Raw genomic sequence first — 72,089 nt, 5'->3', positions numbered from 1 at the left:
TTTTTTTTTTTTTTTCATCTGTGTCTACAAAATATTTTTCATAAAATAAACCTACAGTGCCTATAACAACGTATTCTGAATCCTCTAATGTGAATACCTCGTTACCAAGTGCCTATAACAACAATTTTACATTTACTCTACTTAAAAACTGTTCAAAGTCTATATTTTGAGTGTCACCGTAAAGCCATTGCCGCCTCTTCCCTTGAGCCAAGCTAGATTTTTTTTGATAAACCTACACATTTTTTTCAACTTTGCTATAAATTTTCAACACAAGTTATCGAATGTTACTGTAGATGTCAGATTCTGAAAAAGATTTCCAAGACGCGAGCTCAGAAGAAGTATCATTTACGTATAGCCCTCCACCAGAATATCCTTAGGTGAAGATTTTCAGGGGTTTAATAACGAATCGAGCACAACAGACGATTCAGATAATAGTACAATCATTAGCGTAAATAGCAGCAATACAATTTCTAACGAAAGCAGCAACGATACAATATCCACTAATCGCGTGAACACAACTGCTGATAGAGATATAAATATGGCTTCACCGGAACAGAAAAGAGCAGCTATTAGTCTATGGGCTTCTATGATGCGCGAAAATTATAGCGGAGACCCGTTATCGCTTCCGTCTATCGCTAATAGAAGATCTTTCAGATGATTCACTAACGCCAACACTAATAGCTTTTCTCAAATCAAAGTTGGAAGGCAAAGCGCGTGAGTCATTACCAACAGAAGTTAGTACAGTTAGTCAGATAAAAGAAGCGTTAAGTAGCAAAATAAAATCCGACAACTCCAAAGTTGTCGCGGGAAAAATCGCAGCATTAAAAATCACCAATAACAACTATGCCGAATTTGCAAAACAGGTAGAAGAATTGTCTGATTCGTTAGAACGCTCTCTTATAATAGAAGGCATGACCCAAGCAAAAGCCCATGAAATGGCCGTGGAACAAACAATTAAGGTTTGTAGACTCAACAGCAGATCATACATGGTCAAATCCATTTTAGCTTCGTCCACCTTCACCGATTCGAAAGACGTGGTCACGAAGATGGTAATAGAAAAGGATAACGAAGTAAAAGAGAGACAAGTATTGACATTTCGCTCTAGACCAATACGGTCAAACAATTTTAGAGGTAACTTCCGTGGTAACAATTTTAGATACAATAACAATAATTACAGGTACAGTAATACAAATAGGCAAAGTACTAGTTCAAATTATAGAGGAAATAACAATTATAGTAGAGGAGGTAACAATTACAACAGAAGAGGTAACAATTAGTCCAATAGGCCGAATAACTACAATAGATCAAATACGACAAACAGAAATAACAATTCGAGTTCAAATAATAGAAGCACTGCTAATGTACGGAATTTAAACGCCGAAGCCCCTCAGACGCGAACACTGAGGGAGGAGGAGTAAAAAGCTCTACTACACAATCCATTTACTGTCTAAATTTAAACTACTCTGATTTCATTGAGGTTAATTGTTCTGATTCCAACAAAACATGTACATTTTTAGTAGATTCGCAAGCAGATATATCCGTCATTAAAATTTCCAGTTTATCAAGAAAAGCAGAAATAAATAACAATGACATTATCGATATCACTGGTGTAACTTCTGACAAGATTACAACTTTAGGCACAATAGATACGAACATAATAGTACCGGACATTTTAATTCCACACACTCTTCATGTTGTGCACGACTGTTTCAATATACCATCCGATGGCATACTCGGGAAAGATTTCTTAAAAATAAACAAATGCATAATCAATTCCGCGAACGACGCAATACAAATTTATCACGGGGCAAATAGGGTTAATGTTTCAATTCTACATAGTACATCCAGCAATAGTTTAGCAATTCCACCAAGGTGTGAAGTTTTCCGTATTTTAAATTTGTAAATTTTTAATCCAGAAAGATTAGAAGAACTAAAGTCAATTTTAATAAACCAGATGCCCACGTACGCAAACGATGAGCTAATTGAATTATGTTTAAAATACCCCGAAGTATTCGCCCTTGAAGCAGACGTAATGACTTTAAATAACTTTTACCAACAAAAACTTAGACTTTCGGACAAAGCACCAGTTTACATTAAAAATTACAGATTACCGTATTCACAGCGCAGAGAAATTAATAGACAAGTTGACAATTTACTGCAAAATGATTTGATTGAACATAGTCATTCGAATTATAACAGCCCGCTAATATTGGTACCCAAAAAAGACCCAAGTGGACAGAAAAAATACCGCATGTGTGTCGATTTTAGGGCAGTTAATAAAAAACTAATAGCCGACAAATTCCCGCTAGCACGCGTGGATGACATTTTAGATAACCTTGGTCGAGCAAAATATTTTTCTACTTTGGACTTATACTCAGGTTTCCACCAAATCCCGTTACATAAAGATTCGAGAGACATCACCTCTTTTAGCACTGATCGTGGTGCTTTCCGTTGGAAGGTTTTACCCTTCGGTTTAAATGTCGCTCCTAACTCGTTTTCACGAATGATGTCCATTGCTTTTTCCTGTATTTCCCCAAGCCAAGCCTTTTTATACGTAGACGATGTAATAGTCATAGGGTGTAGCGAGTCTCACCACCTCAACAATTTGGAGAAGGTCTTTCAAACATGTAAAAAGTGTAACTTGTGTTTAAATCCCAAAAAGTGCAATTTCATGCGCTCAGAAGTCACATTTCTAGGGTATAAATGCTCGTCCGAAGGAATGCTACCGGATGATTCGAAAATAGTTGCAATTAAGAAATATCCCAAACCGTGTGATAAAGACGCGGTACGAAGATTCGTTGCATTCGCTAACTACTACAGAAGATTCATACCCAATTTCGCATCAATAGCAGCACCTTTGAACAGACTGAGCAGAAAGAAAGTAGAATTTAAATGGGATGACCAATGTGAAAGTGCGTTTGAAAAACTCCGCAAATCTCTCATTTCCCCTCAAATACTACAATATCCGGAATTCACAAAGGAATTTACCATTACAGTTGATGCGTCGAAGATTGGTTGCGGTGCCATTTTGAGCCAAAATCACAATGGCAACGACTTACCAATCTGTTTTGCTTCAAAATCATTTAATAATGCAGAACAAAAAAAGGCAATAATCGAACTGGAACTTTTAGCTATATATTTTGCTATCAAACAATTTCGACCCTATGTCTATGGTACGCATTTTAACGTAAAATCAGATCATCGTCCTTTAGTTTATTTGTTTAACATGAAAGACCCCTCTTCAAAACTTTCACGCATAAGACTAGAACTATCGGAATACATTTTCACTATAGAATATATAAAAGGAAAATCTAATGTCGGTGCAGTTGCATTATCTCCAATTTCAATTGATGAACTTAAAAACTCAACAAATCAAATTTTAGCGGTACAAACAAGGGCAATGTCGAAACAAAACAAACAACAGCAACAAAAACATGAAGGCATAGACGAAGAAATAAAATTACAAGTATACGACAAATTTTCATACAACTTTTCAAAGAAAATCCCGAGGATAAAAAGCCAGATAAGTCATGACAAAAACAATAAAATTTCGAATATAAATTTATACGCACATTTAAAGCATAAAAAACTCGAGTTAATAAATATTGCGCCTACTAACAAAATAATTCATCTCGATGAATTACTTTTGAAGCTAGAAAAAGAAGCTAGTATAAGCGGTATTAAACAAGTAGAATGGCAAAAAAATGATAATTTTTTCAAATATTTTTCGATATCGAATCTAAAAGTTACCGGGAACAAAATTCTAAAACATTTAGAAATTATATTGACTGACCCCGTAGAAACAGTGACCGATAACGGCAAAAAACTTAAACTGATGACAATCTACCATAACGATCCGATAACAGGTGGACATTTTGGAAGCGAAAAAATATACGCGAAATTACGTACTAAATATTATTGGAAGAATATGACACGTGAAATTGCAAAATTCGTAAAAAATTGTGAAAAATGCTTGGTAAACAAAGTAAAACCAAAAAATAAAGAAAGAATGGTACTTACGCCAACTCCTTGCAAGCATTTCGATATCGTCGTTATGGACACTATAGGACCATTACCTGAGTCAATTAATGGTAATAAGTTCGCAGTTACCATTATATGTGACTTAACAAAATATTTAGTAACAATACCAATACCCGATAAAAGCGCTAAAACTGTCGCTTCTGCCATTTTCGAATGTTTTATTTTGATATATGCCACTATGAAATCAATAAAAACCACCCTGGCACGGAATTCAAAAACGAAATATTTTCAGAATTAACAAAACTTTTAAAAATTACACATAATTTTTCTACACCATAGCACCACGAAACAGTTGGCACGGTTGAAAAAACCACCGAGTTTTTAATGAGTATTTACGGGCTTATTTAAAAGACAATTTCGATGATTGGGACGTTTATTTACGTTATTTCACTTTTTTGCATAATACAACGACAAACACTGTATTCGATAATAAGCTAACACGGTATGAATTAATATTCGGAAAAAAGGCAAATTTGCCACTCGAAATGCAAAAAGATGAAATATTGAAAAATTACGCGAAAGAAGTAAAATATCGTTTTCAAAAAACAAACTCACTCGCGGAAAAATACGTTAAAAAGCACAAGGTTCAAAACGAAACCGGATACAACCGGGACTCGCAGCCAATATCGGTTAAAGTTCATGACAAGGTTTTATTACAAAAAGAACCTCGCGATAAACATGCTAGCATTTACCAGGGTCCACACGTCGTAACAAAAATCGACGGCGTTAACATAACATATTTTGATAAAACAAAGAACAAAGAAAACACAGTACATAAAAATAGGATACGAAAAATTGTAACCTAAATAGCTTGAGAATACAAAAATCAATATTTTATTTTTTCAAATAAATAGTATTTTTCTAAACATACATTAAAAACGAAATAAATAACATTTACCTTGCAACAAAAAAAATCCATCTTAACTTTACTAGTTAGTATTAAACATTACTCACCTTAGCATAAAATTTAATAAGTAGCTAGCAATAACAACCTACTTTAAAACGTAGAAATTTAAGTTCTTTTAAGATGTGAACTTTATTTTGAATTATATCAAGTGTTTTGAACGAGCGAAAACGAGGAATGGATTCAGTAAAACATAAATTCGCTCATTCAAGGCAATTTACATCATCTGGGTTAAGAAGAGTTGGTCAAGATTGATCACCTTGACAAACTCTTCTTTTCCAAAGGGGAATGATGTAATGGAACCATGCAAATATATTTAAAACCTGCATAGCATAATAGGACCCTTAGGATATAAATAGTAATAGAACTAGCTTTAATGACATTCGCCGCAGCGCAACCGCAACCAAGTTAACGTGCTTTAAAAAGCTCTACGATAGGTAGAGACAAAAATGAAAAATTAAATCAAGTCAAGTCAATTGGAGTGGCTCACGCGCGTCGGATGCCAATTTAGCTACTCAGCTAAAAGTCGTGATTAAAAGTTATAAGTTTTGTGAAATTAATATATATTTATAAATAAAAGAAAGGAAATTAATCATCAAACCTCCTTAAAGGAAATAAATTTAAAGTTTTTAATTAGTGCGTTTATGAGTATAAATGGCGCGTGGCCATTGCCCACAATCACACCGAGCTAAAGTGCAAGGTTCCAAGATGGAGCCTCTTCACGACTAAGACGATATCTAGCCAGCAATAGCAGTATTATTTTGAAAGTCAGTTTCATTTAAACTATCAGTTTGGTTATTAAGCTATTCGTTGCACAGTTTGAGTGTTATTGTGAAGTATTTTAAAAAAGGCCATTTTTCCATTATTTAATATTGGAGTTATTTATTGAACAGTTTAGCGATACGAACCTAGCAAAAGGGCAAATAAGAGGATTTGCAGCAAATTCGTTACAATACAAATATTTAGGTATATTTTATATACAGTTCCTCTAATGGTGACCTCCCACTACACATTAAGCGCATGAGAGGAGGTACCCCTTGTTTCACAAAAAATTGTTAATCTGTTTATGGGTCATTCAATCTCAGAAAAAGCTTGAACTTTTACAAAACTTTATTCGCATCTGCAAAGAATTTCTTAAGGAAGAGTTCTAGAAATTGTATTGTAAAAGTTTAGAAAATTTAAAAAAAGTTGTTAATGCAATTTCCAAGAAGGACAAGTCATCTAAAGATTTTAATTTGCAATTTTGATTGCATTAGTTTTAAAAATAATAAAAGTTGGATAAATGTCTACTAAAATCAAATTCACTAAAACTACGTAGAGTCTACATATCTTTTTCAAAGGACACTTGAATATACGAATATTCGTATTTTTAAGAGTGTCTCTCAGCAATTTAAGTACAAAAAATATATCAGTAGGCCTATTCTGTTGTTTTGCTTGTACTTTCTCTAGTTTAAATGAAAAAATTTGTTTTTATTCGCTATGCTTGGCAACTTATCTGATTAAAATTTATTTCTCTCTACTGTATTTTGTTTTAAGAACAGGCCTGCACAGATGGACAATTTTGGTAAACTATTGCTGTTTTCGAAAATCACTTTGAGATCCCTATTTTAAAAAGTATATATAATGTAATCTTAACAAAAATGCCTACCGCAGAAGGGCGAACCGCTCTACAACTGAAAACATTCGCACTCGTTGGCGCGCAACAAGGTGCATCGCAAGCCTAACGCAGATGGGGAAACCCATCTGCCCCAGAACAAAAACGTAGGATCCTAGAACGCAATACATCTCACCAATTGAATATAGTACCCTCAGGTTCACACTGGCTTTCTTTTTTCGAGTTTTATTAGTATAACTCCTTTGAGTATTACTATAGTATTAGCATTGTTACATATTAAATAGTTGGACGCAGCAATGTGCATTTTTCGATATAATATTTATAAAATGCTTGAGGTAATAATTCACAAACCAGTTTAGGGCTCAGTTTTCAGTGAAAGTCCAAGCTCTTCATTCAGCCATCTATTTTTCATAAACTTTTAAGGATTTCACCCCCTGAGAGAATAGATTTTGCTGAAGGGAAAATTTTTGTTTAATGAGAAAAGAATACGCATGGTAAGATGCTTGGATAAGAAGCCGAAGAATCCAGAAATGCAAGTTGCTTCGAGAAAGAAAATGATATGCCTTTAAAGAAACTCAATTAACTCTGCCATTTTGGGCGTTCAACATAAAACTGTACACAACTGTCGAAGTGGTATTATACAAATATGGTGAACTTAAAGCTAAAAGACTGCGTATCACTTAGGCGAAAGATTGTTGCATTTTGCTTCCCTAGTCCACTATCACTACATCTCTGTTTGCAACCAAACCCTTGCAGAGATTTTTCGTTTTAAAAAATATCCTTCAGTATTTGCAATGAAAATATATTTCAACTTCAGTCCGGTAAGGCCGTCGAATCCACATTTAACTCATCACGTACAGCAGAAAAAAAACCATAGCTTTGCTTATCATTCGTTGGTACTTTGCCGTGGAATACTAAGTAGAGTATACTTTCATTATAAAATCCTAAATACACAAATCTTACATATTTTAAAAGCACCATCGCGTAACGTATTATTGGTAAAGGATCCAAAACGTAAGTCGTGCATCTCAAATTGATTATCAAATTTTAATAATAAAGTTTCATGACAATTAATTGTTATTACCAACAAATCAGTATTTGCTTCATCATCTACGAACAACGAACTATGGATTAAATCATCATCTGGCGACAACGAAGCGCATTTGATGCTTAAGTTTGCACAAAACTAGCACTAATACTTTCATTGAGGTGTTCGAATACATACTCAGTAGCGTCTGACAAGTTATCACGCCGTTGCAATATAAAAAAAAAACCGCTTAATGAAACTATGTCATTTCCCTCCGATTTTGATAGATTATGCTGAAGATGAAGAAAATGTAGATAAGTATTTAGAAGAGTCATCTTTGTCAATGTTAAATAAAAACAATCAACCAAGCGCTGTTAGGACAGAAAGGAAAATACATTCAAGCCGCACCATATCATCTGGCCCACCGCAAAGCATAAAAGATGACCATGTAGCTAACAATAACAGTGGCGGTGAAAGTGAAAGTTTGAGTAGAGGCGTCGCAACATCTGGTGGAGCATTGCAACGATTTCATTCCGATCCTACATAGCAACAACACTTGAAGCGGTTGGAATTAGATACGCCTTTACGGCAAACAGAAAGTACAATAGATACAGAAGCATATACCGCTAAAGCTTCTGCATCCACTACTGGACCAACTGGTGATACACTATTCGCCATACCCCAAGTAAGCTCCGTCTCCGTGCAACACCGACCACGAGAACTGTGTTCTACGCAAGCGCAAAAGGCACACTCTGCCATTGCAAATTAATTTCTTTCCCAAACGATTATTTTTCAGTGTCGAAGCGCTATATGACTACCAACTTCTGCAAAGGGAATCAAGTCATGGAAAAGGGTGACGTTAACAACATACATCAAAAGGGTGGACTTTGGCACTGTGAGCAATATTGCTATAGATATAACAAGTATTATAAAAAATTTCACAAGACGGCACTTTCAATTATATTAGCCCAGAGTCACTAATTGACATCAAGTGGGTCTAGTCCGATGCGTAGGTATCATGGAAATCGGACGTTTGGTCGCTAGGATGTATATTATATTTACCTTTTTATAAACGCACACCATTTTTCACATATTAAAATATCTATGCCAACATGAATGCGATTACAAGTCCAAAAACCGATACTGAGTATCCAACGCCACCATTGTATTATCCAGCTATTCTTGCTCATATGGCGAGAAGTTGCTCGCAGCATAATTCAAAAAACCGCCCATGCCAAAACTACTAGTGGCACATATCACAGGATACCCGCTACTCATCTATTGCTCTTTCACCAGTATGATAAAAAGTAGCGCTAACGCCTTGCTTTGCAAATCCATATGCCATGCGTTTAGCATTTTCACGAGTCCGACAATAGACAATGTCACAGCCATGTTTTCCAGGTGGCACACTTGTAACATCTGGCTCGCCGAAACAATGCAATGCAAATGCTGCTAAATGCTGGAAATCATCCTCTATCGAATCTTTAATCGCATACCGGTGAATAAAATTTTGCGAAGGTTTGGCGCCGTAAACTTTGCAACTGGCCGCTTGAGTGCCAAATATTGATAAACGCCATCACTCATTGCCTTTATATTTAGTTATTTCTAGAATTGAAGCAGTTTTTCCAATAATTTGCATAAATAAAGTACATGAAATGTGCGCTTTTTCTTTGCCTGATAATTTTCGTCTATGACACTTTATTCCAGTTCACCTAAAACAAAAAGAAAGAAAATTATTAGTGATAAAGTTAATTCAACATTTTATCATATAATTACTCTGTCATTTGTCAATGTATACTCCAGCCGCGCGTAAAATCAAATGAATGAAGAAACGGCGAAATAAATCGACATTTATTTACCGTTTGTTTCAATTCATTTGAAATCTACATTCTCTACACGGGTATGAATGTTCATTTTTCTTTTGCCTTTTACCGTTGGCATATTTGTAACCAACATATGTATGTATGTATATATGTATGCCTACTTGTTTTTTGCACACGTTAGTGCTTCATCAGAAGGAGAAGCGGGTACCGAAAACCCGCAAGACACAAAATCGGGCTCGGAATTTTTTTGGAACCATACGGGCACCTCGTACAGTCCCATTACATACATGCACACAATAAAACCAGCAAGTGTAGTGCCACCGCATATACACTAGAATAACATGAACATGGCGGCCACCGTGGTGTGATGGTAGCGTGCTCCCTATCACACCGTATGCCCTGGGTTCAACTCCCGGGCAAAGCAACATCAAAATTTTATAAATAAGGTTTTTCAATTAGAAGAAAATTTTTCTAAGCGGGGTCGCCCCTCGGCAGTGACTGGCAAGCGCTCCGAGGGTATTTCTGCCATGAAAAGCTCCCAGTGAAAACTCATCTGCCTTGCAGATGCCGTTCGGAGTCGGCATAAAACATGTAGGTCCCGTCCGGCCAATTTGTAGGGAAAATCAAGAGAAGCACGACGCAAATTGGAAGAGAAGCTCGGCCTTAGATCTCTTCGGAGGTTATCGCGCCTTACACTGATTTATTTTTTAACATGAACATACGTATAGCTATAGTCTGTAAACGCCTTTATAACATAAGTATCATATATTTGTATTCTGCCGCTAATTTCTCTCTTTGTACCAATCATACATTATCAGCTACTCTGTAACTGTCTATTAAAGTTATTAAACTAAGTCTTAGCAGTCTAGTAGTCTATTAAATAATTGCGCATACGCTTGAAAGGGAAATACCTGTACACGGCGACTGTACATTGCGACCGAGGCAGGACTCGAACCTGCACTCTTCTGATCCGAAGTCCGAAGCCTTATCCATTAAGCCACACGGCCTTTTACTTCATGCCTTCGTTGTTGTATCGGTTGATGCTTGGATTCTCTGCTGCAGTTGCCGGATATCGCCTAGCTGTTGCAACTACCGATTTGCGCTCTGACTTCCGTTGTTTTGCATATTGGAGAAATATTTAATGTTTGTTGTATTGAAAGTAATAATTTTTTCTTGATGTTTTAATTTTGTATTGTCATGTGTACATAAGTAACTGTTGTGTGTTTTATATGTATATATAGGTATTACTTTCCCGTTTTGTGCCGTCTATTATATATTTTAAGTACGTTGACTTTGCTGGATTTAAAATTCTTACGGTTTGTATGTTTCCTTTAGTTGATTATGTAAAATTTTTATAACCGTGTTTGTTGTTTTCTTACTTCATGTAATTGTAATTTTTGTTTAGCGATTATTCACTTTTTAAAATTTGTTAAAGTGGTATCTTTTATTGTTGTTGCTTTCTTTTAGCTGAACTATGTTCCATTTTTTTCCCTGTTGAACTTTTTAATAATTTAATCGTTGTAGTTTTTATATATTTTTTAACTTTGATATGATGTTTGTATATATATGTACTGCTTATTGCACACCACTTTGTTCGCCTTTTCATATTAAGAGAACATCTGTGCATACGCATATATGCATTTTATTTGTTTTTCTGGACTTTTCGTCTCTTTTTTGTATTTTTTGTATATGACACTAAGTGAATAGATATGTTCAAATATATTCCTTTTTTTTATTATGTAGCTTCTAATTTTGCAAACGCTCGTACAGTTATTATATGTTCAATTTAATATATTTTCTTATATCTTCAAATTAATTAATTTATTAATGTAATTGTCTTTACACGTTTTTTGTTTTTCTTTTTTGTGCTCGCACAAACTGGTGCAACTGTCGCGGTCGCCATGTACTAAGCCAGCTCCATGACGGCAACGATTTACCAGTGCATTTCGCTTCTAAATCCTTTAGCAAGTCTGAGCAAAACAAGCCTATTATAGAGCTAGAACTGTTAGCGATTTACTTCGCTATTAAGCAATTTCGACCATACATATATGGAACGCATTTCAAACCACTGGTCTATCTTTTCAACATGAAAGATTCAACATCAAAACTTGCCAGAATCATGCTAGAACTCGCGGAGTACGATTTCACAATCGAGTATATCAAAGGAAAAACCAACGTAGCAGCTGATACACTTTCGCGCATTTAATTTTCTGACTTAAAACAAGAATCTAAACACATTCTTGCAATGAAAACTCGGTCAATGACAAAAAATTCCAACCAAATACAAACAATGAAAGTTACACTTTAACAGAGAAAGTTATGGTGTATGACAAATTCGAATTCGAACTTGCCAAAAACATAACCGAAAATAAGATCTCAAATATGTTATGATAAAAATAAAACAAATTTTAAAGTTCTTATATTTCCGCATATTAAATCCAAACGCATTTTTTTAACTGGCGTTGCTACTGTTAACGAAACTCTGAATTTAGATGATTTGCTGTCGAGGTTGCAAAAGGCAGCCGACAGTCAGCACTTTAAGAAAATAGAATGGCCAAAAGATGACATAATTTTAAAACATATTTCCATATCCAAGCTAAAAGCCAAAGAAAATTACATGCTAAATACATTAGAAATAATATTAACTGACCCGGTGGAAACAGTGACTGATAACGAAAAAAACTACAGTTGATGACCATTTACCACACTGATCCCATATCAGGCGGTCATTGTGGAACAAAAAAGCTATACGCGAAACTGAGAACAAAGTTTCATTACAAAAATGTGACGAGAGATATATCCAAATTTGCGAAGCTCTGCGCGGATTGCATACTCATTAAAGTTAAGCCCAAAAATAAAGAAAAATTAGTTGTTACTGCAACGCCAATAAAGCTTTTCGATGTTGTTGTAGTAGACACAATCGGCCCTTTACCAAACTCTGATATCGGTAACATGTTCGCTGCTACCTTGATATGTGATTTAACCTTAATACCTGAAAAACGTCTTTCGTAAGCTAGAAAAAGGAGAACAACTTTCAGCCAATTCTAATGGGGTCGGGTTCAAAATTGGTCGAAATGGGATGGAATACCCCATATATATTCTCACTCCACAAACTCACCATACCAGCTATCAGCTGACTTATAAACATACGACAGGGTTGCACGTAACATTTCGCATAATGGAACGTGCAGATAAAACCCGTCGTGGAGAAAGCTTCGCAAATCTGAAACCTCACGTCAGAAATTCCTCGCCGAGTAGGACTTTAGGTTTTCTAGTACTTAGCCACACAAAATTCATTTTGGCATAGAGTTTTCGCGCACTATATCGAGAACAAAATTCACCCAACCAACCGCACGGCCACTAGCCCCTGCACATCCATAAGATGCCATACCTAGTTGAACAAAAATAAGCAGTCGCCCTGAGAGCGACACGATGCGTCAGACGCTGGAACAGAGACCTCGTTCTCTTCGTCCAGCCCGGAAAACCTCAAAAAAGTTGTGAGTCTGGAACGGAGACCTCGGCCTCTTCGTCCAGCCCAATCGACTTCTAACTCTACATACGTTTTTCATATGCTTAGTGGTTTTATTCAGACACACTTTACCGTATAAAAATATATACTCGCTATAGATCAAGAAATACGAAGTGATTTGATGGGTGGTTAAAGTTAAAGTTGAAGTTAAAGTTAAAGTTAAAGTTAAAGTTAAAGATAAAGTTAAAGTTAAAGTTAATGTTAATGTTAATGTTAAAGTTAAAGTTAAAGTTAAAGCCAAAGTTAAAGTTAAAGTGAAAGTTAAAGTTAAAGTTAAAGTTAAAGTTAAATTTAAAGTTAAAGTTAAAGTTAAAGTTAAATTTACAGTTAAAGTTAAAGTTAAAGAGATCCAATTTTATGTATTTGCCCTGTTGCTAACACCGAACCTTTTTCGAACTTTTTTTGACAAATATCCGTTATGGTTTTTTTTTGATTTAGTCGCCAAGCCCGCGATAAAATCTATGCAATAGCTTAAAGTATTTTTATATATTTAACTTTAACTTTAACTTTAAATTTAACTTTAACCTTAACTTTAACTTTAACTTTAACTTTAACTTTAACTTTAACTGTAACTTTACCGTTAACTTTAACTTTAACTTTAACTTTAAATTTAACTTTAACTTTCACTTTAACTTTAACTTTAACTTTAACTTTAACTTTGACTTTAACTTTAACTGTATCTTTAACTTTAACTTTGACTTTGATTTTAACTTTAACTTTAACTTTAGCTTTAACTTTAACTTTGACTTTAACTTTAACCTGAACTATAACTTTAATTCAACTTTATTTTTAACTTTAACTTTAACTATAACTTTAACATTCTCTTTAACTTTAACTGTAATTTTAACTTTAACTTAAACTTTACCTTTAACTTTAATTTTAACTTTAACTTTTTTTTAAATACTCACGGGGGAATCGGTCCCCTACGGGGCGCCTCCTCAGGTGGTGGATAGAGGAACGCTTCCCACAAGACGGGAGGTACTGAGTGAATTAAGTACTCAGGGCGAACCAAAACGAGCAATCCAGTGGAAAAATGGGATTGTGTTGCTCTAAGGGCAGCACATCCCAAGGTTCCGGTGGAAGGGCGATAGGATGCCGCCCTAAAATACCCCATCAATCACCCACAGAATCGAGACGAGTAAGATCCTGTTGACCAGAACTGGAAATATGATTATGAAATGATTGCTACGGGCTGGCGATGACGATAGGCTATTACTTTAATAAGCAAGGGTGACACCTTGCCGAAACGGCTGGTAGGCTAATATCGGCACCGTCTCCGTCTCGTTAAAGCCTTGGCATGTCTTCAAGTACGTTAGAAGCACGTCGCCATTAAGTTGGTGGTGCAGGCTCAGTTGAGACGACTCCTGACTAACGCTGTATTATGGCTCTGCACACAGACTCCCATAAGGACCTGTGTCAACCCACGCGTGGCCTCCCTGCTTTCGCAAAGATAACCACGGGAATTGAAGACGGCTACTGCACCTCGTGCGGAGATATCGGCTTGAAGCGGAGACCCAATAGAGCAAATGAACCACAAAATAAAAACAACAAATGCAGATAAAAGTAGAGAGAGGGAGAAAGAAAGGGGCGATGAAGCGGTGTTCAAGAAGAGCACTAAAGTGCTGAGATCGCCGGTTCGAACAACCCCCGCTAAAGCGACCTTGTCGGTAATGCCCACACATGGCATCGAATCGGCGGAAAGGACACAGGCGGCGAAAACACACAACCCCAGCCAGTCAACACCTGCTACTGCAAGGGAAAAAGCGTCGGTCAGCTCACCAAGTGTCGTTGCAGAGCGCGTTGTTGGGCAGGAGAAACGTGCGACTCCGCCAAGAGACTCACCCTCATACACAAGCCTCGAAGGGAAAAGCCAAGACGAGCTGCTGGAATACGCGGTATAAGTGCTGAGCGAGATGCAGGAAACCGCTCTCCAGCAGAAGACCGTTTCCAAGGACATAAAAACCGGTATGGCTCTTCTCGAAGAAGCGTTAAGCTGCATGGGATCGTTAAGGGCCCAAAAGGTAGATGAGAGCAGAGAATAGGGCCGAAAAAATAAGAGGGCACGAACGAGCTCAGATTCCCATTCAGAGGACTTGGAAGCCAAAAAGAAACGAGATGAAAGGACAAATACGCTTTCGCAAGGTGAATCTTGGTCCAATGTAGCGCGCCGGAGGCTGAAACAGCGGTCCCAGCCAGCCAAGCAGGCAACCCCCGTCCAAGCTCCTAAAGCTCAAAAACGGGCGAGAAAGAGGAGACACGCAGCAACTTTTGTGGTAAAACCTGTGGAAGGCAAAAGCTATGCCCAGGTACTAGGGGCCATATGCGGCCAGCTCCGCCCTAATGACACAGGTACGGTGGTACAGTCAGTACAAAAAACCAAATCTGGTAACGTACTGATTGAAACGGCACGCTGCAGTGACCAGACGGCCTTCAGAGCAGCTATAGGTAGTGTAGTAGGAGAGGTCGTTGAAGCACAACAGCTTTCAAAGCGGATGAAGTTGGAAATACTTGTCATTGACTTTCTCACAACTGAAACAGAAATCCAAGACGCAATAATAAGGGAGGTCGGAAAAGAAGAAATCACTAGAACTCTCCGTGTCTCTGTGTCCCAGTTTCTAACGGGACACGTTTACTTCCGCAAATACCTACACAAAATGGGTAAGGTTGATAACCCGAGCTGCCTGTACTGTGGGAAAATAGACGATGTACGCCACACCTTCTTCGAATGCAGGCACTTCTCCGATCAGCGAAGGAGGGTAGAAGAGGTACTTGGAGACCTATCCCCGGGCAGTGCCATCAATAACATGACCTATCGAAGAGACAGATGGGATACGGTCAGCACATATGTGAGGCATATACTTACCAGTAAACGAAAAGATGGATGCCTAGCCCGTTAGCGTGTGAGTAGCCATAGAGCTCACGTAGCGCGCACCCGTACCCGAAGTAATGCTAAACGCGGTCCCTGGTACCATTATCCACGTCAGACAAAGCAGACGTGTTAATAAAGGTATGTATTTATGTGATATGTAATTTGTAGATATGTACAAACACCTGCTCACTAAAAAACAGTACCATTCTCCATGTCAGACAAAGCAGACGTGTTAATAAAGGTATGTATTTATGTGATATGTAAAATGCAAAATTTGTTTATTGTTAATGTTTATTATTTTTGTTAGTTGCTACAATCATGAAGATGATTGCCGTTGAGCAATCGAAATATATCGATTTAAAAGAAAGAATCAAAGGGTGTTTTTAATTTTTCAATTATAAAACACGGACCTAAAGCCAGATATAAATACATACTCAAAATATAATGTTAAAGATGCGATTGACTTCAAAAATAAAATTCAGAACTCATATATATTTGACGACGAGAGCCTGGTATCGTTTGATGTGGTCTCATTATTCCCCAGCATCCCGTTAGATCATGCTTTAGAAATCATTGCGTCAAAATGGAATATTATCAAAATGCACACAAATTTAACCAAATAACTTTTTCTAGAAGTGGTACGGTTTTGTATCAAAGAAAATAGATATTTTAAGTTTAATAACAAGGTTTACGAACACCGTGCAGGAATGCCTATGGGGTCACCCGAATCGCCGGTTATAGCAGACATCGTAACGGAAGAATTACTATGCAAATTTGAAGAAAAATCACCCATAAACCGCGCCTTCTCAGTAAATATGTAGACGATATTTTTGCTATTGGGCGAACTGACACGATAGAGGCAATGCTGGCCGAACTAAATGCCTACACCAAGTCTCTAAAATTTACAGTAGAAGTTGAGAGTGATGGACAGTTATCATTTTTGGACACACTCGTTGTAAGAAAAGATAACATCATTACATTTGATTGGTATAAAAAAACCCACAGCCTCCGAGAAATTATTGAATTTTTATTCGAAACATGACAAAGCAACAACAGTTAACACGGCAAGAAATTTTATAAGAAGAGTCCTCTCAATCAGTGATGAGATGTACCACGCGAAAAATAAAGAAATAATAAGAAATATCCTAGAAAATAATGAATTTCCCACTCATCTAATTAATTGGTACATACGTGATCATTTCTAACCGAGCAAAAACAGAACAGTTACGCACGTAAAGATATATAAATCGGCAATTTTCGTACATGGCCTATCTAACAGAATCAAATATTCAAATCTATACGACAGGGAAATTTTTCAAATTGCCTTCAAATATCACATCACTTTGCAACAAATATATAGCCACACGAAGAGTAAGATCGGGAAATACGATAAATCCGTTATATACAAAATTAAATGTAACAGTGACGGATCACAGGTACCTTGACCTAAGGTATATATTGGGACCACTAAATCCATACTAAAAACGAGGATTTCCGCGCACAAATCCAATATTAAAAATCGCGATGACTACAATTACAACCAAACAGCTCTTTCCCAGCATTGTAAAACTTTGGGACACTCTCCAGATTTTGAGGATGTAAAAATTTTACAACAAGAATCACATTACAATAAACGTTACATTTTAGAGATGTTGTATATTATCGGCACTCACAACGAAAATCGCAAGTCCGACACTGACGGTGGAGTTGCCCACGCGTACAGACAGCTGATAACGCAGAACAGTAACCAGAAATGCTGAGAGTGTCAGCAATTCGTTTTTTATCCTCATCTTCGCCTTGTATTATAATTATTTATATGGAAGATTCTCTTATACATATATATGTACATATGCATTTTACCATTTCATGTATATAATAATGACAAAAAATTATTGTTAGGCCTTGAGCTCGATTCGAACCCGCGATCTTACAAATCAGTAGGCCGATATAACAACAAAAATTGTTAATACATCCCAGAGCTCGGGGAAAAAGTGTCAATAAAATATGACACTACGGCAGCATTGCCATCAAAGAAGTCCAATTTTCACATCCCTTCTGCAACTGATGTCGCAGTGTTGTGAATATCAATTAGCACGAACCAGAATAGAAGTAGGATTAATAAAGACAAATAAAAAAACGCTGTGATGGCTGAATGGTTATAGCAGCGGCGCCTAAACGTTGCCGATGAAGGAATTTAGCAGTTCCCGAAATGGATCTATACAACGAGCTTTGGCAGTTGTCTTTATTTTTTCTTTCTTCTATTATAATTTAAAAATTTTTTCAATTAAGAAAAAAATTATCACAAGAATAATAATGATAAAAAATTATTGTTAGACCTTGAGCTCGATTCGAACCTGCGATCTTACAAATCAGTAGGCCGATATAACAACAAAAATTGTTAATACATCCCAGAGCACGGGGAAAAAGTGTCAATAAAATATGACACTATGGCAGCATTGCCATCAAACAAGTCCAATTTTCACATCCATTCTGCAACAGATGTCGCAGTGTTGTGAATATGAATTGGCACGAACCAGAATAGAAGTAGGATTAATGAAGACAAACAAAAAACCGCTGTGATGGATGAATGGTTATAGCAGCGGCGCCTAAACGTTGCCGATGAAGGAATTTAGCAGTTCCCGAAATGGATATATACAACGAGCTTTGGCAGTTGTCTAAATTTTTTCTTTCTTCTATTCTAATTTAAAAATTTTTTCAATTAAGAAAAAAATTATCATAACAATAATAATGATAAAAAATTATTGTTGTTAGGCCTTCAGCTCGATTCGAAACCGCGATGTCGCTAAATATATACAACAAGTGTGTGTATTTTATTCAATGTGTGGCCTAGAGCTCGTTTAAGATTATTAAAATTAAGTTACGTATGTTTTATAAAAAACTGAAGTTTTTGAATAAAAAATTGGGCGATTTTTTATTCCAAATTTTCGCCTGTGGCGCTATTTCTTTTTTTGTTAATAAAATATGTTTATTTCATAAAAAAATTTAAAATTTGTAATTAAAATACGCGATTTTTTAAAATAATTTATGTTTACTTCATAAAAAAAAGAAAATCTGGGATAAAAAAAGGCATGATTAAAATAGATTGATTTGTTTTTTTATTTATACATATTTTGAAGTCTGGTAGCACCATTCTTGCTCAATTCACTGCGTTTTCTTGCAATTTTTTGGTAACTTTAATATTAAATTGTGATCAAACTTTAAGCCTCCGGCGGGTGGGGTGGGGTTAGAAAGGGGGAGTCGCCCCACCCCCTCTACCACGCCCAACCGCCTCCCCCGGGTCCCATAATGCATAGTCTACCCAATGAGATTGCTGGATGCTACTCCATTGGTTCAAGAATGTTTGAGCGGCCCAAACAACCAATTGGAGCTTCTTCAAAGGAATAATAAAGATTTGTGGCTCAAGCTTTGGCTATGGAGGAAGTTGCAAACGACAATGTTGCTAAGTATTAGCTGCAATGATATTAAGTTTAGATCTTGTTAGACCAAGGTAAGTGCAAAGTTTAAATTTTCTAAGCTATCTAAATAAATTATCCACACAGAACCGCACTCAATGGTTTTTGGGAGTTTGATTGTCAACGAAATGGTTTCTTCAAAGGGAACTTTCGAATGAAGAGAAAGTCCTTTGAAATGTTATGTAACAAAGTCAAAAATCTGTAAAAGAGTGACACAAATATGCCATTCTACTGGAAAAGCGAGTAGCGATTACTTTATATGCTCTAGGGTCATCAGCAGAGTACAGAAGCATCACCAATTACCATCACCGCCAGAGAGGTTGAAGATGCCATTGGTCACGCTAAACCATCCAAAGCAGTGGGCCAGATGGCATAGCCATGCCGATGCTTAAAAGCCTAGGGAAAGAGGGTTTCAAATACTTAGCACATGTCTTCAACCTGTCTCTTTCCACCTTTGTCATACCCGAAAAACGGAAAATGGCCAAGGTGGTCCCGCTAATAAAGCCTGGGAAACCAGCTAACATAGGAGAGTCGTATCGTCCGATATCTCTCCTTTGCAAGTATCAAAGACGCTTAAATTCATTTTGCTCCCCTACTTCCAAGCAAATTTGCAGCTAGCCTCTCATCAGCATGGCTTCAGAAAACTCCATAGCACCACCACGGCGCTAAATGCCATCAGCACCCAGATAAATTGCGGTTTAAATCAAAACCCCCACCATAGAACAGTACTCGTAGCGCTAGACCTATTAAAAGCTTTTGATACGGTCAACCATGGCACGTTACTGTAAGACCTGCAAGGGTCTACCCTTCCCCCATGTCTTAAAAGGTGGACCGCAAATTATCTGGGTGGTCGGCAGGCATCGGTGGTGCAATTTAGAAAGGTAACATCAAAAACAAGAAGAATTAATCAAGGGGTGTCACAGGGTGGTGTCCTATCCCCACTTTTGTTTAACTTCTACATACCTTAGCTACCTTCACCACCAGAAGGAGTCACTATCGTTTCATACGCCGATGACTGCACAATAATGGCCACAGGCCCAGGCCCACAGATCGATGAGCTCTGCAACAGAATAAACGCCTACCTCCCTGATCTCTCCAGTTTTTTCTCCTCGCGAAACCTGGAATTATAACCGACTAAATCTTCCGCGACCTTATTTACAACATGGACGTCCCAAATATCGACCATTTTGAACATCCACGTCGATGGCACTACGCTACCGACTGTCCTACACCCCAAAATCTTGGGTGTGACGTTTGATCAGGATCTACATTTTGGTGAGCACGCAGCCGCGATTGTTCCGAAAATCCAGAGCCGTAATAAAATCCTCAAATCCCTTGCTGGCAGTACCTGGGGAAAAGATAAAGAAACGCTCATTACTACATACAAAGCAATTGGCCATCCGTTTACGTGCTACGTGTCACCCATATGGTCGCCAAGCCTAAAAACTACCCACTGGAAGAAGCTACATGCCTGCCAAAATACTGCTCTCAGAATCACCACGGGCTGCCTTCTTATGTCCCCAGAACACCATCTACATAATGAGGCGAGAATACTCCCCATCAGGGAGAGAAATGAGATGCTAACCAAACAGTTCGTGCTGAATACCCAGAAACCTGGGCATCCAAACAGACATCTGATCGATGAGCCAACACGGCCTAGGGGCCCAAGAAGCCATTTCCGTAAGCATTTTGAGGAAATACGGCACCTGAGAACCCAGCCGTATGAAGCAAAAAAACACAAGCAGGTCCTTGGTGAACTCCACAAACAGGCGTGGGACCCTTATGTCAGGAATTGCCCGGTGAATCCAGTACTCAAAGAAAAGTACCCAAAACTTGTGGAGGAGGAACGCATACTCCCCAGGGAAACGCGTGTCACACTTGCTCAACTTCGTTCTGGATACTGTAACAGGTTAAACTCTTACCTATCCAGAATCAATCCCGACATACAAAATGTATGCCCCGCTTGCAATGTGTCCCCACGTGACACCAACCATCTCTTTAATTGTAATTTGGAACCAACGCCTCTAACACCCCTTTCATTATGGTCCACCCCTGTTGAAACAGCAAATTTCCTTCGACTCCCGTTAGAGGATATTGATGACAATTTGTGATCGGTTGCGGCTGTTAGGTGGGGCGAAGCACTGCCACAACAACAACAACAACAGAAGCATCGTAAACATGTTCGGAGTCGGCAAATCGACTGTGGGAAAATTTGTATCGATTTTTGACATGAAATTTGGGAGTGCTTGAGGCCAATTTCTTTGAAAAATTCTCCTCTCGCGGAGGAAAAAGTTAATGAATATGTTACGGGGTTTTGAAGCACTTGGTTTTCCACAACGTATGGGAGCCATCGGTAAGATAATCCTAACCTACTTAATGGAACTTTTATTTTATTCAAAGTACTATTATTATAGATGGATGCCATATCGAAATACAGCCATCTAGTAAAGATGCGTCCGACTACTACAACTATAAAGGATGGTATTCAAAAGTGCTACTGGCTTTAGTGGATGCAAGGTGAGCTGTGCATTTCTGCAACATTTTTTGCAACAGCTTTGCAAGTAGAAAAAATCTTTCAAAATTCGTATATATCAATATAAATACTTATACAGTAGCGAACACGTAAATAGCAGGGAACTTTATTAACGTATTTTATCAGGTATTTCTTCTGTAATTTATTTTTGTTAATTTTAAAAACAACAACTTCAATGAATTGTATAACCAAAAACAAGTAAACTAGGTTTTAGAATTTATAAAATTAACGAAAATAAATAAAACAAAACAAGTAAGGAAGCTAAGTTCGGGTGTAACCGAACATTACATATTCAGATGCCAAATTACAGCTTGCAAAACCTTTAAATTACCTGGGCGGTGCCACGCCCATTGTCCAAAATTTTACTAATTTTCATAGAGTCAACCCTCCTACCAAATCTCATCGCTTTATCCGTCTTTGGTAATGAATTGTCGCACTTTTTCTGTTTTTTTTAATTTTCGATATCGAAAAAGTGGGCGTGGTTATAGTTTGACTTAAATAAAAAAAAAATAAATGTAAGGCGCGATTACCTCCGAAGAGATCTAAGGCCGAGCCTCTCTTCCAATTTGCGTCGTGCTCCTCTTGATTTTTCCCTACAAATTGGCCGGACGGGACCTACATGTTTTATGCCGACTCCGAACGGCATCTGCAAGGATGATGAGTTTTCACTGAGAGCTTTTCATGGCAGAAATACAATCGGAGCGCTTGCCAGACACTGCCGAGGCGCGACCCCGCTTAGAAAAATTTTCTTCTAATTGAAAAATCTTATTTCTAAAATTTTGATGTTGCTTTGCCTGGGGTGTGAACCCAGGGCATACGATGTGGTAGGCAGAGCACGCTTCCATCACACCACAGTGGCCGCCATTTTGATATATAGAAGTCTATATCTATCTCGATTAGTTTATGTCGTTACGGGGTACCGTTATGCGAACAAAATTAATATACTAAAAGAACGTTGAACATCCGCTGCTATTTTCGTGTTCACAGCTGTAGATATATTTAATAACTACTTTTCAGATGTCGCTATATTTACATTAATGTCGGAGCCCCCTGTTGGTGTAATGGCTCATTGATCTACGAAAAATCTCGACTCAAACAACAACTACTTGACAGTCATCTTAAAGACATGTCAAAAATAATTTGTAACGTAAATATCCCTGTTTTAATAATCGGTGACTCGGCTTTCAGACTCTCCAATACGCTACAATATCCATTTAGTGTTTATCAGACCTCGCAACAAAAACAATTTAATTATTCGTTATCAAAGTCAAAAAGGGTGGCGGAAAATGCGTTTTGCCAATTCAAGGCACGTTTTCGGAGAATTGGAAAAGGCATTGATAACCAGAGGAATAATGCTGCCATAATAATAAAATGTTGTGCTGCTCTTCATAATTTTTTTAAATGAGCAAAATGATCATATAATTGAAAAATGGATTTCCGCTTTACAGGAAGTTGAAAGACATCGTCAGTATCCTGAAGACCATTTACGACCATAATACAGAAGAAGAAAAAACTCGCAAAGCCTTGTCTTCATATTTATGTAAGAAACGCATTTATTTTTACTTTTTTGTAGTTAAACAAAGCAAAGTCTTACACTAAGAATGAGAAAACGGAGACAAAATTCACTCAGATCGTTCAAGTTACAATATATGCACACTCAGAAAATCGACCTATCCTAATAGAAAAGTCGTAACTTAAAAATGTTTTAAAAAGGACGTAACTGAGCGGATGTGTTAAACACGTCGTGTATCGGAATTTTTGCCATCTACTTACAAAGGTTGTAACTGAAAAAAACATTTTTGACAGGAGAGATATGAAGCTTTAATTCATAGAAAGGAATTAAAGATTCATTTTCATGATATAGTTTATCGATATAAGTTCTAAATAGGATTTAAAAGTTAATATCTATCCTGTCACAAATGTTATTTTTTCAGTTACAACCTTTTTAAGTGGTTTGCTGAGTTACGACCTTGTCAACGAGAATTCGGAATACGACCTTTTTAACACATCTGCTCAGTTAAGTTCTTTTTACAAGATTTTTAAGTTACGACATTTCTATTATTATAAGTCAAAATCGAACAAAATATCACATGGTATTATTTATGTCTGTTCAAAAAGTCAACCAAAGCTATTTTAATTCCAGACATATCGTTAACGTATTTGTTCAATATTTCTTTCGTTTTTTTTTTTTTCTATTTCTACCATTTCCGCAATCCTAATGCCAGTAGTTTGAATTTGGACAGTAATATCTTTTAATTTATTTTCTACATTTATCATATGTTTTAACATTTCTTTCTCTATGTTAATTTGTTTTGCAGCCGTGCGAGATGTGGTTGCTTTGGAAACTGGGGAGAACGCCTAAGTATAAAAATCGTCTTTGCAAGATTTTTGCGACGGCGAGGACACAGGTGATGCTATGGATATAGCCACATCAGACGGTGAAGAGTGGTCATTGTGAATTACCGATAAAACAATTGATGATTCAGCTTTCGAAGATCGATTATCTGCAAGAAATGTATTTTTATAGCTGGTAACATTTCAGTTATTAAAGTCTAAATATTTATAATAAATTAAGTAGTTTTTTATATATAAACTTACGTATTTATTAAAAACTAATTTAAGCGAGAAATGTAATGGCCTTAAATTACCCAATTACAAATAAAAAAATACTATCTAATAACAATATACAGCAATACCCAAAGTATTCTTTTGTCAAAATCTTACTAGTATTTAGTATAAATAAAACGATATTAATTAAAGATAAATATAACTGAGATAAATATTGTAAAAAACAGAATTTGTGTGGAAACTGTAATAATTGACACTCGCTGTCTGGACGTTGTTCTAACAATTGTGTAGTGATTTGATTGTCTGATTCAACAATGAAGTTAGCCCCTTCCTTCCGCCTTCGGATAATGCGGTCAAAATGCGTCTTTTGACACCTCTCTCGATATTTTTGGACGTATATGGGCGGCCAGCCCCTGTCATAGAATACCACCCGTTGCTCACTATGATCACATATACATGCATGTATTCGTAAAACAAGTGAAATTAGCTATTTACCCATAATGCTATCTTCCATCATCTTCTCTACGTTGTTGATTTTAAATGATCCCAAAAGGGAATTCATTTGACCGTATAGGTACCAATCCGATGGCGAGCCTCCGGAAGGACCAATCTTGTCCTTTTCTCTTCTACAAAAATAATAGCGTATCGTTTGTGCTAAAATAATGGTTATATATATATATATATAAGTAACACGCTGCGGCACCCAACACATTCCATTCCCACACTCTACCTGTACGCGTGCCGCTGTATCAGCATAATTGCAGTCATACCATTTTGTAACCCAACACCATAATTCAAGGCCAATGATATTTCACCATATACACCTGTGGGAAACCAAGTTCATGATTAGTACCACGTACTAATGTTATGCAATAAGAACCATAGCAATAGGGCCAGACAGTAGCGTCAGCAAATTATGTTTCAGACGATTGTGAAATACTTGCACATCAACAAGAATCATACCAACAGGGCCAGACAGTAGCGTCAGCAAATTATGTTTCACACGATTGTGAAAGGAAGCAACGCGCATCAAAGTGGCAGTTGCATCGTGGACTACTAACCCGCTTGTTCTATTTCAATAAATTACTGTAAACCTAATTTTTTTTTACTTGCGGGGCAAGTTGGCCTTTTAATTTTTTTATTGTTCAAGGACCTTCAGTCCTTTACTGGCGCCCGAGCAGGGACCAGTACTGAAGTGAAGTGAAGCTAAATTAAAGCTATATTTAAAAAAAGGAATTAAAAGCCATTAAGTGAAAGAAAAATATTAGCTAAATAAAGGCTTTAAATTAGAGTGAACAATTAAATGCTAATCCTGGTTACGTGAGTAATACTTCTTGTTGTTTCCATATTTCTTCTCTTTTGTCTTCCAGGATGGATTCACTCCAGGTTACAGTTACAAATTTGACAGGTGCCGTGAATGCACTTATGGACCAAATAAATGGTCTGGAGAGGCGTGTATCGTGCTTGGACACACTCCAAAGCAGAATAGCTTCTATAGAAGCCGCTACCCCGGTGCGAGAAACGGTAGAAGCTCCAGTTCAACCCCGAGCTCCAGCAACTGAGGCAGAATTAAAGGATATCTCGAGGCTTCCGGACTCCGTAAAAGTGAAGAATAAGCCCATCTATCGGGCAATTTTCCAACACGTTCGCCAAAAGATACGACGGCCCGCCGATACTGCCCTCGTTTCCTATAGTATTTTTGACACTGACTGGGCAGCCATGAAAGAATGTCTATCACTCCATTATGCGGACAAATGTGACATCTGCACCGTGGAGTACCTACTCCAACAAATCTCTCAAAAGGATTCACGGCTTGATGACTTCTTCGGAGCCGTGAATCACCAATTTGCCCTAATAATTAATAAACTTAAAACTGAGAAATATTCTCCGGAGACAGTGCGAGTAATTATAGACACGTACAGGAACCGCGCGACTGATGTGTTCATCCGCGGATTGATTGGCGATATCTCGAAGATGCTCCTGGTTCAGCGTCCAAAAACTCTACCCGAGGCATATTCAAGGTGCCTCGAATTACAAAATACACACTTAAGAAATTACACGGTGCATACTACGCGATTCAATAATCGCATCATCGCGCCAATGAACACCATGCCAGAACGCATACATGGCCTAGAGCGCAACAAGGCACCTCCGCTACCACCTAGGACGACATACCGTCCCCAGGGGCGTCGATATCCCTTTGAAAAACGAGGTCGATACACCGTACCAAAACGAGATCCTCCAACAACCTCTCAGCCACCCATCGAGAAAATGAACGTAGACGAATCTACCCAGTCCCGTAAGGTAAATTATATCACTAGACCGAATCCTTTTAAACGAGGTGAAAAGTCAGACAATCTTCCGCGGAAACAGCAAAGGCTGTTCAACATAGAAACAGAAAGCACCAACCACGAAGAGAATAACTACCTACAGAAGGCACAAGATGCACAGGAGGAGAATTTTTTATCCGACGGCCATCTAGCGTACCTTACATAGAGTACGTACTCCCTGACGGTCGCATCCTAGATTTTCTCATCGACACCGGTGCCAATAAAAATTTCATCAGCCGAACGGTCGTAAAGCAAGGTAATCCGGTCGAAACCCCTTTCTCCGTAAAATCAGCTGACGGAAATATTCTCATAAAAGAAAAAATTTAATTAAAACTATTTAAAGACATAAGTAATGACTCTGAGACAATATTCCTTGTGCTCCCAGGATTGACGTCATTTGACGGGATCATAGGAGACGACACACTTAGGGATATAGGCGCTATATTTGATAGGAAATCGAACATCCTGAAAGTAAACAAATACGAAATTCCATTGAAAGCTCGCACATCTACACAAGTGAATTATACGTTGTCTAAAGATCTCCCTCCTGAGACAGAAGGAAAATTGTGTAACCTTGTTGATAAATTTAGCGATCTTTTCTTACCCCTTAATGGGACGGAATTAGTAGACACTTGCGTACGAGCTGAAATTAAGACAACATCCCCCGCACCCATTTATAGCAAAAGCTATCCCAATCCTTCTTATATGAGGGAAGAGGTCGACCGACAAGTATACGAGTTGTTAGAAGAAGGAGTTATCCGACCATCCAATAGCCCATATAACTCTCCTATTTGGGTGGTTCCTAAGAAACCTAAGCCCAATGGGGAGAAACAGTACCGAAAGGTGATAGATTACAAAAGGCTTAAAGCTGTAACGATCCCTGACACCTACCCTATTTCTTTATTTAATTATGAGTCTTTGGAATACAATCCTTACAGACTATGTACTTAACTAATTTATAGGTTACATACTAATTTTGTGTATAAATCAAACCACTTATAGGGCTGAGTTAAGCATCACGAGAAAAGCATTAATTGGCATCGAAAAATCCAAAGTGATAGCATCACTTAGTGAATTAAACTCCCTTAAAGCACGATTTACGGAAGCATTACTAGCATATAGCGTTCTCGTATTAACCCCATAGAAAGGAGACATATTACGAAGAAACCGTTGAGGGACATTAAACCGAATCCTTTCTAATAAGTATGGACAGTCAATTAGGCCCTTGACATTTTTGAAAATAAAGGACAAGGAGAGTATAGATCTTCGACTCTCCAAGGATTTGAGACTTAGCAGAGTAAGACGAGCAGTATAAGATGGTATGGGCTTCTCCAAATTTAACGTCCAAAGAGCATACTTAAGAAAGCGTTTTTGTATTCTCTCTAGTCTATTTATAGCTGTCATAGTACTAGGTCTCCAGACAGCATATTCTAAATGAGACATTACAAAAGAAGTATAGAGAGCTTTAAAAGTATAAGGGTCACAGAACTTCGCGGAATTGCGCCTAACAAAACCCAGCATTGAGTAAGATTTAGAGGTAACGTGGCTAATATGATTATTGAAGGAAAACTTGCTATCAAATATAACCCCAAGGTCCTTAATCTCACTAAGACATTGAAGTTCACAATTAGAAATACTATATTTTGAGCTAAGTATATTGGATGACTTAGAATAGGTCACGTGTAAGCATTTAGATGCATTTAAGGACAGATGAGACCTGAGACACCACAGATGTAGCTTGGTAATGTCATTTTGCAATTTCAATATACCATCAGGCGACTTAATAATTGAAAACAATTTTAGGTCATCAGCGTAAAGGAGACATTTAGCAAATGTAAAGCTATTGCTAATGTCATGAACAAAAATATTAAATAATAATGGACCTAGTATACTCCCCTGTGGTACCCCAGAAGAGGCAATAAAGGGAATAGAAGACTCCCCATCAACAGTAACAACACTCCGCCTGCTGGATAAATATGAACTTAACCATAACAGAAAGGAAGAATGAAACCCAAGGCATCCTGGTTTATTAATTAGTACTCTATAGGAAACCCTATCAAAGGCTTTCGAAAAGTCAGTATAGATACAATCTACCTGCGAACCAGCTGAAAAAGACTCCATGCAATACTCACTGAAAACAGCAAGGTTAGAAATCGTCGACCTCTCCGCAACGAAACCATGCTGATAAGGAGAAATAAGGGACTTAACCGCAAAGCTAAACTTAGCATAGACTGCATGCTCAAAAATTTTGGAAACAATGGTCAGTTTGGATATGGGTCTGTAGTTACGCACATCATTTTTGTTGCCACTCTTGAAGATAGGCGTAATAGACGTAACCTTCCAATCATCAATAAAATTCCCAGAGGAGAGTGATTTGTTGAAAATAAGTTGGAGAGGATAAACCAGGGCCGGACAGTTTTTCAATAAGTTGGGAGAAAATCCGTCTAAATCTGTTTGAGAAGAAAACTTAAGATTATTAATAGCTTCACTAATATCATCAGAAGAAAGATGTAGAGCTCCGAAATTTAAGGCAGAGTTCAGACTATTCGAAAAATCGAGCGGTTGATAACTATCATCCACAGGACTTAAAAAAATCAATAAATAAGTTAGCAGCCTCATTTGGAGTTTTCGCCGAGCTATCATCCAGGAAAACTCCGGTAGGCACACTAGCGGAACACTTTTTGTCCTTAAGATATTTCCAAAAACATTTTGGATTCGATTTGATGTTACCCTCGATATTGCGCATATACTCAGAATAAAGAGTTTTATTCAAAATATTAAAATCCTTTAAGTACGACTTATATTTACTGAAAAACATGTTATTCTTATTCTTTTGAAAATTTTTTAAGAATTTGTTTTTAAGATTCTTCATTTTTTTTAATTCCTTAGTGTACCAAGGTAATTTGTACGCTCTTTTTACCCGCAGGGGGATTCTATCCAAACATTGGGTGAATAAAATAGACTTAAAAGTGGAAAAGCTAACAGAAGTATCAAGTCCACCAAGTAGCTCCTCCCAATTTATTTCAAGTAAAAAATCATTGAGACTTGCAAAGTCACACAAAGAATAATTAAATATTAATTTACTGTCAGTAGTAACCGGAAGAAAATGATAAAAACTAAACTCAACGACAAGTGGTAGATGATGATTGTCCTTAGAAGTAACTGGATTCAAGCACTCACTAACTTCACAACAAAAATTGTCACTTATGAATATGAGATCCAATAATCTATTTAGAGTATTAAAATACTTATTAATTTGAATTAAGTTAAGACTAAGTACATTATCGATAAAATACAACTCCAGATTTGAGATGACATTATTGGGCGTGAGACCGTATTTATTAGAAATGCTGGTTGCCCAATTAATGTTAGAGAGATTAAAATCGCCAAGCATGCAGAGATGGTGCTCTTTAACGTTTTTGAGAGCTAATGATGCAATGTTGTCTGCGTGTGCCTTGTGTAACTCAAAAGAGCTGCCCGGTGGCACGTACGATACGAGAATATATAAAGAGCCTTGCGGTGTGGAACCGCTAACACGTACACAAAGCTGATCCAGTAAAGAGTCACCATTTGAAAGTGGGACTAAAGACGCTTGCAATTGATTTTCAGCTCACTATTATTGTTTATGTGTAATCGGTTACTACTTGCTACGCTCGTAATAGCTTTCGTCGACCCTTCCGAAAAATCTGAAAAGGCTTTACGGTAACATTTGTTGGCCAGATATCCGAGCATAATAATTTTTCATAAGAGGACTCAGGAACTCCTAATTTAAAATTAATCCTATACAGGGATTGAGTTGAGACGTCTTTCTTTATCAGTTTAGAGCATGAAAGTAGAGTTCTGATACTAGTGTTAACAATTGGCGAAGGAGAAGCAGAAGCTTCGGATACTGGCGCCGCAGTCACTGCAGCCGTAGTTGTAATAGTAGCGCAAGCATCAGCTTTACCAATCGACGCACAAGCATTAGCGTCAGCCGAAGAATCAGATGGGAGGTCAAAAACTGAGATAACATCAGTTATTGCCGACGTCACAGTGCACGTAGCTATTGAATGCATTGGGCAAGCCATTGTTGTTGTGGGAATGATATTAGAATTGACACTCTTATTTGGTAATAGAGTATGAGCGTAGGAGAGTGTGCCAACGAAAGATGGAACAGAGGTAGCACACGTTGATAATGTATTAACTGGCATCGAAGAGTAATTAGCTTCGCTGCTAACTCTTAGCTTGAAACTGTCAAAGGCAACATTGAAAGATTTACGAAGACATTTTACTTCAGAGGCGAGGGCAACAATCATTTTATCTTTATCAGCAAGTTTGCTTTGAATAGATTGAAAGGCCGAATTTATTTTGGCAGATTCCAGCACTAGCTTATTGTATATTCCGGATATAAACGCCACCTTGTGTAGTCTTGGCAACTCTCGCTACTTCGCAACTATTGATTTGACTTCTGGGTTCCATCAAATCTCTATGAAGGAATCCGACATACCAAAAACTGCTTTCTCAACGATGAACGGAAAGTATGAGTTTTTGAGATTACCTTTCGGCCTTAAAAATGCACCGGCCATTTTTCAACGCATGATCGACGACGTATTGAAACAATATATCGGCAAAATCTGCTATGTTTACATAGACGATGTTATTGTGTTTGGTAAAGATGTTGATGATCATTTGAAGAATGTCGAAATGGTATTTTCTCAATTGCTACGATCCAATCTTAAAGTGAATTTAAAAAAAAACAAATTTCCTGCATACTGAGGTTGAATTTTTAGGGTGCATCATCACTCCCGAAGGAGTTCGTCCCGATCTAAAAAAGGTGGAGGCCATGAACTCAATTTTGCCACCATGCAATTTGAAGGATCTAGAAACTTTTTTGGGAATGACCTCCTACTATCGGAATTTCATTCGGGACTATGCCAAAATAGCTAAGCCATTAACAAACCTAACGCGTGGGCAGAATGCACAAATTAAAATTATAAAACTGTATGAAAAGAAAAAGGGTTCGAATGTGTATTACAACGCAGTACTGGAAGTGGACGTAGAAGCTTTCACGAATATATTAGCTGTAGAAAGGATAAATGTAGGTTGGGAACGGTGCAGAGTGTATGATGTAGTCCAAGTACTTTGTTGTTTTAAATGCAAAGGCTTTCATCATAAGGCCAGTGACTGTAAAGAAAGGGAAGTGTGCACAAAATGTCTTGGTGAACACAAACATACCCAATGCGATAAGGAACCAGTTAGGAAATGTATCAACTGTATGAGGGCAAATAAGGAACTGAATCTTGGGCTTGATGATAACCACGATACTATGGATAGAGCATGCCCTGTATATCAGCAAAAATTATCCGCAAGGAAAAAAAGATTGTTTATTAGCAACCAAAGCATAAAAAGTACAAAAATCGAAGTAGTGGGGTGCGTAGCTTAGAATGTATATATCTCAATATTTGCAGTATAACAGCAAACAAAACTGAACTGGAGAGGCTTGTCGAAATAAGAAAACCAAACATTATACTATGCGCAGAAACATGCACAACTGATCTTATAATGGATACCGAATTAAATATTCCGACATACAAATGTATTCGTTGCGATTTCCATAGTAGACATACGGGTGGTGTTTTGATGTATGTTCATGAAAATTTAGAGTTTAGTATAGTCTGCAATATAGCCATTAACATGAATATATGGTGCATTATTATAAAAATCAAAAAATGTGCGTTAAAATGGCAAATTGGTGTACTTTATCTCTCACCGAGTAGCAGTGACGCCGACTTTATTACGTTTTTAGATGAAATCTTGACTGAAAACCTCAAGGAATCAGACAATAATATCATAATTGGAGATTTTAACATCAATATGAATATATCGTCAACATACTCGAAACACCTATTAAGTTTATTCGCACAAAGGGCAATGATTCAAAGAATTAATTTCAATACGAGAATAACAGAGAACTCTTCTACCAAAATTGACTTGCTCTTTAGTAATAATGATCAAGTTAGGTCGGAAAATATAGTTGAATATAGAATTTCGGATCATGAAACAATTAATTTCAAAGTGCCAACAACAAAGTTTTGCAAAATGAGAAGTTACTATACTTTTACCTCATGGGAATACTATAGTTCCGAAAACCTTTTAAATAAGCTAAGAACATGTGATTTTAGCTTTATGCGTAATGCGGGAGTAGAAAATAAAACTACAGCACTGAATAATATTCTGACTGAAGTAATGCAAGCACTGACATATGTGAAGAGAACAAAAATACAACTGAGAAATAAGTGGTATGACCGTGAGCTTATAGCTCTCCATAAAAGAAAACTTGAGCTATATAATATTGCCACAGAAACAGGATACTGGGATGAATACAATGTATTAAAGAAAATATACAAAAGTACGATTATGTATAAGAAGAAGATGTATATGGAAGGCAGAGTTCGCAGCAATAACGGAAACATGAAGCGGATGTGGAAGTGTCTGAAAGACCTCGCAGAGCTTACAGATAACAAAAAACATATCACTAAGATAGTAATACATGGCGAATGCCTCGATAATGAGTATCATATAGCTAATGCCCTAAACAATTTTTTGTACAGAGCATAGTAGAAATTAGTGATAGTATTGAAGAAATGCCTACTGCATCCGAACTAAACGTTGATCGTTCGATCGCAATAGAACCATTTCTTTTCACTGACATTGTGTTAGATGATATAATGAATATCACAAAAGCTTTCAAAAATAAATATGGCGGAGAAAAGCTTTTATCTGAGCGTGTTTTCAAGGATTCCATGATGTACATTGGTAACTTTTACAAAGACATAATAAATGAGTCCCTAAATAATGGCATTGTTCCAAACTGCTGGAAAGTTTCAACAATAGTACCTGTGGAAAAAGTAAGAAATACAGTGAAACCGGAGGAGCTACGGCCAATCAATACGTTACCCTCAGATGAGAAAATTATTGAAATGGTGGTGAATAATCAATTGGTGGCATACCTAGAAAAGCACAAAGTTATTATACCAGAAGAGTCTGGATTCAGGAAGAGCCATTCTTGTGAAACAGCACTCAACATGGTTATTGCAGAATGGAAAGAAGATATATCAGATAAAAAAGTAGTGGTGTCTGTCTTCTTAGACTTGAAACGGGCCTTTGAAACAGTTGATAGACGGGAATTGTTGAATGTTTTGTTCAAAACTGGTGTCAGAGGACAGACTTTGGAATGGTTCCGAAGTTATCTCAGTGACAGAAAGCAAAGGACGGTAATTGGAAACGCAGTCTCATCGGTTGTGGATGTAGATATCGGATTGCCACAAGGTTCAGTACTTGCACCGATACTATTTACATTGTACTAAATGATATAAAAAAATGCTTAAAATATTGCAATATACGTCTTTTTGCGGATGATGCACTGCTCATCATCAGTGAGAAATATTCCGACTGTGCAATGCAGAAAGCACAAGAAGATCTTGACTCTCTATACAACTGGTTGTGCCTTAAAAAATTTAAGTTAAATATAGATAAGACTAAGTTCATGGTATTTTGCAAAAACCAGAACATCATACGTAATAACGATTTAAACAATATAACCCTGAAGATAAAAAACAATTTAATTCAAAGAGTAAATGAAATGAAGTACTTAGGAGTTTTAATTTATGAAAACCTGAATTTTGGAGAACATATAAATTATCTTGAAAGGAAAATTGCGCAGAAAATAGGATTCATGTACAGAACATGCAAACATATTAGTCAACATCATAAAATAATGGTGTATCGTTCAATTATTGAGCCGCACTTTATATACTGTCCTACAATTCTGCTGATAGTGAGGGATATGCAAATTAAAAGACTACAAATACAACAAAACAAGGCAATGCGATTTATATTAAAATGTCCCCCAAGAACATCAAAAACTATAATGCTGAATCGGTTAAACTGGCTTAGTATAAAACAGTCAACAAGTTACTTCATTTTGAAATTTATACATCATGTAAGATTAGGAATGCTACCGAGTTACCTGAGCATTAAAATATTATATAATCTCGAGATCCATAGCTATAGAACTAGATACTGCAATAATATAAGACTTCCTAGAGTAAGAACATAGTTCGCAAAGAAGACTTTAGAATACACTGGGTACAAAATGTACAATGAACTACCTACTGAGATAAAAGATTGTGAAAATATTAATAAGCTTGAAGTAAAATTATTTTTATATTGTAAAACACTTAATATTTAATGAAACAAATGTTTAATTAACATCAACTAGGTCTTAAAGACCGTAATAAAGAAATATAATAATAATAATAATAATAATTAAGGCCAGTGCATTGAGGAAGGTAGCAATACAACTTGAAAGCGCTGCTTTGCAAGCTTTTACTGACCTGAAGCGTGTGCTGACCTCCGCCGATGTTCTGTCATTTCCTGATTTCGGCAAGCCTTTTTACCTAACAACTGACGCATCGAACTACGCAATTGGTGCAGTTCTATCACAAGGGGATATAGGTATGGATAAACCAATTGCATATATTTCTCGTTCCCTAAACCAGACTAAAGAAAACTCCGCCACCAAAGAAAAGGAGATGTTGGCTATTGTATGGGCATAAGACAATTTGCGATCGTATTTGTACGGTGCCAAAAAGATAAGGATATATACCGATCATCAACCTTTAACCTTCTCCTTAAGCTGCCGTAATTATAATGCGAAATTAAAAAGGTGGAAGGCACGAATCGAGGAGTATAATTACGAAATAATTTATAAGCCAGGGAAGGCTAATGTGGTTGCCGATGCTCTTTCACTTCCGAAGACCGAAGTAAACGCTTTAACGGATTCTGTGGTGGCTCAACCGTCAGGAAGCGAAATTGGAAACAATGATGAAGATGCTGCATCGGAAGCAAGGATGCACTCCGCTGAACAAGATAATTCCGATCTGGTACCGCATGTAGAGGTACCCATAAACGTCTTTAGGAATCAGTTAATATTTGAGGTAGGTCAAGAATCTCGATGCCATGAGCAACCGCATCACGGTTACCGCAGATATTTAATTCCCTACCAAACATCGATAGATCGAACCTCATTCCAATTCTTAAGGAATGCCTTAACCCTAATGTCATAAATGGCATAAAAATCCCTGAGGAATTCATCCAACAGTTGCAAAACGTGCATACGGATAATTTCCACAGGTACAAAATCAAGATAACTCAGCGCCTAGTGGAAGATGTAACTATCCCTGACTGAATTTTCAATATAATTCAGGAAGAGCATCGCAGAGCACAAAGGAACCCGAAAGAAAATCGGGAACAGGTTTTAGAAAAATACTACTTACCAGGTATGTCAAAACAAATTAGGGATTACGTTAAGCAGTGCGAAGTCTGCAAGCTTAACAAATATGATAGGCACCCGGCTAAGCCTCATCTCCAACCGACACCGATTCCCGGCCACCCATGTGAGATCATCCACATGGATATTTTTTAAATCGAAAAACAAAAGTCCCTTAGTTGTATTGACAAATTTTCGAAATTTGCCAAACTGTTCCCTATCAAGAATAAGTCGTCCATTTATATCCTAAAGAAACTTACCGATGTTTTACATTATTTTTCCGTGCCAAAAACCTTGGTCATCGACAACGAGAGGGGATTCCTAACACCACTCGTTCTCAATTACATTAGGTCTCTCGGGATTGAAATCTACCAGACGCCTTCACAACGGAGCGAGACCAATGGCCAGGTGGAAAGGCTACATTCAACCTTGATAGAAATTTATCGATGCTTTTCAAAGGATCTTCCCAGAATGACTCCCAAGGAGAGGGTGGCGATTGTTGTAGATAGATACAACAATACTATCCACTCTATAACAAAAAGAAAACCGGTGGATGTATTCTTTAACAGAACGGCTAGAATAAACTATCAAGGCCTAAGAGACTTTAGGGACCAAACGCACGCAAATATCAAGGCTCTCTTATTCCACGAACAAGAGAGTAGAAATGCAAGGAAAAATATAACTCGCTCGCCCCCTCGGAACTTTAATAGTGGTGATGAATTATTCATCGCCAACAAACAAATAAAAGGGAAACAAAAGGCAATCTATAAAAAAGAAGCCGTTGCCGAAAACAGAAATGTTACCATTACCACGGAAAAGGGAAAAAATTCCACAAAGTGGATGTAAAGAACGTGTAAGATAACATTGGTCAAGAGGTTAATGAGAAGCTTAAGATCATTAGAATCCGGAGGTCCGGATGCGAGCGTTAATGCGCCTGTAGCCGTTGAAGTTATAGTGGTTCGTTTCCCTTTTTCTCACTGGTGTGGGATAACTGATTCGGAGGGGTTCAGTTCCCCAAAATGATCTTCTGCTTACTTGCGTGAAGTCATCCGTGCCATGAGTAGGTCGTTTGCAATTATAAACGCTTACGAATAAAGGGATCAACGCGGACCTTCCATAGTCAAGTTAACACCTATATTCCAATGCAAATGAAAAAAAATGCGTCACAAAATATAAATTGCAAAATAAGTGCAAGTATAAGCTGCGAAAAAGGAGGCAAACATGCGTAAAAGAAACGCCAAAATAAAAAAAAATAAATAAAAAGAAAAAAATAAAGAAAAGTTATAATAAAAAAGGGGGAATGGAGATTCTCTCTCAAAAAAAGAAAAAAATTCTTTTGCATGAAATTTACTAACAAATTAACAATTCTAAATTTTTCCATAACCAATAACACTAGTCGAATTAGAAACTTGCAACTAATATAACCAACTACTTCACTAAAGGGTTCCCAACTAATGGAAATAGAAAAACCATCTTAACATAATAGACTTCACCAACTTTTACTAATTCACCTTCCACTATGCAACTCGAATTAGGATAAGTTCTTAGAATATTCTTAAAAAATTTATTGTATGAATGAACGACTGTTTGAAATTTCATAGACTATCTTAGCAAAATAGACACTAAGATGATACAATTTTTACTAACATTACTATAATTCATAGCATCTGCCTCTGCGCAACCACGCACTCTTATGAGATATTTAAAATAGACCCACCATTGGCTTCTATACGATATGGATACGGTTGGATTATCGATGGACACTTTAAGCTCATTCACATAATAGATCTGGAGCGCTACGACTTGGCAATGGCTCAACTGGAGCGTTTATTAATCAATCTCAATGAAACAACAACAACAACGGAGGTACTACTGTTCCAACTAAATAGAATTCGCATGCATTTAAACGAGCTAAGAGGGCACAACCTTGCGAGATCGAAGCGATCCATTAAGTGGATAGGGTCTGCCTGGAAATGGGTAGCTGGATCACCAGATGCCACCGACTGGGATAAGGTCCTCAGCAACGAGAACTCCCTTAATCAAAATAATAACAGACAATACAAGGTAATAGCGCAATCTTCAAGAAAACTACGAATTATTGCAGAAGCTAAACACCATTGTGACGATCACAAATGACGTCGTTGAGCGGAGAACCAGGGAAAGGCTCGAACAAGATGTTCAAAGTAAAATAACCCTCCTGAAGGAAGATATAAACGAGCTGATACGCGCCTGCCAATGGCCAAGGCTGGCATCGTCAACAGTAATCTTTTAAGCAAGGAAGAAGTTAACCAGCTTGTTGGCGAGATCGACATCCTTCCATAGAGTAATGCCATCGAAGCCATCGTGTATAGTAAACCCTCGACCTACACTAACAACACGCTATTGCTGTATGTTTTAGATCTGCTTAAAGTCACAGAAGAAAGATTCAACCATCTTATCACACGAGCTAATATTCGGAGGGGCCACCGGATAGAATTGGCCTACAAAACTATTCTTATAATCAAACGGGAGACGTATGGCATAAAGGGAGATTGCTTGATATGCGAAAGAAGATCCTTGGAATTATTACCGGAGGCCGTTTGTTTGGCCCGCCTCCTCAAGGGCGGAGAAACAATTTGCCCTTACTTAACAAGCAACGCATCCACCATCGAAATAATCAAAGAGGTTAAAATTTTCCTGGACAATTTCGTTGGCACCATAAGTTCAGGTAAAACCACTGCTAATCTTAACGGATCCTATATTCTACAGGTAGAAAATGATACGGTAGTGATCAACAACCAGACATATTCAAGCATTACAAACTCAGGAGTTCAGGTGCTCCCACCAATCCTAACTAGTGTCACGAACCACACAATGGCTTTAAACCTCGATCTGGTACATGGAATGGCAATAGACAACTTGAAAATATTGAAACTCCTTAAGTCTGAGACGAATTTGTTCATGCTATCCGAGGGATCAGGACTACTACTACTTATGATACTAATTTGGTTTATCTGGAGGAAACTCACAGCAAGGATCCACTTACCCGAAATAAAAATCGAGAACCGACTCAGTCCAAGGATCGATAAACCCCCTTCGCCATCTAATCTGAGGGGCGCAGATATTTAAATGGGGAGGCGTTAACACGCCGCGGCACCCAACTCATTCCATTCCCACACTCTACCTGTACGCGTGCCGCTGTATCAGCATAATTGCAGTCATACCATTTTGCAACCCAACACCCTAATTGAAGGCCAATGATATTTCAACATATACACCTGTGGGAAACCAAGTTCATGATTAGTACAACAATAGGACCAGACAGTAGCGTCAGCAAATTATGTTTCACACGATTGTGAGTGCATGTCAACCGTGAGACGCTAGGGCCTAAGCCAGCGTACCAAATACTGCGCACCCCAAGGCAGCAGAGCAACAAGTCTATATAAGGAAGCAACGCGCATCAAAGTGGCAGTTGCATCGTGGACTACTAACCCGCTTGTTCTATTTCAATAAATTACTGTAAATCTAACTTTTCTGTGTTTCATTGCAGGGCAAGTTGGCCTTTCAATTTTTTATTGTTCAAGGACCTTCAGTCGTTTACTTATATTTAACTATATTTCGAGGCCAAGTTATGCATTTTAATTTGAATTTCGGATGCACTTACGTTTTTGTTTCCCACATCTCAATTAATAATTGTTCGGCCTTGCTGATTCCACAAATTCCTTTTTTTGTATTTCCGCTTTATTTGTAGTTTTCCATTGTAGTTTATTTTATTATTTTCCCACAACAGATTAAAATGTTCAACATAAATATGTTTTAGAAATTTGACAGCTATTGCGGGCAGACCATCGATTATTTTGTGCAAATTGTAATCGACCACAGAGTCGCTCAGCAAATTGCACATAATTTGGGTCCAATTTCAATGAAACTAAGAAGAATTTTTAATATCGTTGACAGTTTTTACATAACGAAATTGGCTAATTTCGGCTGAAATTAAAAATCTTCCGAAATAAACTTGATTTTGGGATGTGGAGACATAGTATTCACTTCACTTTTCATATCAGGGTTAAAATAAATAGCATTTGCAATTTTTGTTAAGCCCGACTTAAAGTTGACATAGTCATAACGCCATAATCATAACCATATTTGTATTTATTCATATCAAAAGTGGCATCAGTTATTGGTGCCTTAACCTAAAAATCGTGCAAATTTTATAAAAATTAAGAAAACGCAAAAAATCACAAACATTTTCATTTCATTCATTCATTCAATTATTAGAAATTACATTAGTACAGTAAGATAATATATCTTTTATAGTACAACAAACAGTGTTTAGATATATATTTAACAAGATTGAATGAAATTTTGGGATAAAAAAGGGATACACAGTATTACTAAAGTTAAACTAAGCTAATGATGCTATACTAAGTACAGTAGTAGTGATATAAAATATATGTAGATATAGTGGACATCTTAAGGACAGTTACTTAAAACTATACTCAAAGTAAACGACTTTGGAAAAAATTGAGCAAAAAAGAAAAAAAAAAAACAAAATGGTCAGATTAAGATTAATGTGTAGAGAAATAATTGAAAAGAATGCGATTGTACAAAAGTGTGGTGGCAGCAGCGCGCACCCACGTAATTGTAAAAAATATAGATGTAGGCAAAAAGGAAGAAAACAAGAACACAAGAAAAGTTTCGTGAATAAATGTAATTGATATATTTAGGCCTGTGGCCTAAACCTACCGGCCCCTTGCCGTAACAACAAAGAAAAAAATGAAAAAAAGGAATGCCACGTCATCGCACGTCCAGTAAGGCATTATGTCGATGTGCAGATGCGGACTGCAAGCACTGCACGTCGCACGGTGGACTTCGCGTCTCGTTGTCCTGTGAAGAAAAAAGAAAAGAAGTTATTAAATATACGTACGTGGTTTCTGATTCCGTGCAGTAATTACTTAGTTTTTATGAAACGCTCCTATTTTTGGCAGGCTCCAGAGACTACCAGCCCGAATACGGTCGGTTGGGTCAGGAGACCGCCAACTGTTGCTGGCGTTCCGCTCACCATCACTTCGGCGTATAGATCAGCGCCGAGTGTAAGCCGAACTGGCGATGAGCGGTAGAACTGAGGATCCGCAAGCTGCATGAATTCAAAAGGCGCGGCAATCTTCGGGTCCACATTAGACGTCGGACTCAAGCGATAGTGGCCTTTGACCACTGCGGCTTGAGTGGTGACGTGCGTCGATGACCCGAACTTGCCGCGCAGAATAAGGGTGCATTGCCCTGGTCCCTGGCACTCCAATTGGAGATCACGTACCAGCTCTGCATCGACGATTGTGCTGGTGGCGCGGGGATCGATGATAGCACGAACCAGATGTAAATTCCAACGCGATTCGATGCGCACTATGGCCGTCGGCGCAATGGGCACGAAAGGCCGCATGATGGGTGCTGGAGTAGCTTGGAGCAGTCGGCCGGTTCGGAAGCCTTCCGGTGTACCACGCGATAGTGTCCTTGTACTTTGAGCTTCAAGAGGTTATTGCGCCGATTTATTTCGCCGCTGCTGTCTCTCGCGTTTGGATGGCTTGGTGGGGCCTCGTTGGATTCCGATGTCGCGGTGCCGCCAATTGTCGCCTTCCTTTCGAGGTTTCCTTGTTTTTTCCGCCGTTCGTTCGTGCTGCAACAGCGGCCGGAAACTGCGCATCCCGTTCCTCCTCGTTGACGGTCTCATTCCTGTTGTTGCTCTCTCTTCCTCCATTTCCTCTTCCTCCACCTACTGAGCCCAGGACTTTGTCGGCCCCATTAGGTGGATTGACAACGTGTCATCGGACGGGTTGTCGTCGACAATGGTTGCTGCATCATCGCGTTCAGATAGACGCTCATCTAGATGGAGCGTGGTGTGGTGCTTTTGCTGGCACCGTTTGCAGCGATATTTTCTATTGCACTTGTCCACGCGGTGAAAGGGCGACAGACAATTCGGACAGTATTTGTGCAGCAGCACGGCCCGCAACCTCTCCTCCGGGGATTTTTTTCTGTATTCGGCACAGATTCGGAGATTATGGTCCCTGCCGCAGAGCTGGCACGCGACGTCGAAACGCTTTGCGCCTACCTCTGACTTGGCCAATAAGGTTTGGTAACGGAATAAAATAAATAAAGAATATTGGTGTCATTGATCATGCCCAAATTGAGGTTGGCGGAATGTTGTTTGGGTGGCGTAAACCAAAAAAAATTATCTGTAATATATTTTCGCAAAAGAGAAAAAAAAAACATTTTATTGAAATAAAATTTAATTGAAATAAAAAATTGAAGGCCATAAGTACATACTTATGCACGCATCCATGCGATGTGGCTGGCGCTTTAGCGCCATTAGTACATTTTATGATCTGATATATGTCGGTAGATGTCGCCGAAGTAGTCCTAAACATTTATATTTGATTTGTGGTGAACTTTGTTTTCACAACAAGTGACCTGCCACCACACGGAACGGTTCGAAACTTGGCTGGAAGGGTATTAAAGAGTTGCACTTCCACCATTCAACAATATTTTTGACGTGTATTGTCGATAATGTTGAGATTCGTTGAATTAAGTATTCTAAATCTCGACTAAATGAATGGTTGATCGAGATCTGTAATACGCGACATGTGTGGCGTGTATCATCGCAAAAGGCATAAGGTAGGTAACGCAGTGCATTCACAGTCAGTCAAGTTGAGTGTAGAGATTTTGACGAGCAGATGTCGCTTTTCCATTTCCTGAATGAAAAAAAATGTCATTCATATAAAACATGCGGTGAGTATAGATACTAAACTGCGTAATCTGACCTTTTATTAACTAATTTTGTATTTTTATGTTCAGGTTTTCTTTCCATGGGAAGCTGGGAAGCGAAATATTACGCGATAAACAAGATGCGTCCTTCTAATGACAGGCGCGAGGTCCCAAGACGTATTTGAAGCGTTTAGCCGCCCCAAAGGCATGGATTTTAGACAAATTGGGAGGCGTATTTGCTCCTTGACCATCAAGTGGCCCCCATAAATTGCGCGAGTCATTGCCCTTAATGATTTTCTTGAGGATCGTCTTAAGTATGCCCTCAATGGGGCTGCTAAACGCTTCAAATACGTCTTGGGAACTCGCGCCTGTCATTAGAAGGACGCATCTTGTTTATCGCGTAAAATTTCGCTTCCCAGCTTTATTTAAAACCATGGAAACAGGTTTTCTTACCTGAACATAAAAATACAAAATTAGTTAATAAAAGGTCAAATTACGCAGTTTAGTATCTATACTCACCGCGTGTTTTATATGAATGACATTTTTTTTTCATTCAGGAAATGGAAAAGCGACATCTGCTCGTCACAATCTCTACACTCAACTTGACTGACTGTCAATGCACTGCGTTGCCTTATGCGCTGCTACATCCCCAGCGGGTTAGGGGGTCAGAATATACCCGCGGTAGGTATGCCTGTCGTAAGAGGCGACTAAAATACCAGATTCAAGGGGCTGTGTAGCGCAACCCTTCAGGTTGCCAGCGCAATATATAGCTTCTCCAAACCCAATTGTCAACCTCACCTATCCGCGGCGAATCCTGTTTCACCAACAGACGAGGCTCTGGCGACCCCAAGCTCCTCAAGGAACTTGGGGTTGGGGAGGGAGGGATGGCCTGAAGGTTTAACGTGGCCACATAAATCGTTCCCAAGATGGTCGGGCTAGCACTTTAATGATGCTGTGTTACCGGAGCGTACCGGATCTTTATCCGGCAAAGGACCATCACATCGATAACACTCCCCAAAGCTTTCGGGGAGCAACCTTATCGCTACAACAACAACAACATGCGCTGCTACACGCCACACATGTCGGAGGACCATGAACGAATGCGTGGTGGCAGCGGCGCGCACCCACGTATTTGTTAAGGAATGATTAAGGCGAAAAAAAGGAAGAAAATAAGAACACCAAACCAAAAGGTTTCGTGTTAATAAAAAAGGAATTACAAGTGTGTTTTTATTGAATGTATATAAATACAACAAGTGTTAAGGAAGATTTTAACAAATGTTGTGGAAAGTTAAAATATTAAATATATTTGTATTAAATTTACACTTACTTGAACGTGGGATAACGTGTACCTTCGTTGGCTGCTGGATAAAAAGAGATCGAGCCTCTTTAGGAGGAGGATATATTTAGGCCTGTGGCCTAAACAGCGCTTATAATTGCTTCGGTTTACATTGTTCCTTATTGCAGCTGGGATTGAGTTCCATATACGAATGGTGTTGACGAAAAACAGCCTTGTAGAGACAACAAAATTAAAGCTGAGTACAACTATACTATATGAGAGATCTAGCAAATGTGAGTTTTTCATATAAGTACGGTGGGGATTTAGTAGAAATCAACCTGAACAAAAAAATTACACTTCTTGCCTTCTGATAGGCGAATGTGTCACATCCTAAGAGTTGAAACCGCCACGCAGAAATATAATCGAACCTGCGTAATCCAAATACCTAGCGAGTTACCTGATTAAAGGCAATCTCAATTTGATGTGCAGAGCACGAGTCTAATTTGTTGTAAACTAGCTCAGAGTAGGTTATTATTGGCAATATAAGCTTTCTTCTAATTTGAGGAGGCGTAAACGGTGCAGATTGCGCAATGTACCATACACTTTACCAACAACAGAATTGATATGATCAACACAAGTTAGGTTTGAGTTAATTACGAAACCCAGATTCGTGATTTTAGGAACAGTTTGTAGAGCAGTATTACCAATGCATATAGTAGGAGTTAGTACATCGACGACCTTTTTCTTAGAAATAGGTTATACAAGCGATTTATTAGCATTAAGGCCAAAGACCATTACTATTGGCCCAGTATTGCACACATGATAGGTCATTATTTATTTTGACAAAAAGTGTGCTTAGGTTCGCGAAACTACCAGATAAATGCATTTGTATATCATCTGCATACGCATGCATGCTCATGTGCTTACACACTGAAAAAATTTCGTTTATAAAAATACTAAATAATAAGGGCCCAAGGATGGAGCCCTGCGAAATACCTTGGATTAAGTTTTTCCTACCCTACGCTTCACTTCCTGTGTTGACAAATTGAACTCTTCCAGTTAAATAACTTTCCATTAGCATCAAGGCGCTTTTAGTAAATCCGAAGTATAGCTGTAGTTTATAACAGAGCAACTCGTGGTCGACACAGTCGAAAGCTTTTGAAAAGTCTAGTAAGCAGAGCAGGTTGAACTGGTTATTATCGAAGGGTATTCGGATATCATCGATTACTTTTAGTAATGCAGTTGCGCAGCTGTGATTAGCTCTAAAACCCGACTGGTACGGCGAAAGTAGATTATGCCTCAAAATATGTGAGTTGGTTTGATCTGCTAGCAGCCTGTCAAAAACTTTAGATAATACTGGCAGAATGCTTATGGGTCGATAATCAGTGACTGAGCTCGCAGACCGTTTTTAAGGAACAGGCTTAACTATGGCACACTTCCACCACTCAGGAAAGCAAGATGTCGTAATGCAGTGGTTAAGAATGTGTGTAAGGGTACCCAACACAAATGGTAAAATAATTTTTATAAATTTAATTCGAACACCATCAATTCCAATTGCGTTGGACTTTATTTTAAGAATACTGCTTACTACCTCACATTCAGTAACCGTAGAGAATTCGAATGGACTTCCAGAGAAACACACAGAACCATTTGGAACAAAATTATCAAAGTCAACACCAACGTAAGAATAGATTAAGAGTTTTTAATATAAGCCGGAAAGTGTTCTATAAATAGGGCTCCACAATTAGCTCTTTTCTGAGAGGCCAAAGGCACAAGAGAAATTTCAGATAACTAGAATAAGGACCTGGTAAAGTAACTTCAAGTGAACATCCACCATGCCTATGCATCTTCCGGTGGCAGGGGTACCCAAAGATAATTTGCTGTTGCATTCATAGAGAACATAAAATTATAATATGGGACAATTGATTGATGTTACGAAGTAAATTAGACGCGCTACAAAAACAAATAAATACAGATGACTATTTAATCTATTATGCGAAATTCTTGAATGGATGTTCAATTTGAAAAGGGCAAAGTACTGCTAAAACTGCTTTCCCCGAGAAACCCGGGAACGAATTGATAAGACTAAGCCTATCCTTCCTTAGCAGCAGTGCCGAGCACCAGTTCCGTGCTGGACAGGAAAATAAAAGCTTGGTTGTCCCCAAGTTGATCATATGAACGCAGAAATATAATCGAACCTGCGTAATCCAAATACCTAGCGAGTTACCTGATTAAAGGCAATCTCAATTTGATGTGCAGAGCACGAGTCTAATTTGTTGTAAACTAGCTCAGAGTAGGTTATTATTGGCAATATAAGCTTTCTTCTAATTTGAGGAGGCGTAAACGGTGCAGATTGCGCAATGTACCATACACTTTACCAACAACAGAATTGATATGATCAACACAAGTTAGGTTTGAGTTAATTACGAAACCCAGATTCGTGATTTTAGGAACAGTTTGTAGAGCAGTATTACCAATGCATATAGTAGGAGTTAGTACATCGACGACCTTTTTCTTAGAAATAGGTTATACAAGCGATTTATTAGCATTAAGGCCAAAGACCATTACTATTGGCCCAGTATTGCACACATGATAGGTCATTATTTATTTTGACAAAAAGTGTGCTTAGGTTCGCGAAACTACCAGATAAATGCATTTGTATATCATCTGCATACGCATGCATGCTCACGTGCTTACACACTGAAAAAATTTCGTTTATAAAAATACTAAATAATAAGGGCCCAAGGATGGAGCCCTGCGAAATACCTTGGATTAAGTTTTTCCTACCCTACGCTTCACTTCCTGTGTTGACAAATTGAACTCTTCCAGTTAAATAACTTTCCATTAGCATCAAGGCGCTTTTAGTAAATCCGAAGTATAGCTGTAGTTTATAACAGAGCAACTCGTGGTCGACAAAGTCGAAAGCTTTTGAAAAGTCTAGTAAGCAGAGCAGGTTGAGCTGGTTATTATCGAAGGGTATTCGGATATCATCGATTACTTTTAGTAATGCAGTTGCGCAGCTGTGATTAGCTCTAAAACCCGACTGGTACGGCGAAAGTAGATTATGCCTCAAAATATGTGAGTTGGTTTGATCTGCTAGCAGCCTGTCAAAAACTTTAGATAATACTGGCAGAATGCTTATGGGTCGATAATCAGTGACTGAGCTCGCAGACCGTTTTTAAGGAACAGGCTTAACTATGGCACACTTCCACCACTCAGGAAAGCAAGATGTCGTAATGCAGTGGTTAAGAATGTGTGTAAGGGTACCCAACACAAATGGTAAAATAATTTTTATAAATTTAATTCGAACACCATCAATTCCAATTGCGTTGGACTTTATTTTAAGAATACTGCTTACTACCTCACATTCAGTAACCGTAGAGAATTCGAATGGACTTCCAGAGAAACACACAGAACCATTTGGAACAAAATTATCAAAGTCAACACCAACGTAAGAATAGATTAAGAGTTTTTAATATAAGCCGGAAAGTGTTCTATAAATAGGGCTCCACAATTAGCTCTTTTCTGAGAGGCCAAAGGCACAAGAGAAATTTCAGATAACTAGAATAAGGACCTGGTAAAGTAACTTCAAGTGAACTTCCACCATGCCTATGCATCTTCCGGTGGCAGGGGTACCCAAAGATAATTTGCTGTTGCATTCATAGAGAACATAAAATTATAATATGGGACAATTGATTGATGTTACGAAGTAAATTAGACGTGCTACAAAAACAAATAAATACAGATGACTATTTAATCTATTATGCGAAATTCTTGAATGGATGTTCAATTTGAAAAGGGCAAAGTACTGCTAAAACTGCTTTCCCCGAGAAACCCGGGAACGAATTGATAAGACTAAGCCTATCCTTCCTTAGCAGCAGTGCCGAGCACCAGTTCCGTGCTGGACAGGAAAATAAAAGCTTGGTTGTCCCCAAGTTGATCATATGATATAGAATATACTCGGTTGCTGCATCTGACCCGATTTTCTGGCCTCAACAAGGGTATCCTCCTGAAAGGTGCATTTGTTGCACCCTGCTGCCTGGCCTCTCACCGAACAACACCAGGCACGACGGAACTTGCCTTGGGACACCCAAAGTGCACCCACGCTTCTCATGGCTCCAGTGGGTTAGAGGGCTTAGAGCATACTCGCGGTAGGTATGCCTGTCGTAAGAGGCGAATAAAATACCAAATTGATTCAAGGGGTTGTGTAGCGCAGCCCTTCCAATGGGTTGCCAGCCCACTATATAGCTTCTCCAAACCCAATTGTCAACATCACCTATCCGCGGCGAATCCTGTTTCACTAACAGACGAGGCTCTGGCGACCCCAAGCTCCTCATGGAACTTGGGGGTGGAGAGGGAGGGATGGCCTGAAGGTTTAAGGTGGCCATATAAATCGTTCCCGAGATGGTCGGGCCAGCACCTTAATGGTACTGTGTTACTGGAGCCTGCCGGATCTGTATCCGGCAAAGGACCTTCACATCGATAACATTGCCCAAAGCGTTCGGGAGTAACGTTATCGCTACAACAACAACAACAACACGCCAGGTTTGAGACAATCTATGTTACTGTAAGGAGGTTATGTTACATGTCGCTACAGGACAATAATAGACTTCTCGAAAGATAACCTAAGAATCCCAAGAGCTATTCTTACAGGGTATTATAGACTGAACAGCCGTATGCAGAGACTGGGCATACTATCGAATAACACCCTGCAAAAATCGCGAATACTCCATGCATGCTTTAATGGAGTACTCGCTATGGCCCAACTGAGTGCTCCAAAATTAACCACAATTCATAGAAACAATGGTCCAATTAACATTGCGATGTCCTAAGACTAGACCATATACTCCAGCTCCGCATTACATCAGAGTAATCCATGGAGTACCCACAGTCCAATAAACATCGTGTAGCGATTACAATCTGGGCATACTATCGAATAACACCCTGCAAAAATCGCGAATACTCCAGGCAAGCTCCTCATAGACTTGGGGTGGAAAGGGAGGGATGGCCTGAAGGTTTAATCTGGCAATATAAATCGTTCCCGAGATGGTCTGTGTTACCGGAACGTACCGGATCTGTATCCGGCAAAGGATCTTCACATCGATAACATTGGTTTGAGACAATCTATGTTACTGTTAGGAGGTTATGTTACAAGTCGCTACAGGACAATAATAGACTTCTCGAAAGATAACCTAAGAATCCCAAGAGCAACTCTTACAGGCTATTACAGACTGAACAGCCGTATGCAGAGACTGGGCATACTATCGAATAACACCCTGCAAAAATCGCGAATACTCCATGCATGCTTTAATGGAGTACTCGCTATGGCCCAACTGAGTGCTCCAAAATTAACCACAATTCATAGAAACAATGGTCCAATTAACATTGCGATGTCCCAAGACTAGACCATATACTCCAGCTCCGCATTTCATCAGAGTAATCCATGGAGTACCCACAGTCCAATAAACATCGTGTAGCGATTACAATCGTTAAAAACGTGCAATGATCGGCTTACAATATGTTCGTGTAGAAATATGAGTTGGTCCATTGCTGCATTACAGTGGAGTATAATGGTTAGTACTCCAGTATGACACAAGTGGACCACCCCTGCAAAAATTTCGAGTACTCCATGCATGCATGTTTGCAGTAGTCGCTATGGACCAACCGATTACTCCAAAATTAACCACAATGGGGTGAAACATTGCTACAACAACACCAACATCAGAGTAATCCATGGCGTATCCACAGTCCAATAAACATCGTGTAGTGATTACAATCGTTAAAAACCAGCAATGATCGGCTTACAATATGTTCGTGTAGAAACATGAGTTGGTCCATTGCTGCATTAAAGTGGAGTATAATGGTTAGTACTCCAGTATGACACAAGTGGACCACCCCTGCAAAAATTTCGAGTACTCCATGCATGCATGTTTGCAGTAGTCGCTATGGACCAACCGAGTGCTCCAAAACTAACCACAATTCTTAAAAAAATATGGTCCAATTAACATTGCGATGTCCTAGGACTGGACCATATACTCCAGCTCCGCATTTCATCAGAGTAAAGTAAAACTCAGGGAACAGAACCCAAAACTTGCAGAAGAGGAACGCATACTCCCCAGGGAAACGCGAGTCACTCTGGCTCAACTTCGTTCTGGATACTGTAACAGGTTAAACTCTTACATATCCAAAATCAACCCCGACATACAAAATGTATGCCCCGCTTGCAATGTGTCCCCACATGACACCAACCATCTCTTTAATTGCAATGTGGAACCAACGTCTCTAACACCCCTTTCATTATGGTCCACCCCTGTTGAAACAGCAAGTTTCCTTGGACTCCCGTTACAGGATATTGATGACAATTTGTGACCGGTCGCGGTTATTAGGTGGGGCGAAACATTGCTACAAGAACAACAACATCAGAGTAATCCATGAAGTACCCACAGTCCAATAAACATCGTGTAGTGATTACAATCGTTAAAAACGAGCAATGATCGGCTTACAATATTTTCGTGTAGAAACATGAGTTGGTCCATTGCTGCATTACAGTGGAGTATAATGGTAAGTACTCCAGTATGACACAAGTGGACCACCCCTGCAAAAATCGCGGTTACTCCATGCATGCATGTATGCAGTAGTCGCTATGTACCAACCGAGTGCTCCAAAATTAACCACAATTCTTACAAAAACTATGGTCAAATTAATTTGCGATGTCCTAGGACTGGATCATATACTCCAGTTCCGCATTGCATCAGAGTAATCCATGGAGTACCCACAGTCCAATAAACATGGTGTAGTGATTACAGTCGTTAAAAACGAGCAATAATCAGCTTACAATATGTTCGTGTATAAACATGAGATGATCCATTGCTGCATTACAGTCGAGTATAATGGTAAGTACTCCAGTGGACCACATGATCCAACGATTTCTGCAGGGACATGGTCCAAGGATTTTCGCAGGGCACATTCCGATTTTGTGATCGATCAGCAGGCGGCGGACCATATTCTTCTAGAATGCGACGCAATCTCAAGACTTAGGCCTAAGTTTATTGGCTCACCATGGCCAGAGCACTCACACATTTAATCCCTGAAGCCAAGAACACTGCTCATCACTCACTGGTTTATCAAGGAAGTCGGCTAGTATGAGGTGCTATGAAGGAGATGTGCAGGTCACTGTGCAATCCTCAATAAATTATCTATCTACGTTCCCGTAACAAGCACTATTGAGGTACTAGCCCGACCATCTCGGGAACTATTGATATGACTACATTAAACCTTATAGGGATTGAATATTAATGACCGCAGTGCGAAAGTCTGCTAAAATTTACCATTCTCCATGGAATGCTCGATATATAGCTTTCCACGTTTTGAATCAGTAATGAAAAGAGCAAAATTTGCTAAAATTTTAACTAGCTGTGGGTAATAAGGTGTTTATGTCCTCTCTTAACGCAATGTATTGGCAACGGCGACGCAGGGAAAATGACAAAAATCTTGTAAATCTACTGATAATAATTAATTAATTCCTCCCTTTCTATGCAGTTCTATGCATACAAACATATGTATTTTGTTCTCCAAACGCTAGTTAAAGAAATCAATTGGTATTTATATGAACTTCGATTTCTTTGATATTTGCATTCTTCAGTTGGTTATCAACAAGAGCATGACAAATTGTCACTAACAAATTCATACATGCTGTTTATATATTTATATGTTAGGCAATTTACTTACCCTTTCTGGTGCGATGATTCGTGGACAATCGGGCCTGACTAGACGCGATTTATTTTGCCTAAAGAGAGCGTGCTTAACACGAACCATATCATGATAAGGCACACCTGCAACAATCAAAGAAATGTCTGCTTCTAATGCTTCTAGGATAGCAGCAGCAGCTCCCAGTGGCGGCACATAAATAACAGTTGCATGCGGATCAGTTGACTTTTTTGCTTCGGCTACGTATTCAATTTTAATTCACATTACATTATCTACTATTGCAATTTTTAATCAATACAAATCAATATAAGTTACCGAAACAAATACTGGCAACACATATGCGTAGTTCCACCCTTATTTGGGGAAATACATCCAACCAGTTTGTTACCGTATTTCAAAGCATTCTGGTTGTGGAAAGTACCTTGTTTACCGGTAAATCCTGGCAAATGACACGTGAATCTGTATTTAGTTGTAGGTTTCCTCTTGTTTTGACATATTCTGAGCTGAATCGCACCCCGGCTGAGATGCTATCTATTAGAATAATATAACAATTTTTTATTATTTAAAAATGCGCATGCGTATGAAAATCAGAAAGTAAATAATGTTGTTATTGTTATTGTAGCGATAGTGACACTCCCCGTTATCGACTTTCTTGGCCCTTTGCCGGATGCAGATCGGGGGCGTTCCGGGAACAAGCAACATTAAGGTACTAGCCATAGTGTACAAGTACAAGTGTGTTTACTTATATGTCAAGCATTCTGACAGGCACTCGCTGGATTCGGAATGACAGCGAATTCAAAATGGATACCATTACCGAGTGCGCCGAATGATTGAAAAATTGAAAAAGTCGATACGATTGGTAGTCAAAAATGTTGTCGTTGAGACCAAAAATGCGACTCTAGACCTGAGATTTCCATCAGGTGAGCGAGGCTGTTTGAATTTTTGACGTTTATCGCTTAGTGAACACACTTGGTATAGGTACACTATGGTACTAGCCCGATCATCTCGGGAGCGAATTAGTATGACTACATGAAACCTTTTAGGCCATCCCGTCGATTCTATACAACTTAATATTATTTTGGGCGAAGGCCGCCAACGCAGAAAGGTGTTCTGTGCAACAAATTTTAATTTCCGCTTTCGGATTCGAAAAACGGAGCTCGACACGCGTCTTTTGATACCACCTTTGTTTAGGATATGCACTGTCTTGTAAAACGTTACCTTTTTTTGGTTTTGGAAATTGAATCTTCCAATTCAAATTGTTGGCAAGAGGACTTGGTTGGCTCTAGTTAAAGCGCCAGGTTAATTTAGAAGTGCCTAAACAGCTAACACATGTCACAACTTAACTTAAAAGCCCGTAGCACAAGAATTTTTTCTTTTTAGACACCAGGTTAAGCGAGAGCTTGTATGTTTTATTATCACAATTATATTTATTCTTCGTTTTAAAAATGTTTTCATCATTTCGATGACAGCATGAAACTTTGATGTGTTCGTGGAGAGCGAAAAAGCTTTGAATGTGTGGGTGAACTAGTTACCTCCGTCTTGTAGGGTTGTAAGTATCTCATCTATATTAAGTTAATTTTTGTTATATGAAATATATGTAGCAGGTAAACCATGGCACAACGATACAAGGTAGCTGCATTTGACAGCTGATTATACACTTTTTTTATTTGCTTTGATACATCAACTTCCGGCGCAGTACGATTTTGACATTCGTCCATCGAATTTACAAAAACAAAGTACATGAAATTTTTATTTATGTTTGTAGGTATGTCACCATCCTGCCACCTTGTATCGGCCCGCCATAAGGCAAACGGAAGCAGTATCGGCAATTTTACTGCAGTTATCTACGGTTATTTTTCTTGGAGGGCATTTATCCTGTTAATAGGATTTGGCTGCACCATGCTTTGGAGTCAGCCACAATTTGGCGAACTTTAGAAATATTTAATTTGTTTTTGTGTCTTAAATCCAACAATTGCATACATTTTTTCTTAACCCTCGTCAATTTAATATTAAACGTACTGAGAAAATCATGTCCCAAAATAGCTGGAACAACCATGTCATTATCTGGTATGATATGCAATTACAATTTATTTATTTGTTTATCAAAGTTTATATAACAAAAAATTGTATTTCTGATATTAATATTTTTTCCTCCGATGCCTTTAAATTTTGAGGGATATCTTGCGACTTAATTTTCCAGCAATCGTTTCGGAACACATCTTTCCCGAATAAAACTAACCGGACTACCGGTATCAAACAAAGAGAAAAATTTGTCAGACAAATTTATTATCTATCTTGAACGTGATACTTATGAAATTGAATGGGTTTACTGCATCGCCACATTAGTGGTTATCATTATCCTCACCTACAGCTCCAATTTCGTTGCGAGGTTTAAGAATTTTTGCTGGATTTGAGCATGAGCGATGATCATGGGCCATACGCCAACACTGGAAACTGGATCCATTAGGCCGTAGCGGATACGGGCAATGTGGCTTGATGTGCCCATCTTTGGAGCAGTTGTAGCATTTTGCTTTATCATCGTTCACTGTTTTCACCGTAGACGCCTTCCTCACTACCTTTGCCGATTCCATTGGAAAATATTCGAGTTGGAAGCGGCTCACCAACATCTTTAGCTCGTCTAGTGTCCTAGCCGGTAAAAGTACGTGGGCATTTGCCACGGCGTTGCCTATGCCATCAATAATAAAATCAATGAGCTCTGTCTCCTCTATGGTTGCCCGTTTGGCCGTCGCCTGCATCGAAAGGACATAGCATTGTAAGGATTCGTTCTTTTTGTCCCATTTACGTTTTGTTAACATCTTATATATTTCGTGCCTATGCACCGTCACGTCGAATTCGGTTAACAGAGCTTTTTCAAATCGTTATAACTATGCGTTTGTTTTTGATAGAAACACTTTTGCTGTTCCTGTAAGGCAGCGGCGAAGGGCCATTTATTTAAATCGCTTGTCAACACCTGACGATTCCATTACTTCCTCGAAATCTTGTATGAAATGATCTACCGTAATTGACACGTCATCTCCACTAAATTTCGGAATGGCGTGCTCAATTTTAGCAAAATCTATTCTACGCTGCCGTTTGTCACGGCGCTAGCTTTCATATCGTCTATCCCCTTCATCAGCTTTACGCTTACACAGCCACCGATAACCCGAAAAATTGTAACCGGCCGATTTTATAGGCCGAGCTGGTGCTAAAATTGCAACCGATTATCGGCCGGCAGCTATTTTTCTCACATTTTACTTTTTGAAAAATACGCAGACAAGTTTTTGTTTTTTTAAACTAAATTAAGTTATTGTGCGCTTTAGAAACTTGGCAAAGTGCTATAACAAAATAAATGGCTTCTGCACCATTGGTATTTATATGACAAAGTTTTGCAAGTACTTCACTGATATGTGGCCAACAATAGAGATAAGTAAAACTTTAACGTTAATGTTTTGATATAGAATATTTATGCACTTTTATTACACACGCCAGATGCCAGGAATAAATACATTTCATTTGGCCTTGCAAAGTGCAATAGAAAGCAGCTCCTGAATGTAGCTGACATTTAGCTAACATTTAGCTTATTTTGTGTTAAAATATAAGTCGCACTTGATTTAAGTACATTTTCTGCAAATTCTTAAATACACTTTGCTTTCCAGGCGATGCTGCTCAACGTACACAGCAAACACTGACATTCTATGAATTGAATCTTGGTCTCAATCATGTGGTACGCAAATATTCTGAACCCCTGGAAGACCATGCAAACTTTTTAATTTCTGTACGCGGTGAAAATGGCGGTCCATCTGGTGTATTGATTTGTTCAGAAAATTATTTAACATATAAAAATTTGGGTGATCAGCACGATATACGTTGTTCTATACCAAGTCGGCGTAATGATGATCGTGGCGTGATCTTTATATGCTCAGCAACACATCGCACCAAGAGCATGTATTACTTTTTTGTACAAACTGAGCAGTGTGATATATTTTTAATGTCACACTTGAAACTGATGATGATGTAGTGTCTGAGATCAAGCGAAAATATTTTGATACTGTGCCGTATGCCATAGCGATGTGGCATGCTTGATCATTTCCGCAATTTGACTTTGTATCTTTAAAAACTAAAAGTGGGATATAATTGCATTTAATGAAAAAGTTGTCTACAATTACAAAATTTTCCCATCTTTTAGACTTGTCCACCTGTAGGCGAAATAGCACGTCCACCAATTGAAATCAATCAAATATATTATGCAGTGAAGAATAAAGCAATTGCCAGCTGGGCACCTTGAACCGGTAGAACCTGGCTTTCTTTGTACACTTGCAAAAGTGCCACATTATAAAGTTAAATTCTTAAAGTTTCAATACCAAATGGGGAAAACTGTATCAGCAAAGCATTTAGCATATTATGATCCACCAAAAGTACGATTGCCAATAGATACATTTACTCCATACTTGTATGAAAACAATATGCCTTAATTTATATGTTATAAATTGATCTTTAAGAATCACGTGAAATTGCTTACCAATTCATTGTCGCGTGGCAAAGAGAAAATGTTAATTCAAAACGCTTTTTATGCTGGAATTATTGCTGAACCATTGAAGCCTAACAATAAATGCAGGTAATTATCTATCCATCATTATCTTATATAAGGTACATATTTAATTTTGTATATAAATAAATACCTAATTTTCTACGATGATGGTTATACTCAATATGTTTCCCATAAAGACCTACGATTGGTGTGCATGTTTCGGATCATGTTTGGGAGGACGTACATGCTGCATCAGATATTTTGAATAACTGCTACCTCCTCCTGTGGTATTAAGGCTGTTGATGTAATGGGGGCGCGCTGGCGTTGAACATTTTCCTGGGCAATTCTGTATGACTTTTTGGTCCCTCAAATTGCATTTGTATTAAGCTACATATATATCGCGCATAAATCCATTTACCAATTGATTTTCTGGTCGTGCTTTGACTTTTCTGTGTTTGTACCATTGGACGATTTACAGAATATTGTGTCAGATATTTTTGAATAAATTATCAGTGGTGGTGGTAGCGGTGGCGGTTATAGGCAGCGAAATAATGTAAGTAATTCATTAACTTATTAACATACTTTATTAACTTCTTTGGTTTGCTTTTCTAGCGACAACCCTTCAATAACAAAATATGTGATATATCATCTTATATGCATCCATCTATGTTTGAAAATCCGTGGAAAGATTTTATCAGACAACATGATGCAATAAAACGAGATTAATTTAAATACATTCGCGAAAGAGAATAATAAATTGATGAAGACAATGCGGTGTCCAGCGGTAACGAGGGCAGTAGCAGTGATGGCAATAAAGATGAAGAAACTGAAAAGTGTGCTGTCCCAGCAGAAAATAATGAAGCAACTAGTCCTTAATAAAAAATGTTGCGAATCTTGATAAATGTATGCAATAGTTCATGTAGTTGGTAATGTTTACCAAACAAAATAAGAGATGTTATCCATACTCAGCAATGGCATACTAGTTACATCGATAAATTAGTAGTTTAGTGTAATGAAACTGTACTTTTAATTAGAAGAAATAATCATTGAGCTCAGTTTTCATAAAATACTTTAACACAAATTAGTCAAATGTTTAAATTTTCAGGCGCTTGCCTTAAAACCATCACCATTTAAATATACTACTTTGAAAATATGAATTAGATTAATTTAATGAGATAAAATTTGATTGGAGGCATAAATTGTTGCGTTTGGTACATTTGTAAATAAGAATTTAAAACATGCACATATTGTGGTTATTACTAAATTGTATTCTAATAAAGAAAAACGTTGTAAAATTTGTATGTCTTTAATACGGCAAATCTGTACATACATACTTAATCGAAAGCATTGAAACTTTGTCGATTTGTAAAATCGGATTGCAAATTTTTGAGTCCAGGGTGTAGATTCATTCATTTACTGTCCGTTTGAATTCAATCATTTTAAAACCGGTGAACGGATTTGGATGTAATTTGACAGACAGATATAAAGTAGTCTGTAATGATCTTCATGGCAGAAGTATACTCAGGATCGTTTTATGTATATTTTCGGATCACTTCGAGATCGTCGTGCTATTTCGTAACTATTTGGAGTTCATATCGGGACTATCTCCGGATGATTTTGAAATAATTTGTTGTTGGAGCGATAAGGATACTCACTGAAGGTTTTGGGGAGTGTTATCGATGTTGATACGGTACGTTCGGTAACAGGCACCATTAAGATACTAGCCCGATCATCTCCGGAGCGATTTGGTACGACCACATGAACCTTCTAAGCCATCCCGCCTTCCCTCTACATCCATGAGCAACTGGGGGTCGCCAGAGCCTCGGTTGTTAAAGAAACGGGATTCACCACGGGTAGGTGAGTTTTAGAATTGGATTGAAGAACCCTTGAAAGGGTTGCGTTACACAATCCCTTGAATCAATTTGGTGTTTTAGTAGCCTTTTACGACAAGCATACCTGCCGCGGCTATATTCTAAGCCCCATAACCCGCTGGTGGAGATAATTTCGCGAATACCTTCCGATCATATCAGTGTGTTTTCGTAACCATTTCGGAACTATTTCGGATTGTGTTCGGGATTTCATACGCGCCTTATTTTAGAGATTGTATTCGGTATTATTTGAAGTCTACTTCGTATCCCTTCCGATATGAATTAATTTCGGGAGTAATTCGTTATAATTTTTGATGTTCAAGATAATTTTGGGTTGCATGATCCTGGGACTATTTCAGGATTATCTCAATTTTTTATATTATGGTCACTTCGGGACAGTTCATACTTTTTAAGGATTATTATGACACATGTATTATTTAAGTATCATTTCAGGACCATTATCGTATCACCATACCACGTTTACTTTTCTATAAATTTGAAGCCTTCTTTGTAATGCAATATGAAATAAAGTAATATTCGAAAACTGATTGTCCGAACTGTTCCTTTTCTTGGCAAGCTTGCTACAGTTGAAAGCTCCCAGCTGTTCACACCATCCTTTTCTAAACAAAGTTAAAATGAATTCTAAAATGCTTAAATGTATTATAGTGGGGAATATTTCTCCTTGGACGGAAATATGTACGAAGCTTTCTCGGGTGTCTATAATAAAATACACGTTTGAAAACAAAACATTTTTTAATATGAATTATTGTATATTGAATAATTCTTAACATATTTCATTGTTTATTATCTTTAACAATCGATAATAGTCGTCTTCTACAATTATACATTTACAAATAATAATTATAATTAATAACATAAAACGTACTACAAAATTACTACTGGCACTAATTCTGCTGGTTTCAAGATCAGCGTAAGAAGTTTTGCTTTCGTAAAATGTAAAACTGTTTTGTTGCTATAGACTTGAGTATGCAGGTTTGCGGTTAGTGTGCAAAAACGAAGATTGTACGAAAGGATTGAGTCCCAAAACAAATGATTATTATATATTTTCGTTTTAAATTTTTTTTAGCCAAGCGAGATTTTTTTTAAATGTTTAATGTTAAATTCTTCATTGTTTATTACATTTTTTGGTTTAAATTTATTCTTGTTTTATGTTAAGTAATTTTTTATTGTTGATTACGTCAGTGACGTGAGGTGAGATGCGCATTCGGGCAACTTAAGCCTAAATTCATTTAATCGGCACAATGTGTACAAGAAAAAAATAATATGCTGTATTAATAAATGAAACCAAACTCTTCTACTTTTTATAGTTAGCAGCAACTATTTCTAGAGACTTTAATGCTTTTTTCCCAATCGCTACTTAAACGGTTATAAATTTTCAAGAGTGCGCGTGCATTTTCTTTAGAATTATGTTCACCAACTTGTATTGCTATACCCAAAATCGCTTGACGAAGTAGTTTAAAGCTGCAGACATTGGTGCTTTATCGGTAACCGTATCGGTAACCTTATAACAGCTGATTCGACCAACCTTATGGGTGTCTTCTTATGTCCCCAGAACACCATCTACATAATGAGGCGAGAATACTCGCCATCAGGGAGAGAAATGAGATGCTATCCAAACAGTTCCTGTTGAATACCCAGAAACCTGGGCATCCAAATAGACATCTGATTGATGAGCGAACACCGCCTAGAAGCTTAAGGAGTCATCTCCGTAAGCATTTTGGGGAAAAACCGCACCTGAGAACCGAGCTGTGTGAAGCAAAAAACACAAGCAGGTCCTTGGTGAACTCCACAAACAGGCGTGGGACCTTTTTGTCAGGAATTGCCCGGTGAATCCAGTACTCAAAGAAAAGTAGCCAAAACTTGTGGAAGAGGAGCGCATACTATTCAGGGAAACGCGTGTCACTCTTGCTCAACTTCATTCTGGATACTGTAACAGGCTAAACTCTTACCTATCCAGAATCAACCCCGACATACAAAATGTATGTCCCGCTTGCAATGTGTCCCCACATGACACCAACCATCTCCTTTGGTGCTAAAATAGAAACCAGCGGCAAAAACAAATTATTTTAAAGTTTATATACATTTATATAATTAACATACAATACGCGGTCGGTAAGGGCACATATATAAATACATAAATAACTAAAACACATTAAGGTGCAATACAAAAAATGTATTTTACAAAACAAAACCTAATAACAACATAACAAACAATTAAGGTGTATGCACAAAAAACAAAACATTAAGGTGATGAAAACAAAAAAAAAGTGCTAATTTATACAAAGGGTTTTAAATAAAAATATTTACAAACATACATACATAAAAACTGGTGTACACAAAATACAAAAGAAAAACAAAAAATTACATTAAGGTGAAAAAAAAAATTTATTTGAAATTACAAATTTAAAAAGTGGGTGAAGAGAAGAAAAGCTTAAAGAAAATAAAAGCAGTTTTGAAAAAAGCAAGAAAATTTGAAATTTTTGAAAAATAAAAAGAGAAAAAATTTTTTAAGAAAAAGAAAAATATTAATGTGGAACAAAATATATATGGAAAACAGAGTTTTTTTTGGAAAATAAAGAAAAAACACAGAAAAGAAAGTGGGAATTTTTTATAAATATTTTTGCTCGCGAAACGAAAGAAAAATTACAAAAGTGCCCAGTGCAACAAAAAATTTCATTAAAATATAGAGCAGAAAAGGTGTTGAGAAAGAAAAGTTGGGAAAAAGCGGAAACTCAACTAAAAAGAAAAGTTTGGAAAAAATAAAAATAATATTTTTTAAAAAGAAAAAAAAAATACATTTGATAAAAAAAAAAAACAGGAAAAAGGAATTGTTTGAAAAATCAAATTGAAAAAAACACATACATACAGCCAAACAATATCAACATTACAACACAACAAGGAGGTACAACACAACATTTCAACCAGGAACTTCTACAAAAACTAGGACACACACACATAAAGCAATAACAAATAAGATGTCAGAGTGAGTACTTGGTTTACCCAATTATTTATCCATATATATTTTCCCTCCGTTTAAAGTACGGACCCCAAATCTGAAATTACGCAAATTATACACCCCTCCGATCTAAAGATTTGGACCCTGGTGATATACCAACATTATAAAGCCTAAACGGCAAAATATTTCAGTTGCCTACCCACTGGTACCAAAGGTACAGTCCCGTGAAAACCAATATAATTTTTTCAACAAAAAATTTGTATTCCCGTGCTAACGGTACTCTAAAAGTTCGTTGCGCTAAATACCCACTTAATTATAAAAGTATATACATATGTATATATGTATATACCCCACTTAGTTCGGTAATCATCCACGAGCTATATATATATTTTTCCAGCGTGAAATTCACCGCTGCCCAATTTACCCATATATACATATATTACATAAAATACATTTTACAAAAAACCCATAGCAACAAACTTTGCCAAATGTTTGTCACTTTTCCTAAAGTTTATTTTACCGGTGCACCCAAGATTAATTTTGCATACAAACCTACAATTATATGCACCCATAATACCGATACGCACTTGTATATCTTTTTGCATAAGCCAAAAACCCAAGTAATTGCATGACCATATGTAACTACATAATAGAAGGAAGCAACAAAGAAGATCATCGATCACATATTGGCGTACATTTACTTTGTTAACAATAGATCAAGTGCATTGGCACGGCAACAAAAGGTATTGTTGGTACACCACAGTTAACCGGCAAATATATTTTACCCACTTATATATATACATACATACGTACTATATACCCATATTACTTGTGCTCAGATGCGCTGAGACAAGTACATATAACAAAGCAAAAAGCCGGTACACATTAGGCCGGTCTCAAAAAATAAAAAATAAAATCCCAGTGAACACAAATATTATAATATTTATATTATTATATACCCACATTACTTGTACTCAGAAGCGCTGAGACAAGCCCGTATAAAGAACCAAGCGTACATTAGGCTGGTTTCAAAAAAATTTTTTTTGCCCTTTTGACATTTTTTTCGATTTTCACAGCTTAATAAAAGCTCCCATTTCTTAGTAAACCAAACTAATTTATAATGCCGAAATCGTCGGACGAAACCCAAAAATTGACCACTGCAGACCAATGCCTGCAGAAATTCATATATGACGGCAACCAAGTAGAAGTTTGCTGCTCAAGATGGTCACCCTCCCAAGCTACCGATTTATCAGAGTGTATGCTTAAGGTCAATTTAGAAGACCTAGACAAAATATGGACAAAGGTGCTAGAGTCCCATCAAGATGTAAGTTTCTCTGATAATTATACAGATGTCAGCGGCTCGGTTGAGCAAAAATTTGCTAAATTCATGGAAACGTACCAAACATGCAAATCAGAAATTTTAGAAGCCTTACAGCTTTTTAATACTGCTAGCACCAACCAACACCAAATACCCGCCCACCCAATAAACAATTCAAACGCAAACGGTTTTTATTTAAAAGTACCACCATGCGACACCGAAGTATTTCATGGTGGATACGAAGACTGGCCATCTTTTAGAGATATGTTCACGGCAGTCTATAAAAACCACCCTAAATTATCACCCGCTCAAAAATTATACCACCTGCTCCTGAAAACGAAAAGTCAAGCAGGACTTATTGTAAAGCAATACCCACTGAGCGATGATAATTTCGAGCTTGCCTGGGAAGTGCCCAGATCTAGGTACGAGAACAAAAGGATACTCGTCGACAACCAACTGAAGACGCTGTTCAACCTACCCACAATATTCGCAGAAAACGGAGAACAAATACAGAAAATTCAGACAACAATCAACAATTGCATGTCAACTTTAAACACCCAAGGAATCCCGACAACGGACTGGGACCCGATCCTCGTTTATCTGTGCTCATCAAAGCTGCCCAGTGAAAGCCTTTCACTATGAGAACAATCCATCAGCTCCCGGAAGGAGCTGCCCCTCTGGGAGGACATGAATAAATTCCTCACCAGTAGATACGAGGTAGTAGAAAGACTAAGTACCTACAGACCAGGCAAGGCGAAACCCCAATTTTCGAGTTTTACACCACGAACGGTGAATCAAAACTCGACCCAATCTAACAATAATAGAACCCATGCATATCATACGGAGTTCAATAAAACGGCTTCGTGTAGATTATGCAACCAATACCACGCAGTAAAATCTTGCGTCAGGTTTAGGAACTTATCGGTATCAGACCGAATCAAGTTTGTGAGAGAAAATAGTTACTGTGAAAACTGTTTATCAACGTCACACCCCAAGAACGAATGTAAAAGTAGTTTCACGTGCGTTTATTGCCAAAGCATCATCATTCGCTACTGCATTTGCAGCCCAAACCCCAACAATCACAACCAAACCCCAGAGCTCAAAATGCCCAAGCCGGCACCCCTAGGAGAACGGACGACGAGCGAGCCTCAACATCGAAAGCCGCCGCAAGAGCCAGCTCCTCCCAACAGTCTCAAGACAAAAACCCAGTTTCTTCACTCTTCTCGAGTAATCATGGAACCACCCTACTACCCACAGCAATAGTATCAGTATACTTTGCTGGCGAATTTCATAAAATTCGTGCCCTAATAGACCAAGGTTCACAAAAAACTTTTGTATCATCCCGTATACAAAAGGTTCTTAGTCTACCCACAAAAGAGCCTCTCCACCAGATATCTGGAATGGGTGGAACGGTTTTGAAAAATGCCAATAAAGTCTGCCAGATAACATTCTGTTCAGCAGACTTAACCCAAATGATAGACGCACAAGCAATAATTTTGCCGAAGCTAACTAAGTTCTTCCCACAGTCAGAGTTTCAAGCATCGATCTCGAAAAACTGTCCCATTTACCGTTAGCCGATCCACAGTATTCGATACCATCGAAAATCGACGTGGTAATCGGCAGCGATATCACCCCGAAAATCCTCACCGAAGGGCTCCTACGAAATGCGAGTGGAACATTACTTGCCCAAAACACAATATTCGGATGGATATTAAGCGGCCCTGTAGCTGAAAAGGTATCAACCTTCAGCACTCATGTCACGGAATGCACCGATGACCCCATCAATCAACTTTTGAGACAAATTTGGGAACAGGAAGAAGTTCACCAAACCCAACAACGATCAGCAGATGATGAATACTGCGAAGCCCTCTACCGGAAAACCACAATTCGTGAGGAAGATGGACGCTACAGAGTCAAACTATCCTTCAAATCGGAATTTCCAGCCAATCTGGCACTCGGTCATTCACGACCCGCAGCACAACAGCAGTACATCAGCATCGAACGCACGCTCGAAAGAAAACCCGAATTAAGAGACAAATATTTTGAAGTCCTTAATGAATATTTAACCATGGATCATATGGAACCCGCCTCCCAACAAGAGATAATTAGAGATGGTAAATATTTATCATTTTATCTACCCCATCATGCTGTCATAAAACCCGACAGCAAATCCACAAAAGTGCGAGTCGTCTTCAACGCATCAAAAATGTCGCATTCTGGCAACTCGTTGAACGACGTGCTTCATACAGGCCCCATTCTACAAAATGACTTAATGCTCGTCATACTTAAATGGCGACTTTATAAATTTGTTTTCAACGGCGATATTGAGAAAATGTATCGCCAAATACTCATCCATGAAGAAGATAAAGATTTTCATCGAATCGTTTTTCGAAAACACCCAACTCTGCCAATACAAGATTTTCGACTAAAAACAGTTACCTTTGGTGTAAATTGCGCGCCATATTTGGCGATTCGTACCCTACACCAACTCGCCCACGACTGTCAAGACGAATATCCGCTCGCTAAAAATATTTTATTGAATGAAACTTATGTTGACGATATTTTGTCCGGCGGTCATAATATACAGTCCACTTTGAACGCTATGACTCAAGTTATCGAAGCCTTAAAATCGGCAGGGTTCCCTTTGAGGAAGATGTCGGCAAATCACCCTGAAATTTTAAAACCCGTTCCCGACCCTGATTTGCTAGACGTCGACTTCCTTAAATTCCATGATTCGAGTTCCACAAAAACCCTTGGAATTCAGTGGAACGCGCTAACCGACACCTTCACCTACACGTATGATCCACCATCAGCAGAAAACACGACTACAAAAGCAGATTTTATCAGCAGTTGCAAAACTGTTTGACCCCGCAGGATGGTTTTCACCAATAATGATTCTTGCAAAAATGTTGCTGCAACAACTCTGGATGGAAGGAACGGATTGGGACGAAGACGTGAAGCCCGGAGCTCTCCAAAAATGGACCTCAATTTATGAAAATTTATCTCATATCAGAGACATTAAAATCCCTAGGTGGGTACAGTATTCCCCCGATAAACTAATCCAGCTGCATGGATTCTCAGATGCTTCAGAAAAAGCATTTTTTGCCTGTATATATTTACGAGTACAAACCCATGAAAATAGTTTTTCATCCCATTTGCTAGCTGCTAAAAGCAAAGTAGCACCCCTCCAAACCGTGAATCTTCCACGGTTGGAACTCTGTGGAGCAGTTTTACTCTCCAAGTTAGTGAAACAGCTGCGAAGTGAGCTGAATCTACCCCAACACGAACTCATTCTCTGGTGCGATTCTGCCATCGTACTGGCCTGGTTAGAAAAACCACCCCATACCTGGAAAACGTATGTCGCCAACAAAACCTCTGAAATTCTTAAGAACGTCGACAACGCCACTTGGAGGCACGTTTCCAGTAAGGATAACCCAGCGGATTTGGGCACTCGAGGCTGCAAGCCTCAGGATTTAGTCCAATGTCCATTATGGTGGGAAGGACCTAATTGGCTTATCAATCCATCAACTTCGTGGCCTAAGGATATTTCTCACCACCCAACTCCCTCCGAACAACGACATGTGGAAGTATTCCATACCCTGCAGGAAGAAAATATAGACATATTCGACCGTTTTTCGTAATTTTCTCGAGCGCTTAGAGTCGTGGCTTATATGTGGCGGTTTGCCCGAAAAGCAAGAAAACTAGAAGTTCCAATCACGCTCAACCTCATCCATGCCGAAGACGGAGATACGATAGAGCTGCTTCAAACGTCAGGACCTGTTATGGAGACGCATTTACGATGGAAGCAGTAAGGAAGGCGGTCGGCATGATGTGTTGGTGCACAGTGGCTAGTCATTGTCGGCTGGGGCGGGTCCTTGCCAACCTTACTGTTCCTGCGCCATAAGCAGAAAAAAAGTTCCTATCATGCCTATCAAAACTGAAAGCTGTCAAAATCAAAAACCCTGACAGAAGCGCAGAGACCGACTCAAAACGCTTATCAATACAAAATAAAACAACATCCGGCCGAACCGGATGTCACGGACAGACCGTTAACATTCAAAAATTTAAATTCAAATTCAAAAAAAACTGACGCAAAAAAAACTACCGAACCGGACATGGCCGGTTACTAACGCTGAAAATCAAATTCAAAAAAAAAACTGCTGAAAATAGAACCAAAAGGAAAATAAAGAAAAAGGGCCGAATATATAGAGGGGCGCCACGGGTGTTGTTGCGACGCCCGGTGCTTGGCCCACCCTCAAAATCCATGGCCACCGACGCACCTAATTTTCGGTGGCCCCTTACCTGTATTCCCTAAGTGCCTTCTAAATAAAGGGCGACGTCAGCATTCCCATTTTTAATTACAATTTTTATTTATAATCCATCATTTAAAAAAAAATTAATATGTAGATGTATATACTAATCAATCCTGAGTTTTATCTAAATTTGCTTTCTTCAAAATAAGTTGTACGCATTAAGTTACAGAGGAAAAGGTGAATAAAATGCTTGTTTAAGAGGTAAAAGAAATAATTTCGAACAAAGAAATTTGTACATAAGTATCTAATTGACATAATTCATTTCGATCCCGGTATTAAGAAACATGAATAGTAAATATTACTTTGTAAAGCCAAAGTAATAATTCCTTTTAGGGGCTTTAAACGGTTTTAAATGGTTCTAAAATAAGTTTGGTTGCAAGTTTATTGCAGCTTATCAAATAAATGATCCTTCTTTTACTAATAAAAGGTGTTTAATATCTTTGACTGCTATTCTTTTGTTCGCAGCTGTATGTACATATAACATTTTTTTTGTTGTAAAAAAAAACAATTATACAGGAAGTTGTATTCCTTCTTATTATAACTAAGTTTGATAACATTGTTGCGGTTGCTGCTCTGGTTTACAGGTCATTTGCTGAAAATAATGTGGAATTCTTCTAAATGCTCTTTCGAATCTATTTCCATACTGCTGAATAGATTTTAATTTCATAGGTATGCTTGTACATAGCAAATAACGTGGAAACCAAGCGAAGCACACTGGAGTAAAAAAAATACCTTAAAAATAGTTGTAGTTATTTGGCTCAAAATTCCTATAGTAAATCGTAGACCGCATTACACAGTTTGCAGACTTCTTAACATTTACATTTTATATATTCAATTCTAGATATTCTTGCGTTCCACTCGAAAACGTCAATGCCAATATGTTGGAAGTTTTTAAAACCGGGCATTCGCTTTTTTTTGTTGGGCATACTGAATTTGGTGTTCGCTTTCTTTCTTCTACTTGCATGTAAATGCATATGCTTAAGTTCATTATATATACCGATGTATGAACCGCGTTTTAATTATTTGTTTCTCTAAAGGTTGTTTTTCTCCTTTTTCTTTTTTTTTTTAAATCAACATTAGTTTATTTTAACAATTACGCTAATGGTTTGAATTCTGACAGGACTTCATATACATTCATCGGGTACATAAACGCACGACCCATAACCTAAAGGCAAGCTTTGGCGCCCAAAGATGTGTACGCGCTTTTAAGCATAAAGAAAAAGGAACTGACTCACTCAGTCTGCCGGCGTTGATGGTTGTTTCACTCTGGTCCGAGGTGATCGAGCGAACCTGGTGGCAATGCACTTCGTGTGGACCTGTATGACCCGGATGGCTTGGTGCTAATTTTGGCTTTCGTTGTATTATGCTGCAGCGTACTGCTGGCCCTGGAGGCGGAGGGGGTGTTGGACGTTTTCCCAAGGTGGTGGTGTACCTCGCAAACGTAGAGAAAGAGGTTTATCGTTGAGTATCAAAACCGTTGTACGCGTTATTACCACCCAATTTATTTGTTGGTTTTTGTTTTTTTTGTTTAGGAGCTGGACATTAAATTTATTTCCCCTCGGATTGAAACTTACATGCCGCAGTTGTGCTATAGTTCCACGTACAATATTTTCATTGCTATCCCAATCATCCAAGGTTGGTTGTTCACCCAAAGGTTTCGTGCCGGCGATCCGTTGTATTTATTTGTCGTTTTTTTCTTTTTTTCTCTGCCGTTGTCTATACTCCCGGAAACTCAATCCACGTTACTTTGCTCCGGTGCTTACTAATACTCTTATCAGATAGAGATAACTTCTTTGGTAATGCTTATTTTATATCATTACCCATTCTAATCGCACAAAATACGCGAAAAACCATTCACTTTCAAAGTCGCAAATCTTTCGTGGCCGGAACTTCATGTGAAAAGAATTTTTTCTTCCTAGTGATGGCCGGTCTGTCTTTTTTCTTCTTTTCGATATTTTTTTATCGCCACTTTCGCCACATCGCTAGGGGTGTTCGCATGAACGCGCTCCCAAGTGGGTCGTAGCCGTAGACCGTAGCAGCGGACCGTAACAAACCTGCTTCGCTTGAAGACCTGACGACGAAGCGAACAGGAAACCGGGTCATCTGTGGGAAGCTACTGCCAGGGATCTCCGACGACAAGCAACGTGGGGCACGACTTACCCCTAAGATAAGAGTCTCAAAGTCCTACTACGAAGCTAGCCGGGCAACATATGTAGGTCTATCAAAAAAAAAATTGAGTCAAGTTGGGAATAATTTCTGTTTCCTAGTTAAAAGGCTTTGCGGCGATTAGACATTTGTTATGGAGAACTCGTCAAAACTCCGAAAGATGGTTCCTAGTGGGTATCGCTCCCACAGGAAGGCAAAGCAAAAAAAAGGTGTAGACATTTTGATCTGGAGAACTCGTCCAAACTCCGAAAGGCTAGTCCGACCCAAGCGTGGACTGCCAGGGTGTTCACGGTCCTCGGTGAGTACGCGTGTGAACAACCTATGAGGTCATTGCTCGGGGAGAATACTGGGCGAGATGTCCCCGACCGCCAAAACGCCCAGACAAAAAAAGTCCAATTGGTAGGTATATAAAAAAAAAGGTCAAATTGTAATTTAGCAAGGAAGCGTTTTCTGGTTCATTGCGGACGAATGTCCGAAGCATGGAAGCGACCTATCAATTTCCCGTTTAGGTCCTCGAGATCATACAATGCATTGCCTATTTTTCGAAGCATGCGACACTTCAGGTATTTGGGTAGGAATTTGGCGTTAATGCCCTGTTTAAAGTTACTTAAGGCAAAGTTTCTTCGGAAAACTTCCTGACCTTCCTTGTAGTTGACTTGTCTAGAGCGCTTGTTATAGGTGGTTACTCCCCTATCCTTAGCCTGATCTAAATTTTTACGGATTTGCTCACGGATATTAGTCAACTTGTCAGTTCTGCTTACTACCGTAACCTGGTCTTCCCGAAGGCTGCCGAGTTTCCTTAAATGTTGTACGTTGAGGCATGTTGGACCATATTTTGGCCATATAATGCAAAGTATGGTGAACACTGAATCGCCGTATGAAAATCACTTCTCAAAACTGACAAAATCTCGGGTATATGCTTATCCCAAATCGGTATGGCCAGGTTTATCTCTTAGGAAAATCCTAATCTTCGAAACAATTTCTCTATTAACGCGCTCGGATGCGTTTGCTTGAGGAGAATATAACCCCGTCCTCACGTGCGTCACCCCGTAATTTGCAAAAAATTGGCTCATTTCCTTCGAGATAAACTGTTTACCATTGTCACTGTGAATAAACTCAGGGACCCCTACAGCCGGAAAAATTTCTGAAGCGAAGTAATTTATAACGTTAACAGTGGTGGCTCTCTGCATGGGCTTTAGCCAAACGTATTTTGAAAAATGGTTTAATACTATGAAAATAAATTGATTTCGCCGCTTAGATCTCGGATACGGCCCTAGAAAGTCGCAATACAACCGCTGAAATGGCCTTTCGGATTCAAAGGTACTCCCTATAGGTGGTCTCGACTGCTGATTGGTGGGTTTTACCGTTTTGCAGGTGTCACAACGCTGGACGTAGTCCCTGACGTCCTTAGCCTGCTGCGGCCAGAAGTACTTCTGCCTAACACGTTCTAAGGTTTTCTGCCATCCGCCATGGTAACTCCGGTTAGCGTCATGTGCTAATCTCACTGCTTCCTCAGTCAACCCTTTTGGCAACCATAAACGCCACAACGAGTCTTCCTCCCCTTCCATCCCCTTACGAAACTTAACTCTTTTGAAAATTACACCGCCCACAACTCGTAAATCCGGAAGTGATTCCTCGTTTTCGGTGACGGTCCGAATTATGTCTAAATACTCGTTGCTGCTAAATTCGGGAGAGACTAAATCTATTTCTCCGGGTGTGGTAGTGAAAGACTCATCGGCATCAAAACGCGACAGCGCGTCTGGTACTACATTCAGGGTGCCTTTACGATGTTCCATTCTAAAGTCGTATCTTTGCAGTAAGAGTGACCATCTCGCTAACCTCCCGCTTAAGTCTTTCTGTGTCATCAACCACTTGAGACTGGAGTGGTCCGTAATAATCCGAAAAGGTAATCCTTCGACATAGGGTCGGAAGCGCTTCACGCTGATTATGGCTGCAAGACATTCCAGCTCGGTTACTGTATAATTGCGTTGAGCATTATTCAGCTTTTTCGACACGAATGCGATTGGATGCTCAGCGCCCTCATCATCGACCTGGAACAACACTCCGCCAACACCTACTTTGGAAGCGTCGCATTGTATTACGAATTCCCTTGAAAAGTCTGGTTGGGCCAAAACAGGGGCGGAACTCAAAGCTACTTTTATCTTTTCGAAGGCCTCTATAGCTTCAGAGGTAAGCTTGAACGGGCCTGCTGACTTACGAAGACAGTCGGTCAAGGGACCTGCCAAGTCAGCAAAATTGGTAATAAACGCCCTGTACCAATTCGCCATGCCCACAAACCTACGCACTTGCCGAGGGGATTTAGGGATCGGGAAGTTTTGCATTGCTTCTACTTTTCCCGGATCCACTTTCAGACACCCGCTGCCTATCAAGTATCCTAAGTAGCGTATTTCCTTCTGACAAAATCTACTTTTTCCCACGTTTATTGTCAGCCCTGCGTCTCTCAAACATTGGGCCACTTCCGCTAGCAATTTCAGGTGATCCTCAAAATTAGTGCTACATACCATCAGATCGTCCAGGTAGACAAAGACGTTCTCTCGCAGACGCGAAGGGATTGCCTTGTCGATCAGCCTACTCATAGTCTGCGGTCCATTGCACAGACCAAATGGCATTATTTGAAGTGGTACAGAGGCCTCCCCGGAACTGCGAATGCTGTTTTTTCCTTAGAGGACTCTGTCAATTTGATCTGGAAGAACGCGTCCTTCAGATCAATGCCACTAATAAAATGCGTGTCCTTGAGTCTGCTCAATAAGCCGTTGATATGAGGCAGGGGGTACGAGTCCTTCTTAGTCACCGCGTTGACCTTCCTCGAATCTATGCACAGCCTAACTTTACCTGGTTTCCGGACCAGTACTACAGGACTACACCACGGGGAGTTGGATTCTTCTATAACTCCTAATTCGAGTAACCTGTCTAGTTCGCTAAAAGCTTCGGCTTGCCTTGGTGGCGAAAGAGGGAAATGTTTGCTTTTTATGGGAACGGCATCACCGGTGTCGATGTGATGCTCCACTAATTTCGTTTGCCCTAGGCCTAATTCCTCGTATGACGGAAACATTCGATGACCTTTTGCAATTCTAATTTTGCGTTGGTGACAATTCGTGCAGGTTAAGTTCTTCTTCCTTCTCAAGTCTAACCTCTAAACACTCTACGCTTGGGAATAT

At 38.5% G+C, this 72,089-nt stretch overlaps 2 long non-coding RNA genes and 1 other non-coding gene across 8 annotated transcripts; 1 reads left to right on the top strand and 2 right to left on the bottom strand.

Annotated features, from left to right (window-relative positions):
* Positions 1-10,344: 10,344 nt before the first annotated feature.
* TRNAR-UCG (transfer RNA arginine (anticodon UCG)) lies at positions 10,345-10,417 on the bottom strand. The gene has a single exon. It is a non-coding gene; the product is annotated as a tRNA-Arg (tRNA).
* A 12,944-nt stretch (positions 10,418-23,361) lies between these two features.
* Positions 23,362-53,370, bottom strand: LOC137250025 (uncharacterized). 4 transcript variants are annotated; one of them, XR_010952702.1, is made up of 5 exons: positions 52,959-53,308; positions 52,056-52,271; positions 51,762-51,979; positions 44,085-44,265; positions 23,362-24,318 (listed from the first exon to the last, which is right to left on the bottom strand). It is a non-coding gene; the product is annotated as an uncharacterized lncRNA (long non-coding RNA). The 4 variants fall into 4 exon arrangements; XR_010952705.1 differs by lacking the exons at positions 23,362-24,318; positions 44,085-44,265 and adding exons at positions 40,380-42,228; positions 42,320-42,744 and having other exon boundaries at positions 52,959-53,370; XR_010952703.1 differs by lacking the exon at positions 44,085-44,265.
* Positions 53,182-60,590, top strand: LOC137250024 (uncharacterized). Of its 3 annotated transcripts, XR_010952700.1 has the most exons (5): positions 53,524-53,807; positions 55,397-55,863; positions 55,927-56,355; positions 56,466-56,821; positions 56,881-60,590. It is a non-coding gene; the product is annotated as an uncharacterized lncRNA (long non-coding RNA). The 3 variants fall into 3 exon arrangements; XR_010952701.1 differs by lacking the exon at positions 53,524-53,807 and adding an exon at positions 53,182-53,289 and having other exon boundaries at positions 55,397-56,355; XR_010952699.1 differs by having other exon boundaries at positions 55,397-56,355.
* Positions 60,591-72,089: the final 11,499 nt, after the last annotated feature.

Source organism: Eurosta solidaginis, chromosome 4 (assembly GCF_040869045.1).
Source record: "Eurosta solidaginis isolate ZX-2024a chromosome 4, ASM4086904v1, whole genome shotgun sequence".
Lineage (NCBI taxonomy): Eukaryota > Metazoa > Arthropoda > Insecta > Diptera > Tephritidae > Eurosta > Eurosta solidaginis.
Note: the sequence above shows the minus strand (reverse complement) of the source record. Positions and strands in the feature narration are given on the sequence as shown.